This window comes from Helianthus annuus, chromosome 3 (genome assembly GCF_002127325.2).
Source record: "Helianthus annuus cultivar XRQ/B chromosome 3, HanXRQr2.0-SUNRISE, whole genome shotgun sequence".
Taxonomy (NCBI): domain Eukaryota; kingdom Viridiplantae; phylum Streptophyta; class Magnoliopsida; order Asterales; family Asteraceae; genus Helianthus; species Helianthus annuus.
Genome location: NC_035435.2, coordinates 10,022,167 through 10,094,255, shown reverse-complemented (window position 1 = coordinate 10,094,255; position 72,089 = coordinate 10,022,167). Strand labels below are relative to the sequence as shown.

The 72,089-nt window shown below is 38.7% G+C and overlaps 1 protein-coding gene and 1 pseudogene across 2 annotated transcripts; one reads left to right on the top strand and one right to left on the bottom strand.

Annotated features, from left to right (window-relative positions):
* The first annotated feature begins 33,483 nt into the window (after positions 1–33,483).
* On the top strand, positions 33,484–38,722 carry LOC110928609. Of its 2 annotated transcripts, XM_022171634.2 has the most exons (5): positions 33,484–33,644; positions 33,730–33,812; positions 34,770–34,821; positions 35,593–35,683; positions 38,404–38,453. In XM_022171634.2, the coding sequence occupies exons 1-5, from the start codon at positions 33,610–33,612 to the stop codon at positions 38,416–38,418; spliced, it is 276 nt and encodes a 91-aa protein (XP_022027326.1). In that variant the 5' UTR covers positions 33,484–33,609; the 3' UTR covers positions 38,419–38,453. The 2 variants fall into 2 exon arrangements, with proteins under 2 accessions (XP_022027326.1, XP_022027327.1); XM_022171635.2 differs by lacking the exon at positions 34,770–34,821 and having other exon boundaries at positions 33,485–33,644; positions 38,404–38,722.
* Positions 38,723–46,512: 7,790 nt separating this feature from the next.
* On the bottom strand, positions 46,513–48,650 carry LOC110931188 (annotated as a pseudogene).
* Between the last annotated feature and the right edge of the window lie 23,439 nt (positions 48,651–72,089).

The following is a 72,089-nucleotide window of genomic DNA, read 5'->3' as shown; positions in this document are numbered from 1 at the left end:
AAATGCATACTGCAGGATGAGGAATCAAGATTTGAAGAAATAAATAGGATGGCTTAGAAACCCACCTTGAAATAATCTATGTTTGATGTTTTGTTATTTCCTTTTTATGACAATGTATGAAACTTTGGAATTTTAATAAATGAAACTTAATTATATTGTCACATTTAGTGTTATGATGTCTTTGAACAGTTTGTACGTCTCATCCCGATGTTTCCGCCATCGGTTGGGGTGTGACAGATTGGTATCAGAGCACTCCTATAGGGAATTAGGTAGGATTGCCATACTTTTCCCTAGTCTCTTGTAGGAACACTCTGATACCAGATTGGTATCAGAACCATAACTATAGGGAATTAGGTAGGCTTGCTATACTTTTCCCTAGTCTATAGTAGGAGTACTCTGATACCAGATTGGTATCAGAGCCATAACTATAGGGAATTAGGAATGCCTTGCTTTGCCTAGTCTATAGTTTAGGAGCTTTCTCATTATTTGCTGTTTAAGACAATATTCCCATCTCTCTTCCTTGCTTCCCTCTATTCTTTTGGACTTCTAATATACAAGCATTTTCCTAAGGCTAACGCAATACACACATGGAAGCTGTGAAGACACTCCTGTAATACAATCGAAATGATTCATCAAAACAGGGGTGATTCCCATATTTGGTGATGATTTTCATTCAGCGTAAAATTGATTTTTGCACGAAACCTACCCTCAAGTTAGGAGTGACATCCAAACCTTGATGGGAGTTTCCATTTCATATTCTAGTGGACCCTCATCCTTGGATGAGTACCAACCACATCAGGGTACGATGTTATCAAGTTAGAGGTGAAATTCGCATCTTGTTAACTAGTCCCATTCCTTGATTTTCGATCTCGCCAAAGTTTCGATTTTCCCAATCGATTAAGGACGTGTAGTAACTGGAAGGACAAATATCGTTAGTCGCTCCTCGGTGAGAGTATTTGTCTATTAGGCCAAAGCACGTCTCCTTAATTCGAAAAGGATTTCGATTCACTTTGGAATAGTCTTATGTTACGTTCCGTGACAATCCATGTTTTTATGATAAATCTCTTTTTATGTTATCGCAATTATTATGTTTTACGTTAAATCTCTTTTATGCTATCTCATTTTCTTCATGTGTTCTACATTTGTACGTTATATAATTTCAATTTAATACATGCATACTAATATGTTATACTGGATTCGTGATTACTGGGTTATTCTTATGTGATGAACTTGTCTTTTAACCCACACCTTAACATGTATAGCACTATGCGTAGTGCTATAGGAGTAGCGCCCGCCCGTATTCTAGTGGTCATGTTAAGTCTTTCAATTGCGGTACACGATGGGTTGACATGTTTATTCACATGCCAGTGATACGTTAATCTTGTTAACTAAGTGTGTCATGTGGATTGTTCTAAATCTTATGCTAATATCATCAAGATAGGAGTGATTTCCTTACCTTGACGATTAGCTTCTCTGAATTTTCAACTTCACCAATGAGCCAGGGGTGATTTCCTTACCTCAGAGGTAGTTGCCAACTCTTTTTCGTTTTCAACGAAACTTTATATTTGAGCGTTATCTTCATTTCAAGTTTGGGAACACGAATCAGTCTTCTTCTTAAGATTTCGAGGACGAAATCTCCTAAAGTAGGGGAGACTGTGACATCTCGTATTTTCGATCTTTCCATTTTTGGCAAGTCTAATTGTACTTTCTATTTTTGTAAGTTGTACCTTTGTGGTATTTGATTCTATTCCCAAATTGTACTCGAGACTTGAAATCATAATGAAAATGCATGATTTTATCCATAATTGTGTTTGAATGCTATGTATTGTCGAAACAATTGATAACATGTTGAAACTATGTTAAACGCGTAAAAACAGAGAAATTACATCTTAATCTCAACTCTTAAATTCATCGTTGCCAAGAGATTACCCTAAACCGTACGAAAATTGGGAATTTATACGTTAATTCGGTAAAAATATCAAAATTTGGGTTAAACTGATTTTTATATTATTTTATTAATATTTTAAATAAATAAACTAATAATTAAAATTAAATAAATAAATATTAAAAACTGATTTTTTATGATTTTGAGTATTTTGGTTAATTAAACTAACCCCGTTAGTGAAAACCTAGTTATTTCAGCTAACTGGGTTAATATTATCAAAGGGCAGCACTAACTGAGTTAGAAAACTCAGTTAGTGGCTAACCCAGTTAGTTAGTCTAGCTGTTAATAAAAAAATAAGGTTGAACCGAGCTGAACAGGGATCGAACCCGGTATCCCTCGGTTCTCATACGACGTCACAACCAACTGGGCTGTCTTCGTGATTGTTATGAATTCCAGAAACCATTTTATTTAAACCGACTTTAATGTCGCTAATTTAAATCAAATGAAACCGCCAAAGACTGTTCAGCGTCTTCTCCGACTTCTCGTTGTTTACCGGAACAGTTGAGACTCTTCATTTTCTGTAACCGACCATCATCTCCTTATAAAACCCGATCACCTCTCTTCATTTCGTTCCTTACACGTGATTCCCGAAACAAATCAAACCGAAACCGATACGAACCGAATCAACCCGAACCCAAACCGACTCGAGCCTTCGACGCCGGAACTACCCGTTTCGCCGGAACTCCGACGACCTGCAGAGCCACCGATCATCACCACCGGCCACCGCCTTTGTCCGGTAATCCGTTCGTTTTCCTTTTTATATATATATATATATATATATATATATAAATATATACAGTTTTTTTTTTTTTATCCTTTTATATACATGTTACAGTTTGTTTTTTTGTATTATTTATTATTACTATTATTATTATTAAGTGATATTACCAGAATATTAATATATTTTTTTCAGAATTACTTAAATCTGAATTATTATAATATCAGATTTATTAACATAATTATCATTATTATTAAATCAGATTATATTTAGGATTATTTATAAATTTCCAGAATTATTATCTGAATAATTACTATTTATTTAATCAGATTTACTATTATAATAATCAGATTTACTTATATAAAAATCAGAAATTTTACTATTATTTATTAATCAGATTTATTAACTCAGAATTATTATTCAGAATATTATCAGAATTATTATTCAGATTTTATATTTCAGAATTAACATTTTATAAATAATAACCGGAATTATTATTCTTACTTTATTAATTATATAATCAGATTTATTTAAATCAGAATTATCACTTTATAAATGTATATATATATATTAATCAGAATTATTATTTACTATTTTAATCAGAATTATTAGTTTAATAAATCAGAATTTATATTTTAAACCAGAATTTATTCTTTTATAGGTTTACTAATTTATTTGGATTAGAATTATTATTTTATATATAATAATCAAATTTATTATTTTCAAAATTATTAATCTATAATATTTATATATATATATCAGAATTATTATTTTTAAGTGCGTGATAATCAGGAATTATTATTTATATAATCCAACATTTTAGTAATAATATTTATAATACTTTGGTAAAACCAGTAATATTATTATAATAATATATAAAAATCAGTATTTATTTTACTCACTTATTTATAAATAAATTGTCATATATTTCCTTAAATACAAAATATGAGACATATTGTTATTATTCTATTTTAGAAATGTTAATATTATTTATGCCTTGTTAATTAAATAACCACTAAATTCCCAATAATTAACAAATCCTCAAAATTAATAGGGTAAATCTCTTGTGCACGTTCTCTTGGGCAATCTCTTGTTTTAATCATTTCCAAGAAAAACGCAACGCAACCTAAGGTGAGTGTACATGACCCATTTCCTATTTTACACTTTTGGGTGTAGTATGCATTTCCTATATCAAAAACACTATGTTAAACAATTTTGCACTGTCAATCCACATTTCATGTGAATCTATTTGACTCATGTTAATCATGTTATGCTAATGTTAAACATTTATGATTGTGTGTTCATTAACTTTGCAAGCCTCCCCTAACAATGGCAGCGCTGTAGGTTGTAACGCCCCTCCCATAATATTATGGGTATTGTTAGGATTTATTCTATGTTACTCATTTTACCACCCTTTTTGGGTAGGCACGTTAATTGCGTCAAACTTTGTTTTGAACACATAGTTTCATCGTTACGAGTATAACTGTTAATATGAAATCATGTATTCACGTGGATTTGATCATGTTAAACTATTTTAATCATATTATACTATATTCAAACTTGTGTACTCGCCAACATGTTTTGTTGACTTTATTTTAAATGCATACTGCAGGATGAGGAATCAAGATTTGAAGAAATAAATAGGATGGCTTAGAAACCCACCTTGAAATAATCTATGTTTGATGTTTTGTTATTTTCTTTTTATGACAATGTATGAAACTTTGGAATTTTAATACATGAAACTTAATTATATTGTCACATTTAGTGTTATGATGTCTTTGAACAGTTTGTACGTCTCATCCCGATGTTTCCGCCATCGGTTGGGGTGTGACATAAAATTACTTCTCCTGAAGGGGTTTGAATTTCTACTGCATTTTTGTCACATAGGATTCGAGCATGGTTGGCTATTAACCAATCCATTCCTAACACTACATCGAATCCTGCTAAATTCATTGGTAACAAATTTGCAGAAAACTTATGGCCTAATAATTCTATTTTTCCTTCTTGCCAGATTTTATCTATTTTCACAGAATTTCCTTCTGCGGTTTCTACTGTAAAGGTTTGCCTAAGAGGGGTTAAAGGTAAATTAAGATCTTGGCAAAATAAAGTATTTATAAAACTTTGGTTCGCACCAGAGTCAAATAATACTTTTGCAAATACGTTGTGAACTAAGAACGTACCAGCTATCACATCTGGAATGAATTCGGCCTCTTGAGTGGTTAGCTGGAATGCACGGGCATTTCTCTTGGTTGCTCCTTCAGCGGGTTTGGTTTGGTTGGCTACAGGTTTAGCTAATTTAGGACATTCAAATTGGAAATGACCTCTTTCTCTGCAATTATAGCAAATTCTTGTTTTCTTCCTGCAGTCTTCTTCCCGATGTCCTTTCATTTTGCAAAAATTGCAAACTATGTTGCATTTCTACACCTAGCATACGATGACTCAGGAACTTGTTTGCCATTTGTTCCTTCTCGTATTCGGGACAAAATTTTCTTTCTACAAGATTCTTAAATTCTTCCCAACTCATGGCATAAGCTATCCTTCTTCCTTTTGCCTGGAGGACCGTGTTCCACCATTCTAGTGCTCCTTCCTTGAACAGATTTGATGCATACATCACTTGATCCTCTTCGGCACATTTGCTTATTGCGATTACTGCTTCGGTTTTCTCTAACCAACGCAGTGTTGCAGTTGCCCCTTCGTTACCTGCAAATTCAGCGGGTTTGCAAGCAAGAAATTCTTTGTATGTGCAACCAGGCGTTGCAGCTTTTATTCTTTTAGGGAGTGGGGCCCGTTGCGGATCATGATCGTCATGATTGCCGCCTCCATTTATGCTGTTACTGCCGTTATCTTCTGGAATACGTTTACTAGGAATTAATTGTGGTTCGGCAGGTTTCTGAACATCAGCTACAATTTCTGGAATAGCATGAGCTATCCCTTGGGCGATAAAGTGCTCGATATCTTGTCGAGTTATATATTGATCTTCTTGTTCTTGCTCAGATTGATTTACTTCATTAATTGGTTCATTATTAGCGTTTTCCATCTGCTAATTGGTAAAAATTATTAGTGTCTAGCTTATCAATGACAAAATTCACATAGATAAACACATAGATTATCACAACATACAAGCATAACCAAAATTGTCGATTTCTCGACTTTTACTTTGTTATGGTATATTGTATATGCATCCATACACACCATATTTTACAGAGTTTTATTGCCCATTTTACAGAATTTTAAGTTACTATCATACAATACGGCTTTCTGTGGTTTAACTGACGGTTCTAGTAACGATGCTCTCTCTCATCGTACTTCCAAGTTAGATGCTCTCCCATTTCCTTGATCCTATTACCTGTACCTATCAGTTCTTCACCGAACTGACGGAGTTCAGCTAGGTTTTCATTACTCATGGGAGAATTTGGGAGTGGTTCTGGGTCAAATTGTGGGAGAAAACTATAGGGACTATTAACTATATTTTGGAATTGCCAGTCATTAGTCCACCATTCCTCCATTTGGCCTAATGGTCTGGTGTAAACTAGTGGGTCTGGAATAGCTGGTCCTAGGTTTAGTGGGAATTGAACTGTAGCCGGGTAAGAGAAGAAATTATCGTTGATAGGCTCTAAAACATCACAATTTTCCAGTAGGCGATCTATTTCGTCCTGGAACGTGATTTCCTCAGACTGTTTAGAGCTTTCGCCAATTTCTATTCCCTTTTGTTTCAGATCTATTCCTATTTCCTTTTCTGGTGGTTTCGAACTTTCTCCAGTTTCTATTTCTTTTCCCTTGTTCATGCTCACAGGATTTTCTATTTTAGGAAGTCTCCTAGTGGTTGGTTTCCTACGGCGTACTTTCCTCCACCCTACGTATCTTCTTTTCTTTTTAGGTTTGGCTTTTTCCAGCGGTGGAGCTTTGAATTCCACAGGTTCTTCTATGTCAGCAATGTAACCAGTAAAGTCGTGAGAGACTTCGATAGGCACTGGATATAAGTTGAGATTCTGGAATGCTTCCGACATCTCATTCATGCTGCATAGCATATATGCAAAAATGCAATGTTAAAACTTTGGAACAAAGTTTAACAAACAAACACTGAAGTTTTATTGCATATTAATTTATACAAAGGACAACAGAAGTAAACACACTGGGATTTTATTTATTTACTGGATAGTGATTTTTCTTACTAGCCCCAACTTATCAGTTATTTAGAAATTTGCATTTTCTGCTACAGTAGCTAGCATATAGAGATTTGCCCATTTCCCGTCTATTTTATCTTCCCAAGGTGCACTATTACCCAATTCTTGGACTTCTGGGTTAAACCTAACTTTCTTGGTTCGGGGTTTCTTTTTCTCCTGACTCTTTTTAAGTATCGAATCCCTTTTCTCTGGGGAAAGAGGATTCTCATAGTTTGCCTTGCGGACAAAGATTCCTTCTTCTAGGTTTACTGGGTTTCTAGAAGAAGATGCCATATCTAGTTTGTGGTAGATAGCAGACAGCTTTTGCTTACCCATACTGTAACTAAAAATAACCAGTTAATAAAACATATAATCACCGAATAATAATTAGTAAAATTAAGCATTTGGACAAAATACTTAATTTAGGCTTAATCAGTGGCTCGATCAGTGGCTCAATTTAATTATTAGCTCTGATACCACCTTCTGTCGCGACCCCCGACCCACCCTGGACGGAATTGGGAGCCGCGAGCAGTTCCAGTGGTACCCGTGGTATTTAATTTATGTGACAGCGGAAGTCTTTTTACAACAGGATCTTTTCACCGGAAAATGCTCGTTTAATATATTACACAAAGTTTTAAGGGATGAATCCCATAATTTACAATAAGTTGATTTCACACAGAAATCTTTATTTTCCAAAACATGTTTTATTCATTTATTTACACTGAGCCACTTCTCTGAGCTTGATAGTGCTTTACTGCACTTTTCCTGGATCACACAGATCACCTGAAACATGTTTGAAAAAGGTTTTGTCAGCGGGGAAATACTGAGTGAATCATTCCATTTTTCTAAAACGACCCGTTAGTTATAAATTTACAGTATTAAGAGCGATTACAATGTTTCTATCAACCAATTATCAAGAATGGGCATTTGTCACTCGACCGGATCTGTGACTGTGGTCATACCACTATTGGGTCCCGTTGCCCTAATAGTGACGGTTTACTCACACAGAGTAATAATCACTCACATAAAGTAATACTCACTCACATAGAGTGATAAAAATAGTAATGTGCACAATACCCCACATACCAGCTGTAATTTGGTGATTACAAAGACTTAATCCCTGTAATTATAACCTTTGAAAATAACTTGGAGTATTGTAAAACAGTTGATAAAAAGAGAATGACTCACATTGCAGATTAACGAGCAATAGATATAAGCCTACTGATTAGCCTTGATTAAACCTAATTTACACAATGCACACACAGGCAGGTTAGTAACAAAATACAGCAATTACGTCAATTCACGAGATTAAACCCTCACAACGATTAATCAGTGCGATACTCGATAATTCAATCGGATTCACAACGAATAACAGAGCATAGTCCGAATTCGAACAGCACTCTAATATTCAAGTCGAAATCACGACGAATAATCAAAGTACAAGCTCAATTGAGCAGCACCTGGACTATCGTTGGATAGTTATAATCGATCGGACGTTGAATCGTAACAGCGATCGAGTTATTACCCTGATTGTGGCAGCACTTCGTGATCGGTGTGTGTTTTGTGTGAACGATATTCGCTATAACTCGATGGTTATAGAGAATTTGGACGTCGATTTTGTACCAAAGTTCAAGTGCCAACGTCCCCTATTTATAGCTGGAAATTGTCCTCCCTCGCGCCACGCGAAGAAGACATGCATACCCGTCGCGTGGCGCGACGGGTCTATTTCTTAGCCTAGGTTGTTTCGTGTCCCAATTAGCCTTGGTGAGTAAGTTAAACGAATAAATTTCGTTTCTACAGCAAATTTAGAAGATAAACATCACTAGGGTTTAACCCCCCCCCCTGAGTTTTAGGGCCCTGATCCTGATTCCGATTGTTATGAAAATTTTAGGGTTTATGCGGAATCACTTGGGTTTCTCAATTAGGGTTTCCTTAATAGCTAATTACCATCCTAATTATGGATTTTAGTGGCAGTTGTTACATTTAGCATGCTGTGATAGTCCACCGATGTACTATCATTTCCTCTTTTAGCAACAAAACTCATTTTATATTTTTCAATTTTTTTAAATTTTTCAAAATTTTATTACTCCCCCTAAAATCAAAATATGTTTCAATTTTGATTTTGTGGGAAAAAATTGAAAACAAACTATACAAGAAATTTGACAACATTATGTGAATTACCTCAATTCACCATTCTCATGCAAAAATAATCAGAACTCCCCCTCACAACAAACTATTTTCCCATTGTGATTTCAAAACACTTAAGTTTGTTTCAATCAAAATGGTTTTTCCGGAAAAATTAGTTTGTTTACCAACCATTTGTAGGTTCGGGGTTATCTACATCATCATTGTTTTCTTTACACACATGATAGATTTTACAATTTCAGTTTTCAAACCTCAACCATCACTTGTAGAAAATCAAGTACAACTTAATGTCCCTGATTTACCACATATAAAGCAAAAAATCACCAGAGTGAAATTTCTCAAGAAAAGTGCCGATTCATGTTCCACGCTTACCAACCTGGGAACTCCGGCAAGTCAGGTTTTTTCTATTTAAACAAATTCACCCAAGCCTGACGGTCCTTGGGTGATTTTGAATTCTTGTTCAAAAATGGTGGAAAGTTTGCATCATCCATTGTTAAACCTGAATTCTCCTTTTTTACCTCAACATGGCTCCTCTGGTTTTGACGAACCAGAATCATTGCCTGCAGGTGGCTTGTCTGATTTTGACACATCAGATTCATCGCCGACCATTTTCTTCTTCTTCTTTTCCTCTTTCGTCCTCAGATTTGTATCTGATAAATTCATCTTGCTTGACCTTGCAATCGAGGAAATTGATTCATCAGAACTCTTATTTTTTTCCAACGGATGAACCCGAGGACAAAATCTTCTCCAGATACTCTCTCGCCTTTTTTCTCTTTTTCCTCAGTCTGTCTTTCTGCCCCTGAGAAAGCTTAACTTTCTTTTCTTGAATTGTCTGTTCTTGAACTTTAGGTTTCAGAACCTTCTGTTCATGGGGCTTGACTTTGACTGGAATCTTTGCCAATTTCTGAGACTTAGCCCTCAATCTGTCATTCGATCTCCTTGGGCAATCCCAGGCAATGTGACCTTTGATGTTGCAATTAAAGCATCTTCTTGTCTCAAAATACCGACTTTGGCAGTTAACAGCAATGTGTCCTTGATAACCACTGATGTGCGTTAGGTGTGATATATAATTTAGATGTATATTTAAGCCCCTTTTTACACTTTTAGCCAAGTTTTAAATTTATAAAACACGATATTTACTAACACTAAACACACATATGGGCAAGTGCACCCATCGTGGACGTAGTATAGTGTTGGTAAGATACCGAGTCATCCAAGGACACAAGAGCTTTTAATACCGGTTTATCCTCAACGTCTAATCAAATCAAAAAGTGAGAAAAATGTTTTAAACTAAGAAAAATAAAAAACTAACTAAATGCTGAAAAATAAAATAAAATAAAAATAGATAGACAAGATGAATCACTTGGATCCGACACGTGTATTAGTATAACCTTTGATTATTTTCGCACTTTTGCACTTGTTTAAGAGATTATCTTAGTTATTGTAGTAGGCCCCTCTTTTGAAGGCGACGTTACCCTCAACCCAGTAGTTTGAGTCAGCAAGGATACAATCCTAAAGGGTCGGATTATTGAAAGATAATGAATTAAGTTATTAATGCAAATTGTGGTAGGCCCCGCTTTCGGCGGTGACGTTACCCTCGGCTAAGTAGTCTGAGTCAGCAGGGATACAGTCCTAAATAGCCGGGTTATAGTATTAATAGTAGTTAACTTATGAGGGGGTCAAAGAGTTTGGATCCCCGCCATCCAATACCTATGGGTATTGAAGGAGATCCTACTAAATTTGACCCAGGTCCCAAGCAGGACCTCTAAACGCTGAACAAGGGCAAGACCCTTACCAAACCGTTCCCTTAACCCCCGACCAGGTAGCCAACATACCTCCATATAGACCGTGGAGATATGAATGGTGAAAATCTTTTATTTTATATAGACAGTAAAATAACGCCAAGACACCACGGACAAACGATAAGGAAAGATCACCTTCAACATAAGTAACTAGTTATTAAAGTCATTAATACAAAACCAAATAAAAAGTGCAAAAGATTAAAAATAAAAAGTATTATACTAAACACTTGTCTTCACCAAGTGATGTAAGAGACTTAGGCAAACATGGCCTTGATTGTCAAGAACTCTTACGATCAATCTTGGATCCCGAGACGACTCACACACTCTATGATGGACAATGGATGATGGTGGTGGATGATGGTGTTATGGTGGTGGTGGGTGGTGGATGAAGTGTGAGAGAGGTGGTGTGCCAAGGGATGAAATGGAATGAAGCCAAGCACCCCTATTTATAGGCTGAACAGAAGGCTGGGCACGGCCCCGTGTCCGCTGGACACGCCCCCGTGTCCGCTGGACACGCCCCCGTGCCCGTCTGACATTCTCTCTCTTCATTAATTGTAATTCGCAATTACAATTAATGCGCCTGTTGTACTTTCACCACGCCCCCGTGCCCGCTGGACACGGCCCCGTGGTGGGCAATGGAAGCTTCTACTGATTTGTCTTTTCTGCTGCTTCCTGGGCACGCCCCCGTGTTCGCTGGACACGGGGTGTGTTCAGACTCTGTTTTCTCTTCTTTGCCTTGGGAGGTGCCGTTGAGGGTCCGGGAAGTCTACTTTTGTTCCTTTTCTTGTATTTATGCTAGAATTAGTTGTCTTTTTTGCTTCTTTTGTGATTTTGAGCTCATTTCTTCCTGAAAATACAAAAGGAAGACAAAAACACTCTTTTTCCAACATTAGTACTTAAAAAGGGTTAGTTTTATGCCTTAATTGATGTGATTTATATGTTGCATTTTACACACATCAAATACCCCCACACTTGAACTTTTGCTTGTCCTCAAGCAAAACTCTTTAAATGTGGCTTACACTCCCAAATGGAATAGGTAGAAGAGAAGGTTTTTAACTTGTCCTAGAGTGTCGGGAATCCAAGGTCTTTGTAAGTTTTTTTTTTATTTTTATTTATTTACAATTCTATTCGTTATGATTTATTTTGAACGTTTCATAAGATAAATTACTTATTTGGGCATAGCATGCCTTATTAAAATTCCATTTATATACAAGTTCACATACCTCACGGGGGATCACTCAACACTCGGCCGAAGGTGTATATTTTTAGTGAATCACTCGAGAGCGGCATGGAACTTACGCCTTCCATAGGCATGCCAAGCAATCAATCCTCCTCCTTTTTAACTTTTTACCTTTGTAAATATCAAGAGGACTTTTTGGGTGAAGGGTTAGGCTTGGGTTAAAGGTGGGCGGTTGGGTTAGTGGTTAGTAAAAGGGCGAAAATTCGTAAAAAGCGTCGGTTTTCGTAAAATACCTTGTCTTTAGCGACTTTTTATTTTGAAGTATTTCTCCAAACAAGCTTTTATATAGCTTTTGTTTGTTTTTGACTACATCATTGTTTTTTTTTTTTAATCACATAAAAAGGCGAGTTTACGAAGAAAACCGAGCTTGTTACTAAAATAAAGGGTGAAAAATAAAAATGGTTTTTGGTGGTTGAAAAGGGTTTTGGGGTAATGAAATGAAAGGTTTAGGCTCAAAGGGGCTATCTAGGGGGATTTTGGGTAGGTGATAAAAAAAATGAAAAATAATGGTTTTGAAAGAAAAATGGTTAATCCTAATGCCTCCATCATTTACTTACTTGGGTTTAAGTTGGTAAGGACCGGGAATGTATTGTTGTGGCAAGTTCTAGATTTGTAAGAACCAAGCGGCTATTCACACAAGAAACGAAAAATGAGCATTTAGTCTAAATATGTATATTTTTATGCTCAATAAAGGCTCAAAACTCACTTTTGTGGGAATGGGTTTTTAATGTGATCAAGTATATATAATCGAATTTTTAACTAGACTTGTTATGCCGTTTCATAATTTTCTTATGTTGGTTCTTTGTTATCACGACGCTATCGGTTGTAAACTTGTAAAAATATAACCTTTTTAGAACTTGTTATTCCCAACTTAAACTAAGACAAGTAAATAAATAAAAAAAAATGAAAAAGTTTTTGAAAAAATTTGGGGTGTTTAGCGGTTCCAATAGAGTTTTGTGTAAGGCTTGTGTTTAGGATTTGCAAAATTCAAGGTTTTAGCATCCCCCCCACACTTAAATTACACATTGTCCTCAATGTGTCCAAAAATAAAGTTTTTGGTTGATTAGAATGTGTAAAAGTGGTTTAAAAAGCAAAGATTTTTGTTACTGGCAGTCTGGACACGGCCCCGTGTCCATTGGACACGGCCCCGTGGTGAACTGCCAGTACCGAGAACTTACAGAAGATGAACACGGGGGCGTGTTGGGTGAACACAACCTCGTGTCTGGCAAAAATTTGCAGGTCAGTAACCAAACAGCAGGTCTGGGAGATGAACACGGGGGCGTGTTGGGTGAACACGTCCCCGTGTGGATAGTCTGTGAGCCTGAAAAACAGGTTTTGTCTCCCGGTTTCTCCATTTCGGGGCTGCAAGTGCTAATATTTAGCACTCTAACCCTTGCATTGTACCTGTCTAATCACTCAACACCAAACCAAACAAACATAAACCATCCTAAATTACCATCGTCAAGTATCATCCAAGCATAAAGGAAAAGTAAAACAAAGATAAAAGAAAAAGCTAAAGAAAGTAAATTGTTCAACAAGCGGCACGCAGGCCGTAGATTGTTCGATAGAGAAGGGTACTTAAACCTGTGGGCTCATCACCAACTTGCCCCTTGTTCCTTCAAGCCTTCTACTCCATGTCTTCATCACTACCATCACCTCCACCCCCATGCCTCGCCATGTACTCCCGGATGCTACCGATATCATCTTGTATATCGTTAACGTTGCGCTCGATAGCTCCAACCCGGTGGTATGTGTTGTTGGCGAGATTGTAGGTGTTCCTGGTGCACATAAGGTTTTCCTGCAAAAGATCATGTAAACTTTGAAAGTTAGGAAAACCACCTCCTTGAGAGGAGGAATGACCCGGATCGCCTTGGGGTGGGTACTGAAAATGGGGAGGTGGTGCATGAAGAACTAGAGCCTCCTGCGGGTTCCATGCGTAGCCTTGCGTCCTTTGAAAGCTCACCGTCCCGTCTTCCGCCTCATAAAGCAAGTTCATGGCTCGGCAAATGTGGTAATCGACCCGTCCCGACCATGGACTCCTTTCAAAGGACCTTGGGATATTCGTGAAATGCTTGAAAAGACGGTACACCCATCCCCCGAAGAAGATAGGTGTAGGAGCGTGAGCAAGGCGATTTAGGTGCATGTTCCGTAGCAAGAGATAAGGAACATCGAGAGGCTTTTGGTTGTGGATGCAGTGAAGGACAACCAAATCTTTCAACCCTACAACGCCACTACTGTCGTGACACTGGTTCAGCGAGTAGGAGAGGAGCCTGTGAATGTAGCGGTAAAGCGGGTCCCTCAGTTTGGTGCTTTTGGTGCTACTCGGGTTGTAGATTCCTTCACCTATTTGAGCCCATGCGGCTTGGCGTTCAGTTGCATCCAAGTCTCGTAATCCCCCAGTATTCTCTTCATTTCCCGATTCCTCTTCACTATATAGCCCTATGATAGCTCCAAACTGTGCCATGGAAGTTGTGAACGTGGTCCCTCCACATCGGAATGTGACCGCATCATGGTCAAACGGGTCACATCTCGAGTTGAAAATGAAGGGCTGTAGAACTCCATCGTGCATTGATGCACCGACCGAAGCCGGGTGTTCAATGCGACAGCCAGTGGACCTCTCACAATGTTGTTGAACCGGTCAAGTTGATTCACCATGGTTAGCAAGTCGGTACACGCCCGCCTTGGGTACTCTTCCGGTCTTGTTTGTAGAATCTCGTACCGTGCCCTAGCGTCCAGTTCACTTGCGTTAAACCTCGTGAATTTCAACATCTGAAAGAATACATCAAAAGTTAGTACGAAACAAGGAAAATCTGAGTGAAACTGCAAACAGTGGGCTGGACACGGCCCCGTGTCCAGGCGTCTGTAACCCAAAAATTCCATTTTTCGTCCCGGTTTCGAAAACCTGAAAATTTTTAGCCCAATAGTAGCGGTTTCCCCCGAAAATGAAACCCTAAGTGTCGTTTTTCCCAAAACAAACCGTTTACCCTTTCAATTTCGTGTTTTTCGGTTCAAGAACAAGGGTTTGGGGTTTTAGTTGGAAATCGAACGAATCTATCAACAATACATGTTTATTTACTTCCTACTATACTAATCTAAACTACTACTAACAGATTTCATCAAAAATTTTGAGTTCGATCCGGATGAACATGAAGAACCCTAGATTTTTCCCCAATTTTTGATGTTTTAACTACATGCAAGTAACTAATCTAACTACTAAAGAGGATAGAATCATACCTTGACGTTGTTAGACTCGGTGGTAACGTTGGAAAACTGCAGAAAATCGCCTCAAACCAGAGCGTTTTCGGCTATACGGGGCGTGTGGAATGGTGTAACTGATAGAAAAAGAGGGTTTTATCCCGACAGTTGCCTCGACGCGGCCCCGTGTCCAGCGGACACGGCCTCGTGCCGGGCAAAGTTTTTGAAAAATATTTTTTTTTGTGCTCGTGTGCATGCCCCTTATTTCCGAAAATGGCTAGAAGACTTACCGGTTTTTTAAACGTACACTTACCTGTAACATGTCGGGTATGAGTTTATTCGTTAACCGTTTGAAGTGAGATCTCCTCTTCCTCATCCTCAATGGATCCTCGGTAGAGTTTTAGCCGTTGGCCATTGACTTTAAATGGTATCCCATTTCGAGTTTTAATTTCTACTGCACCGTGTGGAAAAACATGGGTGACGGAAAAAGGTCCTGACCACCTAGATTTTAGTTTACCAGGAAATAATCGAAGTCGTGAATTAAACAATAGAACTTGATCTCCTACCCGAAATTCATTAGATTTAATATATTTATCGTGTAAATTTTTCATTCTTTCTTTATAAATTTCGGAGTTAGAATATGCATAATTCCTTAGCTCGTCTAATTCATTTATTTGACAAAATCGATTTTTACCGGCATTTTCTAAATCTAAGTTTACGTTTTTTATTGCCCAGTAGGCTTTGTGAGCTATTTCTACTGGCAAGTGACAACTTTTTCCATAGACGAGTTTATATGGGGTTGTGCCTATAGTGGTTTTATAAGCAGTTCGAAAAGCCCATAAAGCGTCGTCTAACTTGTCGGCCCATTCTTTTTTATTTATTCCTACGGTTTTTTCAAGTATTCGTTTTAAACCTCGATTAGTCACTTCGGCTTGCCCATTTGTTTGAGGGTGATATGCTGTTGAGACCCGGTGATAGACCCCATACCTTGTTAATATTTTTTCGAGTTGATGATTGCAAAAATGGGTACCTCTATCACTTATTAAAGCCTTTGGTGTCCCGAAGCGAGAAAACAGTTTTTTCAAAAATTTTACCACTACTCTTCCATCATTTGTTGAAAGAGCCTCGGCCTCCGCCCATTTAGACAAGTAATCGACTGCCACAAGTATATATTTGTTTCCCTTTGAAGGTGGGAATGGTTCCATGAAATCGAGTCCCCACACATCAAAGATTTCACAGACGAGAATGCCATTTTGAGGCATTTCGTTTTTGGAAGAAATATTACCTGATCTCTGGCAGGCATCACATGTCTTTACAAGGTTTTGTGCATCCTTGTAAATGGTTGGCCAGTAAAATCCAGAATCAAATACCTTTCGTGCGGTACTTGCGGCACCATGATGTCCTCCGTATGGACCTTCATGACAATGACGGAGAATTCTTCGTGCTTCATTACCATGGACACACCTTCGGATGAGCTGGTCGGCACACATTTTGAAAAGATAAGGGTCTTCCCAAAAGTAATGCTTTACATCAGCAAAGAATTTCTTTCTTTGATGATGTGGCCATCCTTTGGTGACTATACCGCTAGCTAGGAAATTAGCGTAGTCGGCATACCATGGCTCTTGTCTACTCTCCATCATTTCCAAGGATTCCGTGGGAAATTTCTCGTTGATTTGCTCGTCTCTGGTTGTCTCCAAAGCTGGGTCTTCTAAGCGTGAGAGATGATCTGCAGTAGTGTTCTCTGCTCCTCTTTTGTCCTTGATTTCGATGTCGAATTCTTGGAGGAGTAGAATCCATCTGATCAAACGGGGTTTTGCGTCTTGCTTCTTGAAGAGGTACCTGATGGCTGCATGGTCTGTATAGACTACTGTTTTAGAAAGAACAAGATAAGAACGAAATTTATCAAAAGCAAATACCACTGCTAGTAATTCTTTTTCTGTAGTTGTATAATTTTCTTGTGCATCATTAAGAGTTTTACTAGCATAATAAATTGGGTGGAAATGCTTTTCTTTTCTTTGTCCCAAGACTGCTCCAACAGCAAAGTCACTTGCATCACACATGATTTCGAAAGGAAATTTCCAATCTGGCGCTATCATGATAGGTGCATTGACTAGCATTTCCTTGAGGGTTAGAAATGCTTGATTGCATTCCTTGTCAAAGATGAAGGGTGCATCTTTTTCAAGTAATTTTGTTAGAGGCCTTGAGATTTTCGAAAAGTCTTTGATAAACCTTCTATAAAATCCGGCATGTCCTAGGAAACTTCTGATTGCTCGCACGGAGGATGGAGGGGGTAATCGAGAAATAGTCTCTATTTTTGCTCGATCAACTTCCATTCCTTCGCTTGAGATTTTGTGACCGAGTACTATTCCCTCTGTTACCATGAAATGACATTTTTCCCAGTTAAGGGCGAGGTTAGTTTCCTCACACCGGGATAGCATTCGTTCAAGATTATCGAGGCATTGGTCATATGAGTCTCCAAAGATGGAAAATTCATCCATGAAGACTTCCATTGTCTTTTCGATCATATCATGGAAAATGGCGACCATACAACGTTGGAATGTTGCAGGCGCATTACATAGACCGAATGGCATGCGTCGATATGCGAAAGTTCCGTAGGGACATGTGAAAGTTGTTTTCTCTTGGTCTTCTGGTGCTATCGGTATTTGAAAGTAACCTGAAAAACGATCTAAGAAACAATAAAATTTATGACCGGATAATCTTTCTAACATTTGATCAATGAAGGGTAAAGGAAAGTGGTCTTTCCTTGTTGCTTCATTTAATCGCCTATAATCTATACAAACTCTCCATCCTGTGACGGTTCTTGTTGGTATTAATTCATTTTTCTCATTAGTTATTACCGTCATACCTCCTTTCTTTGGGACTACTTGAACGGGACTTACCCACGGGCTATCGGAGATAGGGTAGATTAGTCCGGCGTCAAGTAGTTTGATGACTTCATTCTTAACCACTTCTTGAACATTGGGGTTCACTCTTCGTTGTGGTTGAATTACCGTTTTGTAGTCATCATTCATTAAAATTTTGTGCGTGCACATGGAAGGGCTTATTCCTTTAATATCTACAAGCTTCCAAGCGATCGCGTTTTTGTGTTTTTTAAGCAGGCTAATTAGTTTCTCTTTTTCTATGTTACTTAATTTAGATGAAATGATTACAGGTAAACTACCATCTTTGCTTAGAAAAGCATATTCCAAACCTTTAGGAAGTTCTTTGAGCTCAATGGGTGGGTCTTTAGAAGACACCTTATTTTGTGGCTCATCTAGATTAAGAACCTTAAAGGTTTGTTCTATGGCTATCTCTTCTTCGACAAAGTGGTCTTCTTCGTTAGTTGTATCGGGTGGTTCAGCTTCATCTTCAATTAGGGGGTCACTATTGCCAAAAGGATACTTCATTTAACGCTCAAGATCTATGCTCCTTTTGAATGCCCCTAATTGAAGAGGTAGATTGTTGAATTTCCGGTTTTTCAAAGCTTTATGAGTTTGCACAAAAGGTTTTCCAAAGACTAGCGGGGCGTCATCAAGGATGACGAAGTCGGTTGGGATTACCATTTGATTTGTTTGAACCAAAACATCTTCAACTACACCGATTGATTTCATTACTTTTCGATTGGATAGAAAAATGAGAATTTGAAGTGGAGTAAAATCACTAATACTTAATTTTTCAAAAATGTAGTTAGGCATTATGTTAACACAAAGATCTTTATCAATGGTGATATTACTAATAAAGGAATTTTGAAAGAAACATGGAACCGGTGTAATGTTAATTTCAAAAGGATCTTCTTTTATTAGCGAGGTTTGATCATTAGTTAACTTAACACTCACTATCTCTTTGATTTTAGCACTAGTGTTTAACTCTTTTAAAAACTTAGCATGAGGGGTTACTAAACAATGATTTTCGAAAGTAGGTGACAAGAGATTAATTTCTTCAAAATTAGACTCTTCTTGAATTTTAGCGTTATCGACCTCACCTCTTTTGTTGTTTAACTCATGTGTCGGTTTTTCACTTTCTTGTTCTTCCATTTTTACATTTTCAACTATCTCTACGTTATTATCATTTTTTAATTCTTCTCTTGCGCGGGATTCCTCTTCCCTTGCGCGAGATTCTTTCATGTAACGTTCGATAGTTTTAATGTGTTCTAATATCCTATTGGTCACTTCGGTGAGAGAAAAAGAATTTGGATCCTCAAAGCTTGAATCCGGTTGTTCAATCCTTGGCTCCTCATAATTCTCATATGAAGTAGATGGTTCACACCATTGTTCTTCATTATAAGTATATGATGGATAAGGGTCGAAACTTTGTTCTTCATAGTACTCATATGAGGTGGGTTGTTCACGCCATGGTTCCTCATAATAAGTATATGAAGGTGGTGGCTCATATCTTGAGTCTTCAAAGTATGAGTATGAAGGCTCATACCTTGGTTCATCAAAATACGAGTATGAGGGAGGAGGTTCATACCTTTGGTCTTCATAGGATGTGTATGAAGTTGATGGCTCGTACCTGGGCTCCTCATAGTAGTTGTATGAATTGGATGGTTGATATGAAGTATTATATTGAACCGAGCGTGCGTTACGACAATTAGTGCAATAATTACCCCTATAATCATCCTCATCATAGGTGTAGTTGTAACCTCTTGAGTATTGATCCATAAGAATCACTCAATAGACCACAACTGAGTCTCGGGACCAGAAAACAAAAATAAGGACGGAAACAGAAGCTGGACACGGCCCCGTGTTGAGTGAACACGGCCACGTGTTCAGGGTCTGTATCTGGGCGTTTTAATTAAAGTTACTGGTCACGTTGAGCACGGGGGCGTGTTCAGCGAGCACGGCCCCGTGTTCAGACTCTGTATCTGGGTATCTACTCTAAAAATATGCAGCACGGGGGCGTGTTCAGTGAGCACGGCCCCGTGTTCAGGCTACTGTAAATGCAAACTAAACTAAAATGCAGAAAAATATGTGCGCGTTTTAAAAAGGTTTTGAAAAACTGATTAGGCCGTCGATTTTAAGCTTTCTTAAAATCCTTGTGTCCCCGGCAACGGCGCCAAAAACTAGATGTGCGTTAGGTGTGATATATAATTTAGATGTATATTTAAGCCCCTTTTTACACTTTTAGCCAAGTTTTAAATTTATAAAACACGATATTTACTAACACTAAACACACATATGGGCAAGTGCACCCATCGTGGACATAGTATAGTGTTGGTAAGATACCGAGGTCGTCCAAGGACACAAGAGCTTTTAATACCGGTTTATCCTCAACGTCTAATCAAATCAAAAAGTGAGAAAAATGTTTTAAACTAAGAAAAATAAAAACTAACTAAATGCTGAAAAATAAAATAAAATAAAAATAGATAGACAAGATGAATCACTTGGATCCGACACGTGTATTAGTAGAACCTTTGATTATTTTCGCACTTTTGCACTTGTTTAAGAGATTATCTTAGTTATTGTAGTAGGCCCCTCTTTTGAAGGCGACGTTACCCTCAACCCAGTAGTTTGAGTCAGCAAGGATACAATCCTAAAGGGTCGGATTATTGAAAGATAATGAATTAAGTTATTAATGCAAATTGTGGTAGGCCCCGCTTTCGGCGGTGACGTTACCCTCGGCTAAGTAGTCTGAGTCAGTAGGGATACAGTCCTAAATAGTCGGGTTATAGTATTAATAGTAGTTAACTTATGAGGGGGTCAAAGAGTTTGGATCCCCGCCATCCAATACCTATGGGTATTGAAGGAGATCCTACTAAATTTGACCCAGGTCCCAAGCAGGACCTCTAAACGCTGAACAAGGGCAAGACCCTTACCAAACCGTTCCCTTAACCCCCGACCAGGTAGCCAACATACCTCCATATAGACCGTGGAGATATGAATGGTGAAAATCTTTTATTTTATATAGACAGTAAAATAACGCCAAGACACCACGGACAAACGATAAGGAAAGATCACCTTCAACATAAGTAACTAGTTATTAAAGTCATTAATACAAAACCAAATAAAAAGTGCAAAAGATTAAAAATAAAAAGTATTAAACTAAACACTTGTCTTCACCAAGTGATGTAAGAGACTTAGGCAAACATGGCCTTGATTGTCAAGAACTCTTACGATCAATCTTGGATCCCGAGACGACTCACACACTCTATGATGGACAATGGATGATGGTGGTGGATGATGGTGTTATGGTGGTGGTGGGTGGTGGATGAAGTGTGAGAGAGGTGGTGCGCCAAGGGATGAAATGGAATGAAGCCAAGCACCCCTATTTATAGGCTGAACAGAAGGCTGGGCACGGCCCCGTGTCCGCTGGACACGCCCCCGTGCCCGTCTGACATTCTCTCTCTTCATTAATTGTATTTCGCAATTACAATTAATGCGCCTGCTGTACTTTCACCACGCCCCCGTGCCCGCTGGACACGGCCCCATGGTGGGCAATGGAAGCTTCTACTGATTTGTCTTTTCTGCTGCTTCCTGGGCACGCCCCCGTGTTCGCTGGACACGGGGCGTGTTCAGTCTCTGTTTTCTCTTCTTAGCCTTGGGAGGTGCCGTTGAGGGTCCGGGAAGTCTACTTTTGTTCCTTTTCTTGTATTTATGCTAGAATTAGTTGTCTTTTTGCTTCTTTTGTGATTTTGAGCTCATTTCTTCCTGAAAATACAAAAGGAAGACAAAAACACTCTTTTTCCAACATTAGTACTTAAAAAGGGTTAGTTTTATGCCTTAATTGATGTGATTTATATGTTGTATTTTACACACATCAACCACATCCGTAACACATCCTGTTATCGTACCAGTTATCACCTTTGTACCAAACATTCAAGTCATAACACTGTTTGGCCTTGTGATAGTCGTTTCTCCTCTTCTTAGTTGGATTTGGCTTTTGAGCACTGTGGTCCGACCTCCACCACTTATTGCCAACAATTTTTGAGAGTTCATTTTTAACTTTTTGTAATTTTTCATTGCGATTGGATGATCGATCTGATGAACTTTTATTTTCTTTTTGAAAATTTTTCAAATTTTTATCTTTTTGTTGCTGTTCTACTTTCTTCTTCAAAGGTTTTTGCTTAGAGCATTCTCCCTTTTCAGTTGATTGTAGAACAATTTTCTGAAATTCTTCTTTTAAATCATCAGATTTCTCATCACAATCTTCAACTTTGACATTGTCAAAGTTTGTGACATCGTCACTTATTGGTACTGAATTAATAGGTTTTGGACAAGGAATAGGTTTTGGACAAGAAATGGTTGAAGTATTCACAAACACCTTCAACTTTTCTTCCTATTCCTTGATTTTCTTTTAAGCACACTCTGCTTCCTTTTCAAGTTGAATAATCTTTTCAAGATGAGAATTGATTGCAATTTGTTTTTCAAGATTGTCTTTTCCAAACAAATCTCTCTCATCTTCTAAAATTTTTATTTGACGTTGAAAATCTTTCTCAATTTTTACTTTTTCATTTTCCAATTTGTGTATTTGAATTTTCAAAACATTTTCTGATTTTTTAAAATTTTCTTTTTCTAATGACAAACTCTCAACCTCCTTCAAGAGTTTGTCATTTTCAGATGTCAACTTTTCACAATTTTTCAGCAAAACAAGAATCTGCTTTTCATCAGTTTGCTTTTCATTTTTTAACTTCTTGACTTCCGATGTCAAACTTTCCGCATTCTTCAAGAGTTTGTCATTTTCCATCTTTAAGTTGTCACATGTGAAGCATACTGATACGGAACCAGATTCTTCTTTACCAGATTGTTCATTCTTTGGAATCTCCTTTGTTTCCATCTTGTATGTTCCTGCACAAAAGAGTTTAACGAAATCAAAAGGATTCATACTTTCATCAATATAACATTTCCTTTTAATATCATATTTCAGATTACTCTTTGTTACAAGACACACACGAATTTTTCTATCAATTTCAGTGAGTACATCCAATTCCAATTTGTTTAAATTCTTTTCCATTTCATTTAAAAATTCCTTTCTTTTCGTACATTCCTTACGAAACTCTGCATTAACCTCGTTAAAGAATTGTTTTGGATACAGTTCTTGAAAAAAAAGTTTCTTTTTTAACTCAACCAAGAATTCATCCCATTTAGCAGGTAACGCATTTGTCAATTTCGATATTTGTTCATCATTTGATATTCTAATACCCTTGTTCCTCAAATTCTCCATTAAAGTTTTAAACCGTATTTCAATCTCATTCAACGTTTCATCCTTTTGACACATGAAATGTTCAAAACTTTTAATCCAAATGTCCGTACTCACATTTCTATAATTGGTATCCACAGTTCTCATATACCAATTATTTAAACTTTCAAGCTTACTGTTTTCTTGTTCATCAAAAACCATTTCCATTTTTTTTTACCAATTCAACACCTTAATTTTTTTTTTTAAATCAATAAGTGTCTTATAAGCGAAACTCCAAGATGTGCACTTGAAGCGGATCTAGTAAGAATGTTCACTGAAGCGAAACAAGCGGAACCAATGTTTGCACCAATAAGCGAAACTTCACAAGAGAAACCACTTATACTCAAACAAGCGGAACTGATATGTTCACAAAAGCGGAACTACTTGATGAACTTTGAAGCGAAACTATCACAACTGTCCTTTGAAGCGGAACCTGTCTGTTCAAGCGGACCTATCAAGCGGAACACCAACAAATGTGTCCCTTGAAGCGGAACCTTGAAGCGAAACTATGCATTTTGAAGCGGAACTACCTGATTTTTATGTCACAGAAGCGGAACTAGATGGTCAAAGAAGCGAAACTACCTGCTGTCAGAATAAGCGGAACCTATTCCGAAAGTAATTTGACCCATTTTTAGTCCATAATTTGATCCAAAACTTTCTAGGGTTTGTCTATATCCAATAACACACAGTCTGTGAAGTTTTGATCCAATTTTGACCGTAAAAACTCCCTGAACTGATGAAAGAAGGTGTAGAAATCAGAATTTTGAGCGAAAAATGAACTAAACGGTAAGAACTGTTCCTCCTGAGCTCTGATACCACTTGTAGGATCGTGAGACGACCTGACGAGTCAATCAGAAGAGCACTCAGACTGAATCAGAGGCGGAATTCATTGATTCAGTCTTTGTTTAGCTTGATTTCACACTTTAACGTCTCTTTTATTGATTTGCTAACAATATACAAGCTCCGGAGACAAACTGGCAGGGCTTCGCCGTACCAAACAAGACCACACACTAACTGCTATTTAGTTTCGCTTAAATGACCCTATTTATAGAGTTGGGGTTTCGCTTCAATGTACATGACATTCAAGCGGAACCTTCATGTGACATTGAAGCGGAACCTTTACAAATGTCCAAATAAGCGAAACTATCTCACTACCAACATACACTCGCCTATTTTCTTGTACAATGAGCCCTAATTTAACACTCTAAGACTAAGACTTGATCCAAGACGAAATCAACAGATGAAGTGCACCAACACCGAGGGTATCGTTTCGTCAATAAGTCAGTTACGTCGATTAATCAGTTAATCACAGAAACCCAAATCATTGCTAACAGTCGTCATCAACATCAAGCGGCAATTATACAGAAATCACTTAGCGTATAATCATCATCTAATCAACACATGATTCGCAAGTTATCAATACGTAGGTAGATTCATGACAGTAACACGTATTCGATCAGTATTCAATCAACATGATTAACAAACATCAAACCGACATGAACATCATTAAATCCGGACCTGTTTATTAGGATCCCTGAGTCAACATCATGTTTCGCATAAAGTTATGTAACCGATTAGTCATTCATATCAAATCAAGATTATCATACACATAAACTCACATTTCGTTCAGAAATCAAGCATACACAACATGTATAAAGAAATCAAAGAATCAAGAAACCGATTTAACAAGCACGCAACTAACCGAGATGGATGGTACGAAGGTTTGATCGCTAAAGAGGGTGAGAGAATCGCACACAGCTACCGTCACACAGTGGGGAGAGTTCTAGGGTTTTGATTTGCCAAAGATGTGAAACAGGAGTCGGTTCACGTTTTAATATACGAATTGACACACTGGGCCCGTAATGGGCTTCGGCGAAATACTGGGCCGGCGAAACACGTATGTTTCGTCGGAGGTGTGTGTGTGACGAAACAACTTTGTTTCGTCGGAATGATTCATGGCGAATCACTTTTGTTCCGTCGTATGGATTATGGCGAAACACACTTGTGTTTCGTCGAGTTGTTCCAGTCTTAATAGTTTACAAGTTCACAACCAAAACACTTTATATAAAACACATAACACATCAAACAATCATCTGAATTATGATCCAATGTACAGTTACAAGGAACATCAATCAAGCAACTAAACAGTCAACGTGCAATAAATGCGAATAGGAAATCTTGGAAACTCGAGTTGTCACATTATCCCCAACTTGAAAGAAATTCCGTCCCGAAATTTAGCATGCGGTTACCGAGGAAGCTAGTTGAGTGTATCGTTTACTGGTTTTCCTGGGGTGTCACATCATCCCCCCGTTGATTTAGAATTTCGTCTCGAAATTCTGTAGTAGCTTCAGCCTCAGTAGTAGTTGCATTGTTTACGAACAACTGGGGATACTTGAGTTTCATCTGATCTTCTCATTCCCAGGTGAACTCTGGGCCACGACGGGAGTTCCAACGAACTCGAACAAGAGGTATTCTAGTGTGCTTGAGGACCTTAACATCCCGGTCCGTGATTTCAACTGGTTGCTCGACGAATCGCAACTGCTCGTCGATAGTGAGCTCCTTCAAAGGAACTATGAGGGTCTCATCTGACAGACACTTCTTCAGATTCGACACGTGGAAAACGTTGTGAACTGCGTCGAGTTCTGCTAGTAGGTTCAGTCTGTAGGCCACTTTGCCTATTCTTTCTATAATTTCGAATGGTCCGACGTACCGTGAATTGAGTTTGCCCCTTTTGCCAAAACGAACCACACCCTTCCAGGGTAAGACTTTGAGAAGCACTCGATCCCCAACTTGGAACTCGAGTGGTTTCTTGCGCTTATCAGCGTAGCTTTTCTGACGGTCACGAGCCGCCGCCATGCGTTGTCGTATCTGTGCAATCTTTTCCGTTGCGTCTACTACCATTTTTGGACCTGTGATCTGACTATCACCCACCTCCGCCCAACAAAGAGGTGATCGGCATTTACTCCCGTATAATGCCTCGAATGGAGCGGCTTGAATGCTGGTGTGGTAACTGTTATTGTACGAAAACTCCATAACGGGAGATACTTTTCCCAGCTGTTGCCGAAATCGATAACACATGCCCGAAGCATGTCTTCTAGAGTCTGGATAATGCGCTCAGACTGCCCATCCGTCTAAGGGTGATATGTTGTGCTCATGTCTAATCGTGGGCCGAAAGCTTTGTGCATTGCTTGCCATAGTTCTGAGGTGAATCGTGCATCACGATCCGAAATAATGGAGGTTGGCACTCCGTGCCTTGAGACAACTTCCTTGAGATATACGTCTGCTAGAGTGGAGAACTTATCCGTTTCCTTGATAGCCAAGAAGTGTGCAGACTTTGTGAGTCGATCCACGATCACCCAAATAGTATCATTCCCACGTTGAGATCTAGGCAGGCCAGTAACAAAATCCATGGAAATTTCTTCCCATTTCCATTGTGGTATCTTTGGTTGCTGAAGTAGGCCTGATGGTTTCTTGTATTCCGATTTGACTCTCACACAAGTCAAACATTTGCTGACGTAGGTTGCTATGTGGGCCTTCATGCTAGGCCACCAATACGTAGTTCTGAAATCGTGGTACATTTTATCCGAACCTGGATGTACCGAGTAGCGAGACTTATGGGCTTCGTCCATTACAAGTTCTCATAAACCGCCATATAGTGGGACCCAAATGCGTCCTGTTAGATAGTAGGCGTCATCTTCCTTTTGTTCTAATCGTTGTCTTGAGCCGCGTAGGGCTTCAGCCCTGACGTTTTCTGGTTTCAATGCTTCTACCTGAGCATCTCGTATCTGTGCAGGAAGGCTAGACTGAATAGTAAGTTGTAGTGCTCGTACGCGTCTAGGTGTTGTATCCTTTCGACTGAGAGCGTCAACCACAACGTTGGCTTTGCCTGGATGGTACTTGATGGCGCATTCGTAGTCATTCAGTAGTTCAACCCATCGACGTTGACGCATGTTCAATTCCTTCTGCTTGAAGATATGCTCGAGACTCCTGTGATCAGTGTAGATGGTGCTCTTGGTACCGTACTGGTAGTGTCGCCATATCTTGAGTGCGAAAACAATAGCTCCCAGCTCTAAATCGTGTGTAGTGTAATTCCGTTCATGAACCTTGACTTGGCGCGATGCATAAGCAATGACCTTGTCGCGCTGCATTAACACACATCCAAGACCCTGGATGGATGCGTCGCAATAAACCACAAAATCGTCTGTGCCCTCTGGCAATGAAAGAATAGGTGCACTGCAGAGCCTATCTTTTAGGTGCTGAAAAGCTGTCTCTTAAGTACTACCCCAACGGTAGGTGACACCCTTCTGTGTCAGTAGTGTAAGCGGCTGTGCAATCGTGGAAAAATCCTTGATAAACCTCCTGTAGTGCGAGGCGCAGGCCAGTTTCTAATCGAATCTACCTTGGATGGATCAACATGAATCCCATCCTTGTTTACCACATGGCCTAGAAAGTGGACTTCACGAAGCCAGAAGTCGCATTTCAAAAATTTGGCGTATAACTGCTCTGTTCGAAGAAGCTTCAAAATAAGTCGTAAATGCTGCTCGTGCTCCTCCTGACTCTTAGAGTAGATCAGGATGTCGTCGATGAAGATGATCACAAACTTGTCTAGGTAAGGCTTGCACACTCTGTTCATAAGATCCATGAAGACTGCAGGTGCATTCGTTAATCCGAATGGCATGACTAGAAACTCATAGTGGTCGTAGCGAGTTCTAAATGCTGTTTTGGAGACGTCCTCATCTCGGACTCTCAGCTGATGGTAACCTGACCTCAGATCAATCTTTGAGTAGTAGCTCGATCCTTGCAGTTGATCGAATAAATCATCAATACGAGGAAGAGGATAGCGGTTCTTCACTGTCACCTTGTTGAGCTCACGATAATCTATGCACATCCTAAAGGTACCGTCTTTCTTCTTCACAAATATTACTGGAGCTCCCCAAGGCGAAGAGCTAGGGCGAATAAAGCCCTTATCCAAGAGCTCTTGTAGTTGCTTAGACAGTTCTTCCAGTTCAGTTGGAGCTAAACGATACGGTGCGCGAGCTATTGGTGCTGCTCCAGGAGCTAGTTCAATCTGGAATTCGACCTGGCGATGAGGCGGTAGCCCAGGTAAATCTTCAGGAAACACTTGAGGAAAATCGCGTACAACTGGGATATCCTCTAATCTCTTCTCTTTCGTCGATGCATCAGTAACAAGTGCCAAGATGGCAGTGTGACCCTTTCACAAACATTTCTGAGCCTTCAAAATGGAGATGATGCCAACCACGGCACCACTCTTGTCGCCTTGAACTTCGAGAACTTCTTTGCCAGAACGGGGAATTCGAACAATCTTCTCCTTGCATAGGATCTCTGCTTGTTGTTTGGATAACCAATCCATACCAATAACGATGTCGAAACTACCCAGAACTATAGGGATAAGATCGATAGAGAAAGTCTGACCAGCGAGGATAAGATTACAACCCTGAACTATGTGTGTGGCCTCTAGACTTTTACCGTTAGCTAACTCTACGACATGTTTAGTGTTCAAAAGTGTGGGTGTGCGCTTGATCATTTGACTAACTTTCAAAGACATATAACTGGTATCCGCACCCGAATCAAACAGTACAGTAAAATAAAAGTCGTCGAGAAGGAACTTACCCATAACCACGTAGGACCGTTCCTAGCATCACCCTGACCCAGCACAAAAGCACGACCCCTGGCGCCATTATTCCCATCATTGTTTCCCCCGTTGTTGTTCCCATTTCCCTGATTATTGTTGTTGTTGTTGTTGTTGTTCTGGTTTCGGTTTAACTGGGGGAGTGTCTCTTGAAGTGACCTTCAGCGCCACAATGAAAACATCCCTTGTTGCCCTGCTGCTGATTCTGCGGTGTCTGCTGCTGTTGCTGGCGATCCTGAGTTACAGGTCGTGGGCTCCTACAATCCTTGGCCTCATGACCCATCTTGAGACACCTCTGAAAACGACCCTTGTTGCACTGGCCACTGTGGTGTCTGTTACAATTGTTGCACCTTGGGTGATTTCCTTGATATCTTTTCTACCCGTGACTACCAGAAGACTGCTAACCGGGGCTCTGGTAGTTGTCAGTTTTTCGCTGCTGAACCTGAGACTGAGCTGTAGCTGAACCCTTACTGGAATCCCCATCCCATTTTCTCTTGTTGTTACTGGGAGTAGCAGGAGTAGCAGAAGTGGTAGCGGTAGTAGTAGCACTGATACGTTTTGGCAGCCTGTTCTGATTCACTGCCTGATCCATGAGGCGATGAGCAAGACGTTGAATATCGTTGATATTATCAAGGTTGGCCGATGTCACGTGACTTTGGATTTCTGGCGCTAGCCCCTTGAGATACAACTCAATACGCTTGATTGGAGGGTCCACCATAGTTGGACACAAGATGGCCAGCTCGTTTGACCGTTTAGTATATGCCTCAATTTCCGACCCCGTCATTTTCAAATGAAAGAACTCCACCTCTAACTTGTGGATGTCATCACGTGTGCAGTATTCCCGTTTGATCAGTTCCTTGAAATCATTCCAAGGGGTGGCGTTAGCAGCTGCCAACCCTAAAATCTGAACTTGCGCATTCCACCAAGTCACCGCAATGCCTTCGAGTGTACCAGTGGCGTACTTCACCCTGCGATCCATAGGGCATTCACACATCTCAAATACAGACTCGAGCTTTTCAAACCAATGGAGGAGTCCAACTGCTCCTTCAGTGCCACTGAACGTGCTAGGACGACAGTCCATGAAATTCTTGAAAGTGCAAAAAGGTTGCTGAACATGTTGACCTCCTGCCTGTGCAGCTGCAAGTGCCGCAGCAACTTGTTTATTAATGAGAGCCATCAACTGGGCTTGAGTCATGTTAATGCGTCCAGCCATGATGTTCATAGCAAAGGTAACATAAGTGAGAGGGGTTCGCGGAAAGTGCGATGACGAAAAAGAGTAAGCACACAAGTGTTCTCATGCAATAGTGGTTATGTGTATCTAAGCATACCATGAGCAAAGTTCTATGTAATCTAGCAAGTAGGCAATAAAACATATACCATATTACCTAGAATGTTGAGTCTTGCATGTGGAGCGAGGCGTCGTTATGGATCGTTGATTTTAAGCTGATTTTAGATCTTATTCTTTTAAGGCTTTAGGGTTTAAGCTGATTTTAGATCGGACGGTTTTTGTCAAAATTGATCAAGTTTTAAGCTGATTTTAGATCTGATTCTTTCAAGGCTTTGTTAAAACACAGTTTCGCATATAATGTGAGAAATTCAAGTCATTTTGACCGTGAAAACTCGTTTAATTTTGAAAAGAAGGTGTAGAAATTAGAATTTTGAGCTGAATCGGTAAGAACTCTTCCTCCTGAGCTCTGATACCACCTGTAGGATCGTTTTAGCGACCTGACGAGTCATTCAGAAGAGTTTTTGCTCAATACGAGAGGCGGAAACAAACGTATTGAGGTAATTCAGCTTGCAATTCACTTTAAATGTCTTTTTGATTGATATAACAACGTTTTACAGTGAATAAACACTTCGGCAGCCATGGTTGCAAAGATCGAGACTAGCCGGCGATTAATCGTTGACTAGTCGCTGGTCGCCCATCAACTGAGTAATTTTCAGCTAATCAATAAAAAAATCGCTAGTCAGCCTAGTCGGCCCAAATCGCGACTAGTCGGTCGGGAAAATCGGAAAAAATCAGGAAAAACAAAATAAATCGGAAAAAATCAGAAAACAATCGGAAAAATTAGAAAACAATCGGAAAAAAACACATATTCCGGCCAAAACCTCCCAGATTCCGGTCAAAACTTGTCCACTTAAAAAAATTACGTATAAAAATATATGTATATATGTATAAAAACTTAAAATTATACATAAAAAGTCCGATCCGATTAATCCCGATTAATCCCGAGTAATCCCGAGTAGTCGCTAGTCCCTACCTCACCGACCCGCTAGCGACTAGCGAGTTCTCCAACCTTGCCGGCAGCACTTCGGTACTGGAATCACAAAGTTACAAATGAGATCATCAAGGCACCTATTTATAGGCAGGCCTATTCCGTGCGAAACCACCCAAGCGAAATAGCCAGGCTATTTCGTACGAAATGACAAAGTCATTTCGTGCGAAATACCCTGTCCTATTTCATACGAAATAAGCTTCTAACATATTTTCTCGAATTTCGTGTCATCTCTCTAGACTAATACAAGACTCGATACAAGATGAAGTCGATAGACATATGCACCAACAAAATACATAGGTATTTACACCTAATTACATGTATACTTGCCTGAGTATACATTTGGTAAAATTACAGATATATTTTTACTAAAATAATATTGAAAATATTATTTAATAAAAGTATAAGTCAACTTTGACTTGGTCAAACAAATAAAAGGACAAGAATACACAAAATAAACAAGACTACGTATACAAAGATAAGTTAAAAATATATTATTTTTAACACATATCGTATATAAAAATTCAATATAGATATTTATTTATTTGAGAATAAAAAATATATATACCTATATATAGAAAATACATTTTAAAATAACGATAACGCGACGAACGGATGAGACCCGACTACAATGGGCACGACCCACACATGTCTCGAACATGCACATCTTACTAGTGCGAGGCACGAAGCCGCAAGAGGATCTAGGTCCGTTAAAACAACTCACAAGTAAGCAAAACCAAATATATTTTGTAAAATATGTAATAACAACTCTAGAACATATACACCTAAGACAAAGCAAATACATAATCAAGATGGATAACTTGTACATATAAATCGTAAGTTTAGGTGGTTAACACATTTAGGGCATTTATAGGTTACGTCGCAAACCAAGGGAAGTACCGGTGAAGTTATTAAGCATCAAGACGCAAATCTGTGAGTTCATGTCCCATCTTTTAAACATTTTCTAGTTTTCTAAAAACTCTTGGGGGAAATACATGTACAAAAGGTATGCTAGACTAGGAAATGAAACAACTAGATCATGTGCGAATAGGATTGTACTTAAGCACCATTAATCGAGTTTAGACCAAGGAACGAAAGGGGGTAGATCTATTGGGTTTTGACGAGTCCCACTCTTGGTCCATATGACCCACACGGAAGGGTGCTTTTGTGTCCCAGTCGAGGGTAATCGGCACAAAAATCGTCAAGGTTTGGAATGCTTCCTATGTCATCACACATATTAATGTCCTTGCAAAAGATTAATGATCACGATTTCATTCACGTTTACATACCGTTTTTCATACAAATACATCTCACATTTTACAAATATGCATTTTAATACAAAATATCTACATGAATTCACCAACTTTGTTGACGTTTTTCAAACTTACATGTATTTCAAGAAATTAGTGGAATCCTTGCGGAAACTTTGCTTCAAGATGTCGAGCGTCATAACTCCATGCCACTTTTGTTGGATTGTTCGTTATATCTCGTCTCCTTGCGGTGATATGAGGAACAGATCCTTGATCATTTAAAACTTGAACTATGTTGTTGACTTTTAAAACTTAGTTTATTTTGAAGTAATGTAAACACTATCATTCACTCATGTTTATGTTTGAAACTTATGGAATGACATTTGGAGTTTATTTTTATTTTATATTAGTATGTTTGCTAATTCGTATACAATGAGAATCAATCACGATCACAATTCGTGCTTCCGTCTATGACCAGGTGTGACATTTTTTCATTGTCAACACTTATATTTTATTATAGTTACTATTTAACCCTCAACTTTAGTTTTTCCATTTACATTTTATTCTATTTACTATTTAGACCCTAAACTTTTAGTTTTATTGTCGTTTCGTTTTAGTTTTTTTTTTTTCTCAATGCGACATTTTTCTAACTTCCGTATGTACCCATTGTAAGTAGACTATTTTATTCACGTTCCAAACCCGTCACATGTATTCGTTTTATGGTTATAACGAGTGTCGATACTATCATGGACTGAACTGATAACTTTTTCATAACTTTCAAATACACCGTCATGATGTGAGCTTTAACCATAACGTAAAACATCCCATCACCATTGTTTTTCTATCTATGGTTCGAACCCGTCGTAAAACGCCACCCACTACTTTTATTTTATTTGAAAAGTAAAACTAAATTGTATTATTATAACCCTAAAATAATAACATATTATCAAGGAAAGAGGAAAGAAACTCGAACTCCTTTCCGAAGTTAATTCTTCATCGGCGATCCCTAAATTTCATTCCAATTTCAATTTCAATTTGAGTTTCTCTGCAATGTCTTCATCTTCTTCTTCTCATCCAACCGACGGGTAAATTCATTTAATTTCACGTTATATTCATCAATAAATTAGGTATTTAAACTATTAATTCAATAGTTTTTATTTGATTATGTAGTGAAACTGTTTACATGAGACAGAGTAAAGGAGCTCCGTTTAAGTTTTTGGTTCCACTGATTTATGCTCCTGTTCTTCCCCTAAGTAAGTTTATTTATTTCATCCTTTTTTAGATTTTTTTTTTAATTTGTTTATTGATCTGATTGGTTGATTATTGGTGTTTTAGGGGGTTTTTTTTGGTTTTAGTTTTTTTGCATGTTTTGTGTTTATTGATTTTGTAATTAAACATTGAAATTTGATAAATTAATGTGTGTTTTATAACTTTGTTGGTTATTTGTGAAGCTCCTTTTTGTAAATTTGATAATTGATGTATCAATTATTATTAAGATTTAAAATGCATCTAATTTCTTTTTGAATTTGGAGAAAAATGTTGAATATAAGTTGGGTGAAATATGTGTTGATTTATGCTCTTGTTTTTCCTCTAAGTAAGTTTATTTAGGGGCTGTTTGGCAACATCTGAATGATTAAATGCAGAGAGGTCTGAACCATTAAGTGCTGCACCAGTATGAGGTCTGAACCATTAAGAGCTAGTATAATGCTTAACCGTTCAGAGGCAAATGTCTGACCAATTCAGATTAGAGGTCTTAACCATTCAGACTCAGTATAATGCTTAACCATTTAGAGGCAAATGTCTGAACCATTCAGACATCTGCTTGTGAAACAAACAGTCTGAACCATTAGTGTTGAACCAGTAAGAGGTCTGAACCATTAAGAGCCTCATTAAGAGGTAAACAAACAGCCCCTTAATCTGTTTATTTTATTTTATATTTGAAGTTATTTATCGATCTGATCGGGTGAGATCGATTGTTTATCAGTGTTCTAGGGCTTGTTGCTTAGTTTTAATGTTATCGCTTATATAATCTTTTTTATAAGCTCATTTTTATTATTTATGTAATTACGAATTAAACATTGAATTCTGATAAATTTATGTGTATTTCTTACGAAATGAAAGTGATCGTGATTCTATATATCTATCATCCTTTTATCAAGATTCAAATGCAACTTTTTTTTTAAATTTGGAATGAATGCTTGGTTTAAAAGGCACAAGGAGCTTCGAGGCGTTTTGGTCCCAAAAGCCGAGGCACGACATGATGTAGGCGCCTATGTACAACTAAACAAGCTTTATCTACAAATTCCAATCAGAAGTCACATATCTCTGTGTGTTTTTTAAGTATAATTTTATTATCAAGTAAAAATTTCATAATATCTTCATCTGTCAGGTTGTTTTTGCATATAAACCTCCTACAAATCCTATGTTTGACCAATTTTGACCCGGGACACGCCTTTTGCCTCTTATGCGCTTTGCTCACGCGTTAGGGGCCCAAGGTTTAAAAAAACAGAAACGAGTTTCGAGGCGTTGTCCCTTCGCCTCACGAGGCGTAAGCCTGAGGCGGAATTAAAAAATAAATATAAAAATTATATATCTTATAAAATTAATAATACTAACTAAATTCATCATCAAAATCATCAAAAACACACATAAAAAAGACATAAATTGCTTGAAATTGACACAAAAAGTCAAAAGCATCAAAAACAAATATCAAAAACCCCTGAGGCGCAGCCTTTTTAGCGCCTCAGCCCCTCTGAGGCGCACGTACCATAGAAACCCCCTAAGGTGCGCCTCAGAATCGTTTTTGGGTATTTCGCCTCGAGGCGTGCCTTGAGGCGCACGCCTCAAGCGTTTTTTAAAACCATGTAGGCGCCTTTTATCTCTAAGTGCCACAACACATTAGGCACGTTTTTTTTTTTAAACCAAGAATGGGTAGACAAAATATTATATAAGATGGGTGACATTTGTGTTATTTTATATACATTCTATCTGGGTGTTGTTTGCTGAAGTTCTGAAATTTTTTGTGGGTTTCAGTTCGACTTACGTTGAAGCACAAACCGGTGTTGAGGGATCGATTGTTCACTGCAGTTTTGGTTGGGGCCTTTGCTCATGGATCTTACTTGGTGTATCCTTTTCTTTTTTATTTGGTTTTTATCTTATTAAACTGCCTTTTGAAGTAGTTATATTGTGGATGCTTAGGGGGCGTTTGGTTCGCGGAATGTTTTGGAATTGGAATTAGAATTTGAAGGAATTGGATTTGGAGTTTAAACATTCCAATTGGAATTGGAAATTGTTGGAATTGGAATCTCAATTCCATTTTTGTTGTGTTTGGTTGTCAAATGAATTGGAATCCATCACCCCGGCACCCACAACCACCAGTTCGGGTTGAAACGGTCCGCGTCGAAACGGTACGGGTCGAAACGGTTTGCGTCGAAACGGGCGTCGAACTGTTGTCCACGTCGAAACGGTACGGGTTGAAACGATCCGCGTCGAAACGGTTCGATTCCAATTCCTTTAAATTCCATTGAATTCCTACAAACCAAACACGCCCTTAACTTCTGTTCATGGTAGTTTGTGTCAGAGTTCAATTGTTAATCCTGATACAATAGCATGACACCTTTTGTTAGAAGTAACTCCGGCATGTGTTTATGTTATAAAACCGCCTTTTAAAGTACTTATGCTTTAAGGGATTGAGCTCGGAACTGTTGTCCCACATGTATGGTAGGATTGTATTGTACAACATAGGAGCTCTTAGCTGTTAAAACATTGTTCAAATTGGATAGGCGAATTGGAAAATAATAATCCCATCTTTCTGAAATTGGCCGATAATAATCCCAAGTTAGTTATTAGCCAATAATAATCCGAACTCGTCCAATTTTTTTGTAAAATAGTCCGCCGTTAAAATAGCTTAACTGAGTTAAGTGTTTTTCCGAATTACAAACCGATGTTTTAGGGCTTTTGATCAGAACGAGGATACGAGTCGATTGATGTAAAACTTACCTCAAAATACTGTCCCCAACCCACGAAAACGGTGCTTCAATTCGGGTGTTTAACTTCCAATTAACAAAATTCAAGCCATTTCGAACACAATTTCGAGGTAAGTTTTACATCAATCGACTCGTATCCTCGTTCTGATCAAAATCCCTAAAATATCGGTTTGTAATTCGGAAAAACACTTAACTCCGTTAAGCTTATTTAAACGGCAGACTATTTTACAAAAAAATTGGACGAGGTTGGATTATTATTGGCTAATAACTGACTTGGGATTATTATCAGCCAATTTCAGAAAGATGGGATTATTATTTGCCAATTGGATAAACTCCATAGTTAGTTTAGAACTTTAGATAAGTTTATCTTCCCCATTTCCTACACCTATATCTTTAGGAGTTTACATGAAAACAATAAAGGGATAAATACTGTGGTTCAAATATAAAAGTATCGGGGGAGGTGATTTGTATCGCAGCAATAGTTGTTTGGCACACAACAACAAATCTTTTTGCGCAAATTTACCCTCCATAGGTGTCAATAGCACTGACCCTTAGTGAGCGCTATTGGGCGCTATGTAGCAAAGCGGATTGATGGCGCTATATAAGATGTAGCGACAAATAGCAAGATTTTTGTAGTTTTTTTAATTTATTTTTTACTTTTTTGATAAAAGATACATATAAAATATTCCTTAACTTTTCTTCTAGTGTATCGCTAAACATGAAATAGCGCCCTCTATTTCATCGCTATCGCTACGTAGCAAAGCGGATTGATGGCGCTATATAGGATTTAGCGACAAATAGCGAGATTTTTATAACTTTTTTAATTTATTTTTTACTTTTTTGATAAAAGATACATATAAAATATTCCTTAACTTTTCTTCTAGTGTATCGCTAAACATGAAATATCGCCCGCTATTTCATCGCTATCGCTACGTAGCATATAGGTAGCTTGTCGCTATCGTCTACTAGTCGCTATTTACAACTATGTTACCCTCATACCCTAACCAAAGTTTAGTCAAAAGTAATCCATCGTTGTGCACAAATCACCTCCCAGTTACTATTGGTGGTTGTATCCACCTATATAGACATACTGTTTTTTTCTCTTTTTAATCCAGATTTGTTAGCTAATGGACCCATAAGAGTCCGGGTGCATTAAATTTAGTTGTAATGTTATATAACACATGGTTTAAAAAACGGCTGAGGCGTGTGTCTCTAGGCGAGGTGCCCAAAAAACGAGTCTAAGGAAGCGCCTCAGGGGGTTATTTTGTACGTGCGCCTCATAGAGCTGAGGCACTAAGAAAAGTTGCGCCTCAAGGGGGTTTGATATTTGTTTTTGATGTTTTTGACTTTTTGTGTCAATTTCAAACATTTCATGTCCTTTTTATGTGTGTTTTTGATGTTTTTGATGAATGCGATGATGAAATTAGTCGGTATTTTTTTATAAGATATATAAATTTATATATTATTTTAACTCCGTTCTGGGCTTACGCCTCGGTTCGCCTCGAGGCGTATGACTCGTGTGGCAAAGGGACGCCTCGAGGCACGATTCCGTACTTTTAAACCTCGGTATTAGGTTAACCTTCAAGGGGTGGGCGGGTGGCGCAATGGTAAGCACCTAGTTCCCCTCTAGCAGTAGCAGAGGTCTCCGGTTCGAAATCCTTCTTATACTGGTTTCATGCCATAACCTCTTGAACGCCACCTACCCAGTGCAAGCTACCAATTTAACTGACCCCGTTGGTTAATAGGCGGTAACAGGTTCTCATGGTTACCAAAAAAAAGGTTGTGTAAGGTTGTGTTCTTATCTAAATATGTATTTGTGTGATTTAGCACGTCGTTTTTCTTTGACAAACATGTTCAGATCGGATCTGTATGACAGCGAGAGCAAATGAAGCCGAAGAACATATCTGGATAAAGTGCAGCAGGATGCGTTGGTAATAGGATGACAAATTTCCAACTTGTATTACATTGCATGCTTCTTCTTATTCATTTTTGATGGACTTAATTGGTAATTAGTTTAGAACTGAATAAGAATCCAGACACTTTATGTTACCAAATTTTGAAGACGAAACTCGATATTTGTGGTGATGATGTCACCAACGTTGTTTGATTTGGGCTTGAAATGTTCTTGTGCAAACGCATAGTTTGAGGCCATAGTTCGAGTCATTTTCTTATTAAAAGGATTTTGTTTTCACCGTCTGACAACACTTCACTGCTATAAGCAAACCTTGACTGGTACATATAGTTTTTTTTTTTTCGACTAGTCACACGATCCATTTTCTTGAATGTGTACAGAGTTTCCTTGTTCATGTGATGAACCGTTTAATATCACTGAGTTTTCCCATTGTTACTTGTTAGCACCTTGGTTTAAAAAGGCGTGCCTGAGGCGTTAGGCGCTGTGGAAAACGCATCAGGAGTAAAAGCCGCAAAAAGACGCGCTTCATGTAGTTTTGGGTCAAATTTAGGATCCATAGGAGGTTTACATGTAAAAAACGCCAAGGGATGAAGAAATTATGAAAGGCCCAAATGTAAAACATATGAGAGATATGTAGCTTCTAGTTGTAAATAAAGCTTCGCTGGACGCACTTCTCACAGTACGTGACTCACGACCTTGCGATATAACTTTTGGGACTAAAACACCTTGGAGCGTCTGACGGCTGACGCTTTCATAAACCAAGGTTAGTACTTATATATTTGGAACATATTGACGGTTGACGCTTTCATAAACCAAGGTTAGCACTTGTATCTTTGGAACATATGCAGACTGATTTTCATCAACATAATCACCCAAATAATCTTTGATCCAGTTTGTTGATGTTTTGTTAATATTTCCTGAAATGTGAAATCATTGATCCAATTGCACTAATCTCCCTCAGAAGCTTACCATTTCTAAAAGGGATCCTTTTACTACCCACTAATACCACTTTACCAATTATATTTTTTTTGAACGGTGAGAGTCTTTAACTCGTTATGAGAGAGATCTCACACCCTCCTAAATAGAGGGCTCTAACCTCACTCTAGCCAGACTATGTTGTCCTAACCGGGTCCACGCTGGCGTCAGAGTTTGGCTAACGGCGTTCCCCGGGAAACCATACCACCCACTGCCAGTGGTAGGGGCTTGTGCCGCCACAAAAGAGAATCTCTCTGGCGTAACGCACAGTGGACTAAAACCCGGGGTGGCTCCGGCTCGAACTCTTGACCTAGGGTCTGGGAGAACTAGCTTTCATTGCCTTTACCAATTATCTGACAATTCATTTTATATAATTCTGTTATATTTATTATTAAAAAATAAAGAGTTAAATGCAATTTTAGTCCCTGTGGTTTGGGTCATTTCGCCAGTTTAGTCAAAATGTTTCATTTTTCGCTTGTGGGTCCAAAAAGGTTTCACCATTGCCATTTTAGTCCACTGGGTTAACTTCATCCATTATTTTTGTTAGCAAGAAGGGCAATTCGGTCATTTTATATAAAATGACCGAATTGCCCTTCTAGTTAACAGAATTACATGTGAAATGACTGAATTGCCCTTCTCGTTAACAGAAAAAATCAATAAAGTTAACCCAGTGGACTAAAATGGCAACGGTGAAACCTTTTTGGACACACAGACGAAAAATGAAATCTTTGGACTAAACTGGCAAAATGACACAAACCACAAGGACTAAAATGACGTTTAACTCAAAAATAAAATAAAAATAATACTGATTTAGGTCCGGGGTATTATTATCTTCTATGTGAAAAATAGCTTGATCATATGGTTCGGTTCACTGGATAGTAGTGGACTAGTGCCTAGTGGTGACAAGACATACAAATCTTGGGTTAGGCTAAACAGATTGGTTCAGTACTTCAGTTTGGCACATTTATTATATATACACTCGTTATAAGACATGTTATGGTTCAGTACTTCAGTTTGGCACATTTATTATATATACACTCGTTATAAGACAAATTGTTATATTTTTACAAATAATGGGCTCTTGAGCATAGTCAAGTTTGGTATACGGAGTTTGGGCTCAAGATCTTTTATTTATTCAAGCTTCAAATTAAGGGCTCTTGGTATACGGAGCCCGGGCTCAAGATCATTTATTTACTTAAGCTTCAAATTAAGGGCTCAAGCTTGTTTAAGCTTGGCTTTATTCAAGTTGTATGAGCCGATCGCGAGTAGATTACAAGTCAATCAGATAGTTTACACGTGGGTTTGTAGGTTTGTGTATTGAAGTCGATTTGGGTGTGTTGTAGGTTTGAAAACCGGAGTTACAATTTGAGTGTATGAATTGGTTCAGGTTTGAGTGTAGGTCTTTTAGGGATTTGAAACCAAAATATGGCTCGATTTTGATCTTTACGTATCGAAATCATATGTGTTTGAAATAGAATTTGATTCGTGTTTGTTGACTTGGTGAAATCAAAGTGTCTTTGAAGGTTATCAATTCACCAATTGACCAAAAAGCTGAAATGGTCCGTGAGTTTAGATCATTTTTGTCACTTCTGTTCAAAAATGAAACTTTTTGTATCTGGGTCCCTGAGATTTAATTTTTGTTGTCATTTTCATCCAATTGGCAAACTGAGTTAAAATTTTCTGTTAATTGGGTCCCTGAGGTTTCATTTTTGTTGTCATTAATCCAATTGCCAAACTGAGTTAAAATTTTCTATTAATTTCTCTCTTTTTTGTCATTTTCCTCATTTAATTAAATATATTATAACATAAAATGACGATGAATATGCCAAAAGAGGGGAGAAGTTAACAGAAAATTCTAACTTAGTTTGCCAATTGGATGAAAATAGCAACAAAAAATGAAACCTTAGGGTCCCAGTTACAAAAAATTTCATTTTTAAACTGAAGTGCCAAAAATGACTAAAACTCAAGGACCATTTTACCATTTTACTCTTTTTTTTACCTTAATTCAAAAAGCCATCTTATCCAATGTTCAGTTTTCCTATACGAAATAATTGCTAACCAAAATAATTGTAGTACCAAGTGGTGAAGGTAGTGGGAAATTGTTGGTCCATATTCATGTCTTTTCTTGTCTTGACACACCAAGACGACAAGTGATAAAGGGTAATATTCAGGGGGCGGCGGACCTACAGTGTTACAAGGGGTAGCCCCCGTTGTTCTTTGATGCTCCAACGGTAATGTAAATTTTAGAAAATTTGATGTTTTTTCGATTTTGTTACCTCTTTTTTTTAAACGTTACCCCTATGCGGATTTTCTAGATCCACCACTGGTAATATTATTCGAGAGGTACTTCGATCAACAATTTGATGTTACTAGATGTGACACACTTTTTCATTTTTTTATATATCTTTTTTTCTAACAACTATGATACAAAAAGCAGTTATGTTAATGTTTACTACACTCTGTGAAACACGTTTTAATTTTTTTTATATATTTTTTTCTTACAACTATGATACAAAAGCGGTTATATTAATGTTTACTACACTCTATTATGTCAAGCATAAAAAATATGTTTCTTACTCTTCTCTATTCAAATCTGGTTTTGTATTTAACGCGTCGGATGAAACATAAGGGTATACGGGGTGCCTTCGGCAACCCCCTTCGGTGGTTCAAAATACCGAGCGGTAAGACACCGCCAACATATCGGTGACCAAGAGAGAGGGGACGAAACCGGTGGCGGCTCACCGAAGAGAGAGGGAGGAGAGAGAGAGGGGCGGTCCAATCAATGCTTTTCTTTTTTTCTTTTTTTTTTTTTTTAATAAAAACCAAGTCACCTAAGAGGGGAGTGCCGCCATCAATTTAGGGTGTTATGGGAGTTTAAGAGGGGAGTTGACGTGGCACACAAGGATTGGTTGGGCGTAAGAGAGAGGACTCACCTCTTAGGTGAGCACCCCTTACACCCTAATAATAGCTCCAAAACACTTATTGTAACGTTGCTTTTTGATAATGAAATAGCCTAATTTAATTTAACTGTGACATATTAAATGAACCGGAAATAATATCGATTTTAGGCTAATGGAATAGGACTATTTTACTTTTTTTTTTTTTAGTTTGGTTAGCCGTACGCAAAAAGAATTTGGATTCTAGTTTCATATTAGGTTTATATAATTTTAAGTCAAAACTCAAAACTAGACTGCTAACTAAACAATTTAAAATATCAAAGTTTGGCCTCTAGGGATGTCAACAAACCCAAACTTTGATAGGTAAACCTAAAACTTAACACATTTAGAACGGGTATGGGGTCGAATAATCAGGTATGAGATTGTTGTGAGATTATTTTTTATTTTTTTCGCAGTCTTGGGACGGGTATGTTATTTAGTGATATACCCGTTTACCTAACTAGATTACCCGATAAAGTATACTCGTTTACCCGATTATATAACCGAAATAATTATTTTGTATTTTTTAAATATGTATATATGATAATCTGTGTTCCTTTTTTTTTCTTTTTGTTGTGGCATCTTTTTATATTATTCACACTAGACTAGATTTCTAAACTTTTGTTACGTGTCTCATTGATATTTGTTTCATCAAAGAAAGCCTACAACCATACCATGCATACTAAATTACTATATTTTTCTTTGTATATTATACTGTATATTTTTACTAGGTTAGAATCCCGTGTATTACACGGGTTGATTAAATATATTTTTGTATAATAAAAAAGTTACATCTTTAATTACCCGTGTATAACATGAGTTGAATAAGCACGTGTACTACATGGCTTGAATAAATATAATGTAATCAGTTAACACACACAGTCGTCAAAATACGGTTTTGGTAAAAAGAACTTTGATATACTATTTACATATTAGAACATTTTACTTTGTTTTTTTTTTAATTTTTATATTATTAGATTATAAACTTGTGTATTACAAAAAATAACATTTTACTTTGTTGTTTTTTAATTTATTAACAGGTTAAAAACGTCTGTGTTACATGTGGTCGGATCAATAAAATATTAAATAGTTATTATTATTAAGTGTAAAAAATAAAAAATAAAAAGCCTTAGGCCCTCAGCCACCGCCATTAGAGACTTTTGAGTTTGAAATGAATCTATTCACAATTTAAAGAAACGCAAATTTTGCAGCAAAATATACATTTAGTCCATTAAATCCACTTATTTATTCTTTCCCCATTCATGACCCATTGCTTTCTACCTAAATATTAGTTTTTATTCTTCCCTATTTAATACATGTATTCCCAATCAAGTAATCGAAACTAAAGAGGAAAACAATTACAAAAAATGATATGCACTTTTCAATTTGAAATCACATACAGAACTAACGTGAGGCTTTCAACCTGCAAATATGGCTTGTTTGGCATTTAGTCAGCGAAACGCGGGCTGGATCTCTCCTCCGAGTAGATGTTGATAGCTCGGACTGAAAAGGGGCTTGCTCCATGTGAATGGCCCCATAAATTTAAGAGATCTAATTGTGTTTGGACTACATCTTTGGTGAAAACAGAGGCAATTTTGCTTGGGTTTCAGACAGTTTTGCGTTTGCACCACATCCCCGTTCCATTTTGCGAGTCAGTTGATGTCGGTCATCAAACGATAGTGGGACCCTCACATGTTAGGCATGTGAGGGAAATAAACTGAGATAATTAACGTGATTAGTCATAAAGGATTAAACCAACAACAAAAATAAACTTAAAGGATATTTTAGCAAGTTTTAAATATTAAGGTTGGAACCTAGAGGTTTGAGGAAACATAAAGGACGTTTTGTGCAATTTACTCGCAAAATAATAAAATAAAGATAAGTATAAAGATTATATTAGAAAATAAATATAAATATAGAAATATAGAAATATAGAAATATAGTTATAGTTAAAAGTCGACTTAAAATATGAGATTACTTGATAAATTATTTTAAAACTTGTAATTTTTAAGATAAAAATAAACATAGATATATGGTGGGAAATCTAAAAAATAGATGCCTCTCATATCGACACGTGTCCATTAATTGGTTTCTTTTATTATATGTACTAGCGGTAAGACCCGTGTGCAAACACGGGTTGTTTCTTAGAAAACCATGCATAATATATTTTAATATAAAGTATAAATAGGTGTATAGATATTGTAATTTTTAGTTTAGCTTTTCATTTGATTAATATTAAAACTCTGTTTGAGGTATCTAAAACTCTGTTTGACTAAAGTCAACCACTATTTGTAAAGGGTAATCTCTGTTACGCCCAAATCACAGTTTCTTAAGACTCTGTTTATAACCAAACAAAGGTTTCAAACATATGTTTCTCATACTAGTGTTTGAAATCCTAACCTCTGTTTCAAAAATAGACATTACAAAAGGAAAAACAAACATCTGATTGACCAAAAATGAAAAAACATTTAACCTTTGTTTTCAAAAAACCAAACCTCTGATTAATAAACATGTTTTAGGTTTCAAAAGAGTATATCATTTGTTTGAGGTATCTAAAACTCTGTTCGACTAAAGTCAACCACTGTTTGTAAAGGGTAATCTCTGTTTTGCGAAATCACTGTTTCTCAAGACTCTGTTTGTAACCAAACAGAGGTTTTAAACCACTGTTTGAAATCCTAACCTCTGTTTCAAAAACAGAGATTACAAAAGGAAAAACAAACATCTGATTGACCAAAAGTGAACAAACATTTAACCTTTGTTTTCAAAAACCAAACCTCTCATTAATAAACATATTTTAGGCTTCAAAAGAGTATATCATTTGATTGAGGTATCTAAAACTCTGTTCAACTAAAGTCAACCACTGTTTGTAAAGGGTAATCTCTGTTTTGCGAAATCACTATTCCTCAAAACTTTGTTTGTAACCAAACAGAGGTTTCAAACCACTGTTTGAAATCCTAACCTCTGTTTCAAAAACAGAGATTACAAAAGGAAAAACAAACATCTGACTGACCAAAAGTGAACAAACATTTAACCTTTGTTTTCAAAAACCAAACCTCTCATTAATAAACATATTTTAGGTTTCAAAAGAGTATATCATTTGTTTGAGGTATCTAAAACTCTGTTCGACTAAAGTCAACCTCTGTTTGTAACCAAACAGAGGTTTCAAACCACTGTTTGAAATCCTAGCCTCTGTTTCAAAAATAGAGATTACAAAAGAAAAATCAAACATCTGATTGACCAAAAGTGAACAAACATTTACCCTTTGTTTTCAAAAACCAAACATCTGGTTAATAAACAGATTTTAGGTTTCAAAAGAGTGTATCATTTGTTTGAGGTATCTAAAACTCTGTTTGATTAAAGTCAACCACTGTTTGTAAAGGGTAATCTCTGTTTTGCCAAATCATTGTTTCTCAAGACTCAGTTTGTAACCAAACAGATGTTTTAAACATAAATTCAAAATTTTTACATCAACAGCCAATCTAAATAACAAATAAATAACAAAATGTTAAATCGTTTTAAAACAATAAACCAAAACCTAAATACAATCGAGCAAACATTTTCTATATTTTTTGCAACATCAATTAAGTATCAATTCATAGAAGCCAATTTCCTTCATTATCCATCCACTGTACCTGAAATAAATATTTATACGTAATTAAAAATCATTTGCAATTAAACAGGAACTGGCTGTTGATGTAAAAATTTTGAATTTATAAGAATTTGTTAACCATTTTGATGTAAAAATATGGCACCTATTAGAGCTGTGAACAGCCCTACAACCTATTGACTTACAGAATCCTCAAGCTGTCTAGTTCTGCAAGAAACTTGGGCACATTTCATGTCAAGTTATTGTTGGACAAGTCTCTGAAATAGAAACAAAAAGAAATATGCAGATTGTATAACAGTTTCATATGTTAAAAAATAATATAAAAGAACTTACAATGAATCTAGCATAGTCAGATTAGCAAAGGCAGTAGCTATCTCTCCGCTCAATCCCCTAGAAGAAACAGGTTCCTTCATGCATTAAACTTACTCAGTGGTTTAACAACTGCATTTATCTTTAATTACAAGACCCTTAATAGCCAGCCCATATGTCAACAGATAAACAAAGTATTCTGATTCTGAATCCACTTTGACGCATTTTTTACTTAAAGTATTCTGATTCTGAATCCACCACCACACCTGGTAGCAGGCTTATTTGCTTGTTAAGATGATCTGGTGGTTGTGGACCCGCTTCAACAGTTTTTCCAAAGACAATGGCAGTTGCAAGCTTTTTGAATTCTTGAATGTAGGCACTGAGAGTATGAGGACCGTATAGGGTCGATGCTCCCTGATTAAAAAAAAAAGAGTTTTAAGTATGGCATTTAGCAAGAATCAAGAGTATGTCGAATTGAGGTGGGAAAACGGCAGGTTGGGTAATGGGCTCGGTCCTTATGTCAGTTAATATATTTTTTTATGAATAAACTGTGATAAATGAAAAAAATCTATTTTATTACAATAATAGTTTTAAATTTTTTTCATTAAGCGATTAAGAAGTTTGCATGCCTTACCCTGATCTATATTAGCTATTTTTATGCGACTCATTTAGCCGGTTAAAACCTAACATGTAACCCAAATCAACTCATTTGTAAGTAAATGGGTTAAAATTGACACCTCTAGGAAAAAGTCACGGTCAACTTACCTCGTATCTTTGCATCTCATACTCCTCAAAGGTAGTAACATATTGAAAGTAGGTGTTAGTTAGACCAGCTATGACAACATGGACTTTTTCCTTAAAAACAGAACTAACAGCATCTCGTAAACGTCTTCCAGCCATACTTGTGAATTCTACAATTCATGAACCATGTTAATTTACGAATATACACACAATTTTATTTAATATTAGAGTTTAAGAATGTCATAACATGAAGTAATTGCATAGAGAAAGGAGTGAAAGCATATATATACATACCTCCAGGTACGCTGAGAATAACCATCTGACCTATCTTTAATATCTGAACTGGGAGAATCGATGGCTATGAAGCAAAAAATAATGTAAAATTTGATCAATGTTCATAAAAAATCTGAATTTTTAATGAATTCAACGATAGAAAAGTCAACCTCTGTTAACTAACTCTTTTAACCTCTGTTGCCTGATCCCTTTTAACCTCTGTGGACAAGAAATAATAATAATAATAATAATAATAATAATAATAATAATAATAATAATAATAATAACAATAACAATAACTAGCTTATTCAACTCTTCAAGTGTTGCATCTGGGAACCGATTATTCATATTTGATGTGATTATTCGATAACGGATGTAATCAACAATTCGCAGCTTGAAGTTTCTGAATGTCTCATACAGCTCCCGGATCAAGTGAAGAGGCACACCATAGTTCCTTGAGAAACCAAAGTGTAAATAAATGAAGTTATGATTAAAGTTACAAATCATGTTGACTTCCATGTCTCTCGATGCAGGCTTCATGTGTATGAAACTCTAGTACTTACACAAAGATTACGAGGAAAAAGCACTGATACATAGATAAGTGTAGTAAGTCGCGAATAAGCTCTAGATAGAATGTGTACACGACTTTTCTTTCCCACTGTCCTTCCATAAGCATATCACTCACATGTCGAAAACGTATTTACAAAAGTTGACATTGTAGTTGTAGCTAATATCATATACCTGAAAATGACAAATGTTACTAACGAAAGTTCTAAAAGACAAAAATAATAACATTAACAGCGTAAGGATTTAACAACTTACTCGAATTAAAAGAAAAGAGAAACCAAAGCTTGGCGTGCTTGTATCAAGTACTTTACTGAGTTATACAAAAATAGACAATCCACAAGGAGAAGGAATCCCAAGAAATAATCCGTACATGAGACAACATCAGTACAGTTGGAGTTGTTTCAATGTATTCAACTCTCTTTTGAGCCGACCAATGCAAAGACTTGATGAGTAAAAGAGCAGTAACCATAGAAAGAAACATAAAAGAAAAGTCTTGCCGGAATATAGTTATGGCAAAAAGGATTCCATAACTTCTCGCCATGATTGCTCGTTTAATCTCTCAACCTCCGCTTCTCTAAGCAAACCAAGAAAATACTTTTTTTTGTCAGCTGCCACATAATGCACATGATCACTAAACCCATGTTTAAAAGGAGCACTAAACAGACTTTGGAGGTAGATAAATAAACTGTTGCTGGGTAGAACTATCCTCTACTACTAAATGCATGATAGATAGCTGCCAATGTGGCAAACACCCTTAGTACAATATATGTCTGAAGCCTCATCATATTGTGGTATGTACTGATTGAGTAATCAGTGATCAAACCCTAGAAAACAGTTAAATCGTTCTAGAAACAACCAAATTCAACCAATAGCATGAAGCTTTTATATCTATTCATAAATAAAACTAATTGATCAGTAATAGAATACAATTAACTTCATTATCAATCCAACCTTCATTTCTCAGCTGCTGTGTCGTTGATACTCTTGTAAGATCCTGTCCAACCCACCAAGAAACCATCCTCCAAGACCTCCTTAGCTAAATGACAGTATATACATTCAATGATGTAATCTAGATTTGACAATTGTGAGCCATTAGTTTGTAAATGCGTATGAAATGGGTTAAAGCTGGTGGTTCGGGTCTGAAAATGTGTCAAATAGGCTGCGTAGGGTTAGCTTCCAACCCAAAACAGCCCAAACATTTACAAAACATGTCATTCATGTTCCTTTTAACGACTTTAGGCATGAATTTATCTCAGCATTGTCATCTCCAATCAGAATAGAATCTTTTTTTGGCATGAATTCCCATGAATCAAACTGCATATAGGAAAATAAAAACAAAAACAAATCATTATCAAACGCACACCATAAAATCCGGATTCTTCATGTCTCCACCTCAGATCGAGTAACCGTAATTCTGAGAGTTCTGAATCCAACTGAGCAAAACCCTATGAAATACATTAGTTTAATTTGATTATTTTTTACAAAATTGCAGGAGTTCGGGTAAAAAGCCCTGATTTAGACGAACCGGAAAATGTTCCTGTAAATGTGAACTTTCATGAAGCGTATGTGTCGAATGTGAGTTCGGATTTGGATGCTGTGTAGACGCGTAACAGAAATCAATTACCAACGCATAAAGATTTGATGAATTGTGAATGAAATAGATGAGTGAACTTGTTGTTTGATAAGTTGAGTTTGATGATCCAATTGAGGGTTTTGAAATGTCTAGATCGATTGAGGGTTAGGGTTTGTGAAATGGAATTGAAGAAGATAGAGAGAGACGAAAGTGAATTTTAGAGAGAGAGTTAGGAGTTGATAAAGCATAGAGAAACAAAGATTACCCTTTTTATACGTCTGTTGTTTAAATTTTGAATCTGGAGCCATGTTTAAATTTTGAAACTGGAGCCAAAATTTTGAATGGGTAGTGGTTTGAATTTATAACATATGTTTATGTCACACCCCGTTTTCCACGTGTCTCACCGATGGGCCCGGTGGGGGATTACCGTGACGATGTTGGCAACAATATAGTCAAACCACACAATTATATAAATGCACAGCGGAAGCTTAAAGATAAATATATACTTCAACCTCTGGTTGTAATATCAAATGTATTACAGAAGTCGAATATATCCACAGCGGATCAAAATAATAATAAAATATTGTTCATTCAGATACGGCATCAAGTTTGCGAGACTATTCGTGATGCTTAGGAAGCTAATACCAGCCAATTTCGTATAGTACCTGATGCGTGTTAGTGTATATATGTTTTTAGATATATATTTAAGCCCTTTTTACACTTTTAGCCAAGTTTTAAATTTATAAAACACGATATTTACTAACACTAAGCACACATATGGGCAAGTGCACCCATCGTGGACGTAGTATAGTGTTGGTAAGATACCGAGGTCGTCCAAGGACACAAGAGCTTTTAATACCGGTTTATCCTCAACGTCTAATCAAATCAAAAAGGTTAGAAAAATGTTTTAAACTAAGAAAAATAAAAACTAACTAAATGCTGAAAATAAAAATAAAATAAAAACAGATAGACAAGATGAATCACTTGGTTCCGGCACGTGTATTAGTATAACCTTTGATTATTTTCGCACTTTTGCACTTGTTTAAGAGATTATCTTAGTTATTGTAGTAGGCCCCTCTTTTGAAGGCGACGTTACCCTCAACCCAGTAGTTTGAGTCAGCAAGGATACAATCCTAAAGGGTCGGATTATTGAAAGATAATGAATTAAGTTATTAATGCAAATTATGGTAGGCCCCGCTTTTGGCGGTGACGTTACCCTCGGCTAAGTAGTCTGAGTCAGCAGGGATACAGTCCTAAATAGCCGGGTTATAGTATTAATAGTAGTTAACTTATGAGGGGGTCAAAGAGTTTGGATCCCCGCCATCCAATACCTATGGGCATTGAAGGAGATCCTACTAAATTTGACCCAGGTCCCAAGCAGGACCTCTAAACGCTGAACAAGGGCAAGACCCTTACCAAACCGTTCCCTTAACCCCCGACCAGGTAGCCAACATACCTCCATATAGACCGTGGAGATATGAATGGTGAAAATCTTTTATTTTATATAGACAGTAAAATAACGCCAAGACACCACGGACAAACGATAAGGAAAGATCACCTTCAACATAAGTAACTAGTTATTAAAGTCATTAATACAAAACCAAATAAAAAGTGCAAAAGATTAAAAATAAAAAGTATTATACTAAACACTTGTCTTCACCAAGTGATGTAAGAGACTTAGGCAAACATGGCCTTGATTGTCAAGAACTCTTACGATCAATCTTGGATCCCGAGACGACTCACACACTCTACGATGGACAATGGATGATGGTGGTGGATGATGGTGTTATGGTGGTGGTGGGTGGTGGATGAAGTGTGAGAGAGGTGGTGTGCCAAGGGATGAGAGAGAATGAAGCCAAGCTCCTCTATTTATAGGCTGAATAGAAGGCTGGACACGGCCCCGTGTCCGCTGGACACGGCCCCGTGCCCGCCTGACACTCTCTCTCTTCATTAATTGTAATTGCGAATTACAATTAATGCGCCTGCTGTACTTTCACCACGCCCCCGTGCTCGCTGGACACGGCCCCGTGGTGGGCAATGGAAGCTTCTACTGGTTTGTCTTTTCTGCTGCTTCCTGGGCACGCCCCCGTGTTCGCTGGACACGGGGCGTGTTCAGACTCTGTTTCCTTCTTTTTGCCTTGGGAGGTGCCGTTGAGGGTCCGGGCAGTCCACTTTTGTTCCTTTTCTTGTATTTATGGTAGAATTAGTGGTCTTTTTGCTTCTTTTGTGATTTTGAGCTCATTTCATCCTGAAAATACAAAAGGAAGACAAAAACACTCTTTTTCCAACATTAGTACTTAAAAAGGGTTAGTTTTATGCCTTAATTGATGTGTTTTATATGTTTCATTTTACACACATCAAATACCCCCACACTTGAACTTTTGCTTGTCCTCAAGCAAAACTCTTTAAATGTGGCTTACACTCCCAAATGGAATAGGTAGAAGAGAAGTTTTTTTTTTTTTTTTTAGCTTGTCCTAGAGTGTCGGGAATCCAAGGTTTTTATAGGTTTTATTTTTAGTTATTTACAATCCTATTCGTTATGATTTATTTTGAACTTTTCACAAGATAAACTACTTAGTTGGGCATAACATGCCTTATTAAAATTCCATTTACATACAAGTTCACATACCTTACGGGAGATCACTCAACACTCGGCCGAAGGTGTATATTTTAGTGAATCACTCGAGAGCGGCACGGAACTTACGTCTTCCATAGGCTTGCCAAGCAATCAATCCTCCTCCTTTTTAACTTTTTACCTTTGTAAATATCAAGAGGACTTTTGGGGTGAAGGCTTGGGTTTAAAGGTGGGTGGTTGGTTAGTGGTTAGTAAAAATGGCGAAAATCGTAACAAGTGTCGGTTTTCGTAGAATACCTTGTTTTTAGTGACTTATTATTTTTGAAGTATTTCTTCAAACAAGCTTTTGTAGCTTTTGTTTGTTTTTGACTTCATCATCTAGTTTTTTTTTTTTTTTTTTTTTTTTTTTTTGATGTCACTTGAAAGGGCAAGTTGACGAAAAACCGAGCTTGTTACTAAAATAAAGGGGAAAAAATGAAAAAGGTTTTTGGTGGGTAAAAATGGTTTTTGGGGTAATGAAATGAAAGGTTTAGGCTCAAAGGGGCTATCTAGGGGGATTTTGGGTAGGTAAAAAAAATGAAAAATAATGGTTTTGAAAGAAAAATGGTTAGTCCTAATGCCTCCATCATTTACTTACTTGGGTTTAAGTTGGTAAGGACCGGGAATGTATCGTCGTGGCAAGTTCTAGATTTGTAAGGACCGAGCGGCTATTCACACAAGAAACGAAAAATGAGCATTTAATCTAAATATGTGTATTTTTATGCTCAATAAAGGCTCAAAACTCACTTTTGTGGGAATGGGTTTTTAATGTGACCAAGCATATATAATCGAATTTTAAACTAGATTTGTTATGCCGTTTCATAATTTTCTTATGTTGGTTCCTTTTTTTATCACGACGCTATCGGTTGTAAACTTGTAAAAATATAACCTTTTTAGACTTGTTCTTCCCAACTTAAACTAAGACAAGTAAATAAAAAAAAATGAAAAAGTTTTTGAAAAAATTTGGGGTGTTTAGCGGTTCCAATAGAGTTTTGTGTAAGGGTTGTGTTTAGGATTTTGCAAAATTTCAAGGTTTTAGCATCCCCCCCACACTTAAATTACACATTGTCCTCAATGTGTCCAAAAACAATATTTTTTTGGGTGATTAAAATGTATAAAAGTGTGTTAAAAAGCAAAGATTTGTGTTACTGGCAGTCTGGACACGGCCCCGTGTCCATTGGACACGGCCCCGTGGTGAACTGCCAGTAACGAAAAACTTACAGAAGGTGAACACGGGGGCGTGTTGGGTGAACACGGCCACGTGTCGGGCAAAAAATTGCAGGTCAGTAGCCAAACAGCAGATCTGGGAGATGGACACGGGGGCGTGTCGGCTGGACACGTCCCCGTGTGGACAGTCTGTTAGCCAGAAAAAATAGGTTTTTCTCCCCGTTTCTTCATCCTAGGGCTGCAAGTGCTAATATTTAGCACTCTAACCCTCGCATTGCACCTGTTTAATCATTCAATACCATCCAACCAAGCACAAACCATCCTAACTTACCATTGTCAAACATTATCCAAACATAAAATAAAAACAAAATAAAGATAAAAAGTAGTTAAGGAAAGTAAATTGTTCGACAACTGGCACGCAGGCCATAAATTGTTTGATGGATAAGAAGGGCAATCAAACCTGTGGGTTCATCACCAGCCAGCCCCTTGTTCCTCCCAGCCTCCTACTCCATGTCTTCATCACTACCATCACCTCCACCCCCTTGCCTCGCCATGTATTCCCGGATGCTACCGATATCGTCTTGTATATCGTTGACGCTGCGCTCGATAGCTCCAACCCGGTGGTATGTGTTGTTGGCTAGGTTGTAGGTGTTCCTGGTGCACATAAGGTTTTCCTGCAAAAGATCATGTAAACTTTGAAAATTAGGAAAACCGCCTCCTTGAGAGGAGGATTGACCCGGATCGCCTTGGGGTGGGTATTGGAAATGTGGAGGTGGTGCATGAAGAACTAGAGCCTCCTGCGGGTTCCATGCGTAGCCTTGCGTCCTCTGAAAGCTCACCGTCCCGTCCTCCGCTTCATAAAGCAAGTTCATGGCTCGGCAAATATGATAATCGACCCGTCCCGACCATGGACTCCTTTCGAAGGACCTTGGGATATTCGTGAAGTGCTTGAAAAGACGGTACACCCATCCCCCGAAGAAGATTGGTGTAGGAGCAGAGGCAAGGCGGTTCAAGTGCATGTTTCGCAGTAGGAAGTAAGGAACATCGAGAGGCTTCTGGTTGTGGATGCAGTGAAGGACAACCAAATCTTTCAACCCAACAACGCCACTACTGTCATGGCGTTGGTTCAGCGAGTACGTGAGGAGCCTGTGGATGTAGCGATATAGCGGGTCCCTCAGTTTGGTGCTCTTTGTGCTGCTCGGGTTGTAGATTCCTTCACCTATTTGAGCCCATGCGGCTTGGCGTTCGGTTGCATCCAAGTCTCTTAATCCCCCTGTATTCTCTTCATTTCCCGCTTCTTCATCATTGTATAACCCAATAATGGCTCCAAACTGCGCCATGGAGGTTCTATAGGTGGTCCCTCCACATCGAAACTCAACCGCGTCATGATCAAACGGTTCGCGCCTTGAGTTGAAGATGAAGGTGCTATAGAATTCCATTGTGCATTGGTGGACCGACCGAAGTCGGGCAGTCAATGCGACGTGCAGTGGGCCCCTCACAATGTTGTTGAAGCGGTCCAGTTGGTTCACCATGGTTAGCAAATCAGTACATGCCCGCCTTGGGTATTCTTCGGGTCTTGTTTGTAGGACCTCGTAGCGTGCCCTAGCGTCAAGTTCGTTTGCACCAAACCTTGTGAATTTCGACATCTGAAAAGAATACATAAAAAGTTAGTACGAAACCAGGAAAATTAAAGCGAAACTGCAAACAGTGGGCTGGACACGGCCCCGTGTTCAGCGGACACGGCCCCGTGTCCAGGCGTCTGTAACCCAAAAATTCCATTTTTCGTCCCGGTTTCGAAAACCTGAAAATTTTTAGCCCAATAGTAGCGGTTTCCCCCGAAAATGAAACCCTAAGTGTCTTTTTTCCAAAAACAAACCATTTACCCTTTCAATTTCGTGTTTTTCGGTTCAAGAACAAGGGTTTGGGTTTTTAGTTGGAAATCGGACGAATCTATCAACAATACATGTCTATTTACTTCCTACTACTCTATTCTAAACTACTACTAACAATTTTTATCAAAAATTTTGAGTTCGATCCGGATGAACATGAAGAACCCTAGATTTTCCCCCAATTTTTGATGTTTTAACTACATGCAAGTAACTAATCTAACTACTAAGAAGGATAGAATCATACCTTGACGTTGTTAGAATCGGTGGTGACGTTCGAAATCTGCAGAAAATCGCCTCTAACCAGAGAGTTTTCGGTGAAACGGGGCGTGTGGAATGGTGTAACTGATAGGAAAAGAGGGTTTTATCCCGACAGTCGCCTCGACACGGCCCCGTGTCCAGCGGACACGGCCCCGTGCCGGGCGAAGTTTTTGAAAAATATATTTTTTTTTGTGCTCGTGTGCATGCCCATTATTTCCGAAAAATGGTTAGATGATTTACTGGTTTTGAACGTACACTTACCTGTAACATGTCGGGTATGAGTTTATTCGTTGACCGTTTGTAGCGCGATTTCCTCTTCCTCATCCTCAATGGATCCTTTGTAGAGTTTCAGCCGTTGGCCATTGACTTTAAATGGTATCCCATTTCGAGTTTTAATTTCTACTGCACCGTGTGGAAAAACATGGGTAACGGAAAAAGGTCCTGACCACCTAGATTTCAACTTACCAGGAAATAATCGAAGTCGTGAATTAAACAATAGAACTTGGTCTCCAACCCGAAATTCATTAGACTTAATATATTTATCATGCAAATTTTTCATTCTTTCTTTATAAATTTCGGAGTTAGAATATGCATAATTCCTAAGTTCTTCTAATTCGTTTATTTGACAAAATCGATTTTTACCGGCAACTTCTAAATCTAAGTTTACGTTTTTAATTGCCCAGTAGGCTTTGTGAGCGATTTCTACTGGCAAGTGGCAACTTTTTCCATAGACGAGTTTGTATGGGGTTGTGCCTATGGTGGTTTTATAAGCAGTTCGAAAAGCCCATAAAGCGTCGTCTAATTTATCGGCCCATTCTTTTTTTATTTATTCCTACGGTTTTTTCAAGTATTCGTTTTAAACCTCGATTAGTCACTTCGGCTTGCCCATTTGTTTGAGGATGATATGCTGTCGAGACCCGGTGATAGACCCCATACCTTGTTAATATTTTTTCGAGTTGATGATTGCAAAAATGGGTACATCTATCACTTATCAAAGCCTTTGGTGTCCCGAAACGAGAGAACAGCTTTTTCAGAAATTTTACCACCACTCTCCCATCGTTTGTTGGAAGAGCTTCGGCCTCTGCCCATTTAGACAAGTAATCTACTGCCACAAGTATATATTTGTTTCCCTTTGAAGGTGGGAAAGGTCCCATGAAATCGAGTCCCCACACATCAAAGATTTCACAAACGAGAATGCCATTTTGAGGCATTTCGTTTTTGGAAGAAATATTACCTGATCTCTGGCAGGCATCACATGTCTTTACAAGGTTTTGTGCATCCTTGTAAATGGTTGGCCAGTAAAATCCTGAGTCAAATACCTTTCGTGCGGTACTTGCGGCACCATGATGTCCTCCGTATGGACCTTCGTGACAATGACGGAGTATTCTTCGCGCTTCATTACCATGGACACACCTTCGGATGAGCTGGTCGGCACACATTTTGAAAAGATAGGGGTCTTCCCAAAAGTAATGCTTTACATCAGCAAAGAATTTCTTCCTTTGATGATGTGGCCATCCTTTGGCGACTACACCGCTAGCTAAGAAATTAGCGTAGTCGGCATACCATGGTTCTTGTCTACTTTCCATCATTTCCAGGGACTCCGTGGGAAATTTTTCGTTGATTTGCTCGTTCCTGGTTGTCTCCAAAGCTGGGTCTTCTAAGCGTGAGAGATGATCTGCAGCAGTGTTTTCCTCTCCTCTTTTGTCCTTGATTTCAATGTCGAATTCTTGGAGGAGTAAAATCCACCTTATCAAACGGGGTTTTGCGTCTTGCTTCTTGAAGAGGTACCTGATGGCTGCATGGTCTGTATAAACTATTGTTTTAGAAAGAACAAGATAAGAACGAAATTTATCAAAAGCAAATACCACCGCTAGTAATTCTTTTTCTGTAGTTGTATAATTTTCCTGTGCATCATTAAGAGTTTTACTAGCATAATAAATTGGGTGGAAATGTTTTTCTTTTCTTTGTCCCAAGACTGCTCCAACAGCAAAGTCGCTTGCATCGCACATGATTTCGAATGGAAATTTCCAATCTGGTGCTATCATGATAGGTGCGTTGACTAGCATTTCCTTGAGGGTTAGAAATGCTTGATTGCATTCCTTGTCAAAGATGAAGGGTGCATCTTTTTCAAGCAATTTTGTTAGAGGTCTCGAAATTTTTGAAAAGTCCTTGATAAACCTTCTATAGAATCCGGCATGTCCTAGGAAACTTCTGATTGCTCGTACGGAGGATGGAGGAGGTAATCGAGAAATAGTCTCTATTTTTGCTCGATCAACTTCCATTCCTTCGCTTGAGATCTTGTGACCGAGTACTATTCCCTCTGTTACCATGAAATGGCATTTTTCCCAGTTAAGGGCGAGGTTAGTTTCCTCACATCGGGATAGCATTCGTTCAAGATTATCGAGGCATTGGTCATATGAGTCTCCAAAGATGGAAAAGTCATCCATGAAGACTTCCATTGTCTTTTCGATCATATCATGGAAAATGGCTACCATACAACGTTGGAATGTTGCAGGCGCATTACATAGACCGAATGGCATGCGTCGATATGCAAAAGTTCCGTAGGGACATGTGAAAGTTGTTTTCTCTTGGTCTTCTGGTGCTATCGGTATTTGAAAGTAACCTGAAAAACCATCTAAGAAACAATAAAATTGATGACCGGATAATCTTTCTAACATTTGATCAATGAAGGGCAAAGGAAAGTGGTCTTTCCTAGTTGCTTCATTTAATCTTCTATAATCTATACAGACTCTCCATCCTGTGACGGTTCTCGTTGGTATTAATTCATTTTTCTCGTTAGTTATTACCGTCATACCTCCTTTCTTTGGGACTACTTGGACTGGACTTACCCACGGGCTATCGGAGATAGGGTAGATTAGTCCGGCGTCGAGTAGTTTGATGACTTCATTCTTAACCACTTCTTGAACATTGGGGTTCACTCTTCGTTGTGGTTGAATTACCGTTTTGTAGTCATCATTCATTAAAATTTTGTGCGTACACATGGAAGGGCTTATTCCTTTAATATCTACAAGCTTCCAAGCGATTGCATTTTTGTGTTTTTTAAGTAAGTTAACTAATTTTTCTTTTTCTATATTACTTAATTTAGATGAAATAATTACGGGTAAACTACCATTTTTGCCTAGAAAAGCATATTCCAAACCTTTAGGAAGTTCTTTGAGCTCAATGGGTGGGTCTTTAGAAGACACCTTATTTTGTGGCTCATCTAGATCAAGAACCTTAAAAGTTTGTTCTATGGCTATCTCTTCTTTGACAAAGTGGTCTTCTTCGTTGGTTGTATCGGGTGGTTCAGCTTCATCTTCAATTAGGGGGTCATTGTTGCCAAAAGGATATTTCATTGAGCGCTCAAGATCTATGCTCCTTTTGAATGCCCCTAATTGAAGAGGTAGATTGTTGTACTTCTGGTTTTTCAAAGCTTTATGAGTTTGTACAAAAGGTTTTCCCAAGACTAAGGGGGCGTCATCTAGGATGACGAAGTCGGTTGGGATTACCATTTGATTTGTTTGAACCAAAACATCTTCAACTACACCGATTGATTTCATTACTTTCCGATCGGATAGAAAAATGGGTATTTGAAGTGGAGTAAAATCACTAACACTTAATTTTTCAAAAATATAGTTAGGCATTATGTTAACACAAAGATCTTTATCAATGGTGATATTACTAATAAATGAATTTTGAAAGAAACATGGAACCGGTGTGATGTTAATTTCAAAAGGGTCTTCTTTTATTAGCGAGGTTTGATCATTAGTTAACTTAACGCTTACTAAGTCTTTGATTTTAGCACTAGTGTTTAACTCTTTTAAAAACTTGGCATGAGGTGTTATTAAACAATGATTTTCGAAAGTAGGTGACAAGAGGTTAATTTCTTCAAAATTAGACTCTTCTTGAATTTTAACATTAACGGGCTCACCATTTTCGTTGTTTAACTCATGTGTCGGTTTTTCACTTTCTTGTTCTTCCATTTTTACACTTTCAACTATCTCTACGTTATTATTATTTTTTAGCTCTTCTCTTACGCGGGATTCCTCTTCCCTTGCGCGAGATTCTTTTATACAACGTTCGATAGTTTTAATGTGTTCTAATATCCTATTAGTCACTTCGGTGAGATTGAAAGAATTTGGATCCTCAAAGCTTGAATCCGGTTGCTCGATCCTAGGTTCCTCATAATACTCATATGAAGTAGATGGTTCACACCATTGTTCTTCATTGTAAATATATGATGGATAAGGGTCGAAGCTTTGTTCTTCATAGTACTCATATGAGGTGGGTTGTTCACGCCATGGTTCCTCATAATAAGAGTATGAAGGTGGTGGCTCATATGTTGAATCTTCAAAGTATGAGTATGAAGGCTCATACCTTGGTTCATCAAAATATGAGTATGAGGGAGGAGGTTCATACCTTTGGTCTTCATAGGATGTGTATGAAGTTGATGGCTCGTACCTGTGCTCCTCATAATGGTTGTATGAATTGGATGGTTGATATGAAGTATTATATTGAACCGAGCGTGTGTTACGACAATTAGTGCAATAATTACCCCTATAATCATCCTCATCATAGGTGTAGTTGTAACCTCTTGAGTATTGATCCATAAGAATCACTCAACAGATCACAACTGAGTCTCGGGACCAGAAAACAAAAATAAGACGGAAACAGAAGCTGGACACGGCCCCGTGTTGAGTGAACACGGCCCCGTGTTCAGGGACTGTATCTGGGCGTTTTAATTAAAATAACTGGTCACGTTGAGCACGGGGGCGTGTTCAGTGAGCACGGCCCCGTGTTCAGACTCTGTATCTGGGTATCTACTCTAAAAATATGCAGCACGGGGGCGTGTTCAGTGAGCACGGCCTCGTGTTCAGGCTACTGTAAATGCAAAACTAAACTAAAATGCAGAAAAATGCGCGCGTTTTGAAAAGTTTTTGAAAAACTGATTAGGCCGTCGATTTTAAGCTTTCTTAAAATCCTTGTGTCCCCGGCAACGGCGCCAAAAACTTGATGCGTGTTAGTGTATATATGTTTTTAGATATATATTTAAGCCATTTTTACACTTTTAGCCAAGTTTTAAATTTATAAAACACGATATTTACTAACACTAAGCACACATATGGGCAAGTGCACCCATCGTGGACGTAGTATAGTGTTGGTAAGATACCGAGGTCGTCCAAGGACACAAGAGCTTTTAATACCGGTTTATCCTCAACGTCTAATCAAATCAAAAAGGTTAGAAAAATGTTTTAAACTAAGAAAAATAAAAACTAACTAAATGCTGAAAATAAAAATAAAATAAAAACAGATAGACAAGATGAATCACTTGGTTCCGACACGTGTATTAGTATAACCTTTGATTATTTTCGCACTTTTGCACTTGTTTAAGAGATTATCTTAGTTATTGTAGTAGGCCCCTCTTTTGAAGGCGACGTTACCCTCAACCCAGTAGTTTGAGTCAGCAAGGATACAATCCTAAAGGGTCGGATTATTGAAAGATAATGAATTAAGTTATTAATGCAAATTATGGTAGGCCCCGCTTTTGGCGGTGACGTTACCCTCGGCTAAGTAGTCTGAGTCAGCAGGGATACAGTCCTAAATAGCCGGGTTATAGTATTAATAGTAGTTAACTTATGAGGGGGTCAAAGAGTTTGGATCCCCGCCATCCAATACCTATGGGCATTGAAGGAGATCCTACTAAATTTGACCCAGGTCCCAAGCAGGACCTCTAAACGCTGAACAAGGGCAAGACCCTTACCAAACCGTTCCCTTAACCCCCGACCAGGTAGCCAACATACCTCCATATAGACCGTGGAGATATGAATGGTGAAAATCTTTTATTTTATATAGACAGCAAAATAACGCCAAGACACCACGGACAAACGATAAGGAAAGATCACCTTCAACATAAGTAACTAGTTATTAAAGTTATTAATACAAAACCAAATAAAAAGTGCAAAAGATTAAAAATAAAAAGTATTATACTAAACACTTGTCTTCACCAAGTGATGTAAGAGACTTAGGCAAACATGGCCTTGATTGTCAAGAACTCTTACGATCAATCTTGGATCCCGAGACGACTCACACACTCTACGATGGACAATGGATGATGGTGGTGGATGATGGTGTTATGGTGGTGGTGGGTGGTGGATGAAGTGTGAGAGAGGTGGTGTGCCAAGGGATGAGAGAGAATGAAGCCAAGCTCCTCTATTTATAGGTTGAATAGAAGGCTGGACACGGCCCCGTGTCCGCTGGACACGGCCCCGTGCCCGCCTGACACTCTCTCTCTTCATTAATTGTAATTGCGAATTACAATTAATGCGCCTGCTGTACTTTCACCACGCCCCCGTGCTCGCTGGACACGGCCCCATGGTGGGCAATGGAAGCTTCTACTGGTTTGTCTTTTCTGCTGCTTCCTGGGCACGCCCCCGTGTTCGCTGGACACGGGGCGTGTTCAGACTCTGTTTCCTTCTTTTTGCCTTGGGAGGTGCCGTTGAGGGTCCGGGCAGTCCACTTTTGTTCCTTTTCTTGTATTTATGATAGAATTAGTGGTCTTTTTGCTTCTTTTGTGATTTTGAGCTCATTTCATCCTGAAAATACAAAAAGAAGACAAAAACACTCTTTTTCCAACATTAGTACTTAAAAAGGGTTAGTTTTATGCCTTAATTGATGTGTTTTATATGTTGCATTTTACACACATCAGTACCTGCACTTAATCTTTTGGGGAAAAATACGTCAGTTTACACTGGTAAATACATTCAACTGACACATTTGAAAATGTTTATTAAAATTGATTTGAATGCACAAGGCACAAACTCTTTTATAACTTGGGAAAATTATTAAAATCTTGTGAACGTTTTACATGTTCTTTTATGCGTTCAGTAGCCCGGGTCGTGCCGGGTTAAAGATTTATAGACACACCACATTGCGTAAAACCGTAGTATAAAAACCAACGGCTACGTCTTTTAATTTAATGTCGACAATGTATACCGGGTGTACGCCTACACCGGGATGTCGATGGTCGTGGCCATTTCGTAAAATGATGCCAAGGATATCCGGGACAACGGTCATTAAACCCCCCAAAGGCTTTTAAGAAACAAAACTGTTTAAATGAGCCAATCATATTATTTAATTAACCACCTAAGCGATGGAAAAATATAATGCTCAATCAAGCGGTATTAATATACCGTAACCCAAGCCCATATAGGGGAAATAAGTTAAAGTATTTACCTTTGCAAGTATTATTCCTTAGTTTGATTAAATCACCGATAGCTTTTACTGGGCTCCTAATCTGGAACGAAGGTTTTAATTACCTCTTAGAATCCTAACGAGTCTTTATAATGGCCGTAGCCTAGACCGGTTGGTTCCGATATGTGAATACGGTTTAATCGCGCGAAAAGGCGAAAACCGTGAATGGAGTGTGATTCTGACCCAACAAGTTCAGAGACTTGTTTTATATAGGTCTAAGGTTCACACTCTGGATTTTGGGGTCCAAATAATATAATTTGACCCGTATCGGCTAATTTATGAAAACTAGTTTCATCAAGCCGAACCGTGCGCGCAATAGGCGAAACGGTTAACCATGAGAGTCTTACACTTATTTCCTGAGTCAATATGCCTTAAAGAGGTTGTGGTATCAGTAGGATACCTTCCGTGATGCCCGTAACGAGTTTAAGTTAATATTACGCCCCGTAGGGGCTTTTCGGTCATTTTAAAGACTTTAAAAGGGCTTTTCGAGTTCTACAGGAAATCTGAGTTTCCCAAACAGTTTATAAAGTCTAAAATACTTTATTTATTATTTAAAATCAGTAGCAACTGGAATCGGGTCAAAAGACCTTGTAGAACTCATGTTTCGGCCAAAAAGGGCATATTCGGTATTTACCGAACCGTAGCCATAACCGCAGGTTATGAGCAAGGTAAAAATTATTAAAAATCTCTAAAATTCCCAAAATATTATTTTATAACAGTGGGTAAAAGTTTTGGTGACGAAATCTTGGTTTAGATAGGCGTTATGCTAATTGCGCCGTTTATTACAAAAGTTTACTTTAATTGCGCTATTTAGCATAACTCTCATTCTAGACCTCGGATTGACGTGAAACTTTAAGGACATGCTTATTTTTAATAAGCAAGGTTCTGGTCCGTTCACGTGTCCGAAATACTCGTTTTATTTTCAAAATGGCGTTACGGTCAACTTTTAGGCGATTAACGGAAATGCGCAAAAGACTCGGATAACTCTTGAACCGATCACAGAGGTTTATATCATCATGTAACCTGGTCCTAAGAGAGTCCTAAGGTATATCTATACCTCACTAAAACGGGTCAGAACTGAAGTCAATGCAAAAGTCAAACTTTTGCGACATTCGGCTCCGAACCGGGTCAATATAGCAAATGGTCGATTCAAACGAGCGCAAACAGGTTTACATACTTATTTTCATGTTTTATGATTATCAAAACAGGTTTCATAGCATATACATTACAGATTATGTACAAAATGGCAGAACGACTTTCTGTTGACTTTTTAAGTGCGCGTTTGACTCGATATTTGACATAGTTAGAGTGGTGATCAGAGGGAACCCTTTTAGGGGTTTATTACCCACATAAATACCAACTCAAAACTACTTTTGATCCGACAATTCACTGGACCATTTGTGATTTATCGCTATGACAACCTTTAGTTACGACGGTTGAGTTTATAAGCTAGAACTATGGAAATGTAAGACCAAAATGGGTGTGAACGACTTACAGAAGTTGTATCTTGCTTAGAGAGCAGAAGAGAATGCTAGAGAGCTTCTTAGAATGATCAGATAGGAGTGTTTGAGTTGTGTGAATGTTATGAACCAAACTAGCCTATTTATAGTGAAACAATGCACTCAAGATCATCACACAACAGCCTACAGCTGATCATGGATGATGGGCATGTGTCCCTTAGAGCTATGGGTCAAGTATAGGGTGCCCATGCCTCATTTATTGGTGTTTGATCGTTCATAATGCTCAAAAGGCAAGAAAATACAAAGTTTCTGCATCTGGGCGTCCCACGCGGCCCGCATGGAGAATCCATGCTACTTCTACGCGGGCCGCCTGAGATTCAAAAATCAGGCGAGTAAAAGAGGAGGCTCGCGGCCCGCCTCAACTTAAGCCAAAACCTCACGCGGGCCGCGAGAGGTTATATTTTCAGAACTTTTAAATCTTTTGCAATGATGACAGAATCGGGTAATTAATAACGAAATCTTTCGTAATGATTTACCTGACCTTTCGGGTTTGAAGGGGTAACTTTGCGGTTTGGCCCTCGGTTAATTACAACTAGGGACCTCGTGTTATTTACCCGCGTTGTTAAGTCCCCGGTTAGTTTATTAATTATTCAGAAAGCCTTAACTTTCATTATTGACGCTTTTAACCCTTCTCCTACGAATTCGATCGTAACTTTCTTGTTTCATAACGAAACTTCGCGAAATTTATATATTATATTTTAGTGAGTGTATAATACCGTCACAAAGCCTTGGGAACGTTAAAGGGTCACTCAGAGGTATAATTAAACATGTTGACACGGTTAACCCCTGTAGCTTGTAATCTCTCACTTTCTTTCGCGTTTCGCTTCTGTACGATCTATGATTTATTCGTTTGAAGGTTCAAGCATTATTTAGGGTTACTATACAGTATATTTACCCTTGTTGACATTTATAACCCTCGAATTTATATACTTTCAAGGTTTGTCAAAATTTGTCCTTTATTTAATATAAATGCCACGTGTAATCAAATGACACGTGTTAACACATTATTGAACGCAAAAATTCGAGGTGTTACTCCTCACCCCCTTAAAATAAATCTCGACCCGAGATTTACTCAAATAAATAGGGGTATTTTTCTTTCATTGTGTCTTCGACTTCCCACGTATATTCGGGACCTCTACGAGCATCCCATTTGACTTTTACAATCGGTACGTGCTTTCTTCGAAGCTTTTTCACCTGTCGATCTTCAATCGACAAAGGTTTTTCTACAAACTTTAAGCTCTCATCTATATGCACATCTGTGTGTGGAATCACCAATGATTCATCGGCGAAGCACTTTTTGAGATTGCAGATGTGGAACACGTTGTGAATTCCATTGAGCTCTTTAGGCAAGTTCAACTTATAGGCAACTGATCCGACACATTCAATGACCTCAAAAGGTCCTATGTATCTCGGACTCAGTTTGCCTTTCTTGCCGAAACGCATCACCCCTTTCCAGGGCGATATTTTAAGCAACACCTTTTCACCCACTTCGAAGTGAAAATCCTTACGCTTTGGATCAGCGTAGCTCTTCTGCCTATCGCGGGCAGCCTTGAGACGTTCTCGAATCTGGACAATCTTGTCCGTTGTCTGGAAAACTATCTCTGGTCCCGATAATTGGACCTCTCCTACTTCCGCCCAACAAACAGGCGATCTGCATTTCCTACCGTATAATGCCTCGAAAGGCGCAGCCTTTATGCTGGTATGGTAGCTATTATTGTAGGAGAACTCGATTAGGGGTAGATTCTTATCCCAGTTACCACCTAAATCGATCGCACACGCACGAAGCATGTCTTCCAACGTTTGAATGGTACGCTCACTCTGACCGTCCGTCTGTGGATGGTAAGTCGTACTGAAGTTCAAACGCGTGCCCAAAGATTGCTGGAAACTCTTCCAGAAGTGAGACGTGTATCTAGTATCCCGGTCGGAGATAATAGACACAGGTATGCCGTGTAAGGCTACAATCTTATCCACATAAAGTTGGGCTAACATATCGGAGCTATACGTCTCCTTGATGGGTAGAAAATGAGCTGATTTAGTCAGCCTATCAACTATGACCCATATTGTATCGTTTCCTTTCCTGGTTTTGGGTAACTTGGTTATGAAGTCCATAGTTACGCATTCCCACTTCCACTCGGGAAGTTCAGGCTGTTGTAGCAAGCCAGACGGCTTTTGGTGCTCGGCTTTGACTTGAGCACAAGTCAAGCACTTTGCTACGTGGGCGGCCACAGACTTTTTCAAGCCTATCCACCAATAGTTTGCCTTTAAATCTTGATACATCTTGTCTGCACCAGGATGGACCGAATATTTGGAACTATGGGCTTCCTTGAGGATAACATCTCGTAGTCCTCCATAAATTGGAACCCATATACGTCCGTTCAATCTAAGGATTCCATCCTTGCTAAGAGTCAACTGCTCCTCAGTTACTCCTAACTTTTCATTAGGATAATTAGCTTCCAACACAGCCTCTTGCTGTGCAGCTAAAATCCTTTCAATTAAATTGTTCTTGACCTCAATACTCTTGGCATTGATTCGAATAGGTTTTACCCTTTCTTTCCTGCTTAAGGCATCAGCGACCACATTCGCTTTGCCGGGATGGTACCTGATCTCGCAATCATAGTCATTCAAGGTTTCCATCCAACGGCGCTGCCTCATGTTCAACTCCTTCTGGTTGAACAGGTGCTGGAGGCTTTTGTGATCAGAATAAATCACAAATTTAATACCATAAAGGTAATGCCTCCACAATTTTAGTGCAAATACAACGGCACCCAACTCCAAGTCATGGGTGGTGTAATTCTTTTCGTGCACCTTTAATTGCCTTGAAGCATAGGCAATCACCTTGCCCTTCTGCATAAGCACACACCCCATGCCCGTGTGTGATGCATCGCAGTAAACTACGAATTCATCTGTACCTTCCGGTAATGTCAGCACAGGTGCGTTGCTTAGCTTTTGCTTCAGTATTTCGAAGGACTCTTGCTGCTTTGGGCCCCAAATAAACTTTTCCTTCTTCTTGGTTAGGGAAGTCAAGGGCGCAGCAATCCTCGAAAAGTTCTCAATAAACCTCCTGTAGTACCCTGCTAACCCCAGGAAACTACGGATTTCGGTAGGCGTCTTTGGCTCTTGCCAGTTCATGACTGCCTCTACCTTAGCGGGATCCACTTGGATACCACGCTCACTCACAACGTGACCTAAAAACTGAACCTCTCGTAGCCAGAATTCACATTTCGAGAATTTGGCGTAGAGTTTCTCACGCTGTAGTAATTCGAGAATGCAACGGAGGTGCTTCTCGTGGTCAGCTTGGTTCTTGGAATATATAAGGATATCGTCGATGAAGACTATGACAAATTTGTCCAAATACGGCTTGCAGACGCGATTCATGAGATCCATGAACGCAGCCGGTGCATTTGTGAGCCCAAAAGGCATCACTAGGAACTCGTAATGACCATAGCGAGTCCTAAATGCTGTCTTATGTACATCCTCATCTCTGACCCTTAGCTGATGATAGCCCGACCTCAAGTCGATCTTCGAGAAATAGCTTGCTCCTTGCAGCTGATCGAATAGATCATCGATCCTCGGCAAAGGATATCTATTCTTTATGGTAACTTTATTTAGCTCTCGATAGTCGATGCACAACCGCATCGATCCGTCCTTCTTCTTTACAAATAGGACTGGTGCTCCCCAGGGAGATGAACTAGGTCTGATAAAACCTTTCGCCAGCAGTTCATCCAACTGGGTCCTCAGTTCTTTCATTTCCGTTGGAGCTAGCCTGTAAGGTGCTCTTGCTATCGGAGCCGCTCCAGGAATGATGTCTATTCTGAACTCCACTTGTCTATCTGGTGGCAAACCAGGTAGTTCTTCAGGAAAAACCTCGGGGTATTCAGAAATGACAGGAAGATCCTCGATCTTCGGCTTAGGTTCTTCTATTATCACCTGAGCCATGTAAATTACGCAGCCTCTGTTTAAACACCTTGAAGCCTTGAGCATAGATACGTCCTCGGGTAACCCGTACTGCGTATCTCCTCGAATGGTAAGCGATTCACCACTCGGAGTCTTTAGCACTATATGCCTCTTGCCGCAAATGATTTGGGCCTGATTACGGGATAACCAGTCCATGCCTAGGACTATGTCGAAACCCGCTAGTTTGAAGGGAAGTAGAGATAGAGGAAAAGAATGGTTCTTAATGGACATTTCACATCCCTCTAGCACAGTGGAGACGGTTTCTATCGTGTCGTCTGCTAACTCTACCTCGTATTTTACATCTAGGGTTTTGATCGGCATGTTCAATAGTTTATAAAACTTTTGGTCTACAAAGGACTTATCAGCGCCAGAATCGAAAAGTACTCTTGCAAATATATTATTTACAAGAAAAGTACCTGTAAGCACATTGTCGTTCTGTACTGCCTCCTTTGCATCCATGCGGAAGACTCTCGCGTTTGTCTTCTTGGTCTCCTCCGCCTTCTTGGCGTTCTTAGGGCAGTTACTCTTGATATGCCCCTTTTCGTTGCAACCATAGCAGGTTGCATCCTTGATCTTCTTGCATTCCACAGTCTTATGATCCTTAGACTTGCACAGTCCACAGGAAGGAGTCTTTGGTTGTGACTGTGAATTCGATGCAAACCTGCACTTCCCAGAGTGGGGTTTCTTGCAGATTTTGCAGTTGGGCCTTTCACCAGCTTGCCCATCTTTCTTCGCCTCCGACCCTCTTTTGCCTTCACCGTTTCCACGATGCTTCTTCCCTGACCTTCGTGAGGTATCATCCTCACGTTTCCTCTTCTCAGCCTCTTTGCTCCTTAGGGTCCTCAGACGGATCGCGTCTAAAGTGAGAGACAAGGAGAGGTCAGTAACTGACCTGAAGGTCGTCGGTCGGGAGGCCTTTACACTCGCCTTTATCGCAGGCTCCAAGCCCCCAATGAAACGGGCGATTCTTCTAGACTCTGGTGTCACAAGGTACGGAACTAGGCGAGACATCGTATTGAAGCTCGTCAAATAAGCCTGGCAGTCCAGGTTCGTCATTACCAGTGACACAAAGTCAGCCTCGATCTTCTCAACCTCATGCTGAGGGCAGTAGTTTTCCTTAATGAGAGCAATAAATTCCTCCCATGTCATCTTGTATAAAGCAGACTTACCTGATGCCTGCACCAACGCTCTCCACCAGGCCAGGGCCTCGCCCTTAAATGACTGGGACACATACTTCACCACATCCCTCTCTGCACACCCGCTGATGTCCACAATAGTATCCATCTCATCTAGCCAGGTGATACAATCAACAGCACCTTTCTCCCCTGTAAATTCCCGGGGCTTACAAGATACAAAGTATTTGTAGGTGCAACCCTTAGCATTTGGTGCATCAGTATATTCTCTATCGCGATGAACGCTGTTCTCAGTGGACGAGTGTTTGTCGTCATCTTTCTTGGGTTGAGAGGGTGGTTTGGAGTGTGTCTTTGGTTTAGAGGGTGGTTTTGACACGGTTCTGCCTTGGGACTCAGTATATTGACGATCCAGAGCTGCCTGAACAGCATTGTCAATTAGAGCCTTTAACTGTGCGCCTGTCAAATGCACTGGCGCATTATCGTAGTCATCTTCATTTGTATGGCTATTCTCTCCATTGGGATCCGCCATTGTAACTTGAATCTGTTACAGAAGATAGCAAAATTTTATTCAGGAGATTATTATATAATTATCTTTTATGACAATTTGTCAACCATGGTAACAGAGACCATATTTGGTTAACTTATTACTTATTAAATCTTAGGATTTGAATACATCCTATTTTAGCTATAACAATAATATTGGCGGCATAAAGCCTAATCACGAGAATGTTTTATAATATTAGCCGAGATTTCAGAGAATCAAAGGCATAGAGATTTGAACCGTAGTTCTTTTATCTCTTTCTGACAGGGAGTCATAGACCACCACTGTCTTTTGTCTTTATAAGACAATTATTACGGCCCATAGGCACTACACCTCTAATGGATGTTTTAATAAGATTGGCCCGTAGGCACTACATCACTAATGGATGTTTTAATAAGATTTGGCCCGTAGGCACTACATCACTAATCGATGTTTTAATAGGATTGGCCCGTAGGCACTACATCACTAATGGATGTTTTTAAATAAGGTTGGCCCGTAGGCACTACATCACTTAATGGATGTTTAATAAATGATCATCCTTATTGATGATTCTTGCCCAAGATTTATAAATCATTTAGTTGGGTCTTTAAAATCCTTTAAAGGATTATTGTATAAGAATGACGTGCGTGATTTTTAACGAATCACATCTGCCATGATTGTTAACATGCGTGCAGCGGTTAACAGGAAATCTGAATCTTTTAATTAAGTCCTACCATCTTGGCCGGATCTTAAAAGACACCAGGCTAGGTTTCACTCGTAAGATTCTTTATTTAGGCAGATCAATTTAAAAGGATTGGTTTTGATTTATTTCATACATATTAAAACAAAACTCATAACATACATTCCATAATCTTAAATACAATTACATATTGCCCTAAACGGGTCTTTTAACTAGTACATACCTCCATAGAGGTTTTAAAATGAGCGACAAGTCCACGCAGGGACTAATATAAGATAGGTGTCCATGCAAGGACTAAAAGATAAGTCCACGTAGGGACTGAAATATGATAAGTGTCCACGCAGGGACTTATTTTAAACTAGAAATTACACTAGTACAACTATTAAGGGCTAGTGGTCACGTTTCTTCTTTTTGCCCTTTAGTAGGTTCGCCAAGCCTTTGAGAAATCCTCGGTGGCTCTTTTTCTCTTCTTCGAACTCTCTCTCCACACGATCTAGTCGATGGAGTATCTCTTCTTGTTCAGGAGGAGAGAATCGTGGTTGTGGCGCTTGATGCGGAACTGGAGGTCTGGGAGGTATTGGATACCCATGAGCTGAGTAATCCGGTGGTCCCATGTTCCCATGAGCTCCGTCGGGGTAGCGCGCATTATATCTAGCCGACACCACATACGGGTCGCGCTCATAATTGTAGTTGTATTGTGCTTGTGACGGTTTGAACGGGTTGTAAGCCGTTGGACCCGTGTAAGCAGGTATGGGTTGGTCATACCCAAATGGTGGCGAATTTGGTGCAGCTGGTGCGGAGTTCGCCTCCTGTATTGGACTTGAAGGTCCTTCTTCTTGTAGTGGCGGATAGTGGATACTACTAGAGTGTCGAGGGGTGCTGAAGTGGATACCCCCTCCTCCTCGTGTGGACATACGCGCATTCGTCCTCCTACGCCTTGGCGGATCAGGCATTACTGGTTGCGCCGGTGGCGGAGGTGGTGGCGTAACTGCCTCAAAGCGTGAATCCTCAGAGGGATCCTGTGGATGTCGCGGTTATTGTGATGTCTGTTGAGGTGGCGTGTAGTACCACTCATGTCGGTCGAACAACGCTTGGAAACTGTCTGGTCCCTGATAGGGTGTGCCATGGAAAGATGACCCATCAGAGACTTCTATCGGATGCGTGGGCGTACCATGAGCAGGTTCAGTTGGATCAGTATCTTCATCCATATGGTCTTCGGAGAAGTGATCTTGTGGCCCTAATGGAACAAAGCCTGAAGGTTCCTGTATGTAGTCAGCCGGATTAAACTGACCTATGAAGTATGGAGTAGGGTCGTCGTAATTTCGGTGCGATACCGAACGTTGTAGAGGTATGAAGGAAGGTTGTGGGTTGTTGGGATCATTCTCTGAGTTTGGCCCAAAGGAGTGCCGGTATGATGGCGTCGAGCTGTGCGAGGTGGAATGCCTCGCGGGTTCGTAAAGATCTCTTCGTCGTTGTGGCTCTTCGCTCCTTGTCATTGAAGGAGGTCTTGTACCAGATGGTCCAGCTTCGTGATCGTGATGAGTCACGATATCTCCTCTGCCTCTTCTTCCCCTTCCTCTTCCTCGGAATATTACTGGCGGCATGTTTCCTGCTCCAAAACTTATTAAAAATCGAAATGAAAGTA

What these genes read in the sequence shown, in the direction of transcription:
- LOC110928609 (XM_022171634.2), top strand. Translation starts at nt 33,610, where the DNA reads ATGTCTTCATCTTCTTCTTCTCATCCAACCGACGG. An exon ending in TGCTCCTGTTCTTCCCCTAA is followed by an intron (nt 33,813 to 34,769) that starts GTAAGTTTATTT and finishes TTGGTTTAAAAG; the next exon opens with GCACAAGGAGCTTCGAGGCG. An exon ending in AAGCCGAGGCACGACATGAT is followed by an intron (nt 34,822 to 35,592) that starts GTAGGCGCCTAT and finishes TGTGGGTTTCAG; the next exon opens with TTCGACTTACGTTGAAGCAC.